We start from the raw sequence: 71,228 nt of genomic DNA on the forward strand, positions 1-71,228 counted from the left end.
CCTCCATCATTCTTAAATGAAAGAAGTTTGGAACCATCAAGACTCTTCCTAGAGCTGGCCGCCCGGCCAAACTGAGCAATCGGGGGAGAAGGGCCTTGGTGAGGGAGGTGACCAATAACCAGAGGGTCACTCTGACAGAGCTCCAGAGTTCCTCTGTGGAGATGGGAGAACCTTCCAGAAGGACAGCACTCCACCAATCAGGCCTTTATGGTAGAGTGGCTTTACGGAAGCCACTCCTCAGTAAAAGGCACATGACAGCCCGCTTGGAGTTTGCCAAAAGGCACCTAAAGGACTCTCAGACCATGAGAAACAAGATTCTCTGGTCTGATGAAACCAAGATTGAACTCTTTGGCCTGAATTCCAAGCGTCACGTCTGGAGGAAACCAGGCACCGCTCATCACCTGGTCAATACCATCCCTACGGTGATGGATGGTGGTGGCAGGATCATGCTGTGGGGGTGTTTTTCAGCGACATGGAATGGGAGACTAGTCAGGATCGAGGTAAAGATGAACGAAGCAAAGTACAGACAGATCCTTGATGAAAACCTGTTCCAGAGTGCTCAGGACCTCAGACTGAGGCGAAGGTTCACCTTCCAACAGGACAACGACCCTAAGCACACAGCCAAGACAACGCAGGAGTGGCTTCAGGACAAGTCTCTGAATGTCCTTGAGTGGCCCAGTCAGAGCCCGGAATAAAACCCGATCTAACATCTCTGGAGAGACCTGAAATTAGCTGTGCAGCGACGCTCCCCATCCAACCTGACAGAGCTTGAGAGGATTTGCAGAGAAGAATGGGAGAATCTCCCCAAATACAGGTGTGCCAAGCTTGTAGTGTCATACCCAAGAAGACTCGAGGCTGTAATCGCTGCCAAAGGTGCTTCAACAAAGTACTGAGTAAAGGGTCAGAATACTTATGTAAATGTGTTATTTCCATTTTTGAAATTGTTGCATGTTGCATTTATATTTTTGTTCAGTATACAATGTTGTTGATCCATCCTCAGTTTTCTCTTATCACAGCCATTAAACTCTGTAAATGTTTTAAAGTCACCATTCGCCTCATGGTGAAATCCCTGAACTGTTTCCTTCCCCTCCAGCAACTGATTTAGGAAGGATGCCTTTATCTTTGTAGTGACTGGGTGTATTGATACACTATCCAAAGTGTAAATAATAACTTCACTATGCTCAAAGGATATTATAAACTGGGTGGTTCGAGCCCTGATTGCTGATTGGCTGACAGCCGTGGTATACCACGGGTATGACAAAACATTTATTTTTACTGCTCTAATTACATTGGTAACCAGTTTATCATAGCAATAAGGCACCTCAGGGGTTTGTGGTATATGGCCAATATACCATGGCTAAGGGCTGTATCCAGGCACTCCGCATTGCGTTGTGTGTAAGAACAGCCCTTAGCCGTGGCCATATACCACACCCCCCCATGCATTATTGCTTAATTCAATGTCTGCTTTTTTTTTTTTTCCCCCCATCTATCAATAGGTGCCCTTCTTTGCGAAGCATTGGAAAACCTCCCTGGTCTTTGTGGTTGAATCTGTGTTTGAAATTCACTACTCAACTGAGGGACCTTACAGATAATTGTATGTGTGGGGTACAGAGATGAGGTAGTCATTTAAAAATCATGTTAAACACTACTATTGCACCATGTCCATGAAGTCCATGCACCTTATTATGTGACTTGTTAATCAAATGTTTACTCCTGAACTTTAGGCTTGCCATAACAAAGGGGTTGAATACTTATTGACTCAAGACATTTCAGCTTTTCATTTGTAATTAATTTGTAAAAATGTCTAATAACATAATTCCACTTTGACGTCATGGGGTATTGTGTGTAGGCCAGTGACACAAAATCTGATTTGAAATTCAGGCTGTAACACAACAAAATGTGGAAAAAGTCAAGGGTTGTGAATACTATCTGTACACATAAGGCTTAGACATATACAGTGAGGGAAAAAAGTATTTGATCCCCTGCTGATTTTGTTTGCCCACTGACAAAGACATGATCCGTCTATATAATTTTAATGGTAGGTTTATTTGAACAGTGAGAGACAGAATAACAACAAAAAAATCCAGAAAGACGCATGTCAAAAATGTTATAAATTGATTTGCATTTTAATGAGGGAAATAAGTATTTGACCCCTCTGCAAAACATGACTTAGTACTAGGTGGCAAAACCCTTGTTGGCAATCACAGAGGTCAGACGTTTCTTGTAGTTGGCCACCAGGTTTGCACACATCTCAGGAGGGATTTTGTCCCACTCCTCTTTGCAGATCTTCTCCAAGTCATTAAGGTTCGAGCCTGACGTTTGGCAACTTGAACCTTAAGCTCCCTCCACAGATGTTCTATGGGATTAAGGTCTGGAGACTGGCTAGGCCACTCCAGGACCTTAATGTGCTTCTTCTTGAGCCACTCCTTTGTTGCCTTGGCCGTGTGTTTTGGGTCATTGTCATACTGGAATAACCATCCACGACCCATTTTCAATGCCCTGGCTGAGGGAAGGAGGTTCTCACCCAAGATTTTGACGGTACATGGCGCCGTTCATCGTCCCTTTGATGCGGTGAAGTTATCCTGTCCCCTTAGCAGAAAAACACCCCCAAAGCATAATGTTTCCACCTCCATGTTTGACGGTGGGCATGGTGTTCTTGGGGTCATAGGCAGCATTCCTCCTCCTCCAAACACGGCGAGTTGAGTTGATGCCAAAGAGCTCGATTTTGGTCTCATCTGACCACAACACTTTCACCCAGTTCTCCTCTGAATCATTCAGATGTTCATTGGCAAACTTCAGATGAGCCTGTATATGTGCTTTCTTGAGCAGGGGGACCTTGCGGGCGCTGCAGGATTTCAGTCCTTCACAGCGTAGTGTGTTACCAATTGTTTTCTTGGTGACTATGGTCCCAGCTGCTTTGAGATCATTGACAATATCCTCCCGTGTAGTTCTGGGCTGATTCCTCACCGTTCTCATGATCATTGCAACTCCACAAGGTGAGATCTTGCATGGAGCCCCAGGCCGAGGGAGATTGACAGTTATTTTGTGTTTCTTCCATTTGTGAATAATCGCACCAACTGTTGTCACCTTCTCACCAAGCTGCTTGGCGATGGTCTTGTAGCCCATTCCAGCCTTGTGTAGGTCTACAATCTTGTCCCTGACATCCTTGGAGAGCTCTTTGGTCTTGGCTATGGTGGAGAGTTTGGAATCTGATTGATTGATTGCTTCTGTGCTCCTAATTACATTTTACATTTTAGTCATTTAGCAGACGCTCTTATCCAGAGCGACTTACAGTTAGTGAATACATATTTTTTTATACTGGCCCCCCGTGGGAATCGAACCCACAACCCTGGCGTTGCAAACGCCATGCTCTATCAACTGAGCTACATCCCTGCCGGCCATTCCCTCCCCTACCCTGGACGACGCTGGGCCAATTGTGCGCCGCCCATGAGTCTCCCGGTCGCGGCCGGCTGCGACAGAGCCTGGATTCGAACCAGGATCTCTAGTGGCACAGTTAGCACTGCGATGCAGTGCCTTAGACCACTGCGCCACTCAAGAGACAGAGGGTAGTGTCAGCTCATTACCTGTATAAAAGACACCTGAGAGCCAGAAATCTTTCTGATTGAGAGGGGGTCAAATACTTATTTCCCTCATTAAAATGCAAATCAATTTATAACATTTTTGACATGCGTTTTTCTGGATTTTTTTGTTGTTATTCTGTCTCTCACTGTTCAAATAAACCTACCATTAAAATTAAAGACTGATCATTTCTTTGTCAGTGGGCAAATGTACAAAATCAGCAGGGGATCAAATACTTTTTCCCCTCACTGTATTTAGATATCTGTAATTTGCATATACGTAAATACATGTACATGCATGTTGTTAAAATATTGTATATGTCAATATTGACTGTCGCTCCATCTGTTCAACTCTGTCTGAAAATCGTAGTCCAGACTCCAGACCTACTCTATCATATATCTGTATTATTTGATTCTTGTTTGTTTTGCTTTTTCAAGCACTGTAATGAAAAGCGCAATTGAAGTTGAATGAATTATTATGATTATTATGATATTATTTTTCGTATGGGAAAATAGGATTTGAGTCACTTCAAACTGCCAGTGCGAACAAGGCTTTAGACAGGCAGCCCAATTTTAATCTTTTTTTTCACTAATTGGTCTTTTGACCAATCAGATCAGCTCTGAAAGATATCTGATATGAAAAGATAAATGAGTGAAAAAAATATCAGAAATGGGCTGCCTGTTTGAACGCAGCTTTTGTTTTTTCCCCCCAATAGGTGCAGGTGTGGGTGGAGCTAAATGCCAATTATACTCGATGGCACACCTGTGTGCATTGTTACTCCATCAGCTTGCAGGTAAGGTTGGCAAACGAAGCTCCCTCTTCCATTAATAGGAACTGTCATTATTTTTCTGAATGGAGCCTGCAGCCGAGACCAGCGCTGCAGGAGTTTCAGTCAAAGATGACCTTTCAGAAAAATGTCAGAAGTTATTTCTCGAGTTCTTGGAGGAGTAAGTTGTTTATATTTATTGGACAAGCCCAATAATAGTGCTTAATACCAGTGATAATCAATGTGTAAACTCACCCCTCACTTTTACACACAGGTTTCAGGACACAAACGGGGAGCTTTTGTATCTACCTGATGCTGAGGAGCTCATTCGACCAGAGAGAAACACACTGACTGTGAACTTCACCAACATTGAGCACTTCAATCAGCAACTAGCTACCACCATTCAGGAGGAGTATTACAGGTAATTGAATTGCTAATTTGGTAGGCCTGCCCAAAAAACTCTCATTCTATTTCTCCATTGAACCAGCAAGTTACAGAACATTTCAATTTTGCAGATAAATGTGTTGTTTTACAGTGTCAGCCATAGTAGTGTGCGTCCCTGGAGTAAATTAAGGTTAAGTGCCTTGGTCAAGGGCACAGACAGATTTTTCACCTCGTTGGCTCGGTTATTCGAACCAGTGACCCTTTCAGTTACTGGCCCATCGTTTTAACTCCCAGGCTACCTGCTACTTGTCCATGTTTTGCCATCCCCAGGGTATACCCATTCCTATGCAGAGCAGTGCGCCACTTTGCAAGAGATCATGGGAACATACCAGCAGCCAAAGAGTTCTATGTGGCCTTCTCTGACTTTCCATCAAGACAAAAGTAATGATCAAACTACTGAGCCAGATTTCTCTGACTACATTACACTTAAAATGAGATTATTACTTACCTTGAGCGTTAAGTTGCTTGTAATGTCCCTTGGCAGGATCCGAGAGCTCTCCACGACCCGGATCGGGTCCCTACTGCGTATCAGTGGCCAGGTGGTGAGGACACACCCAGTGCACCCGGAGCTGGTCAGTGGTACCTTCCTGTGTCTGGACTGCCAGTCGGTCATGAAAGATGTTGAGCAGCAGTTTAAGTACACCCAGCCCAACATTTGTAAGAACCCAGTCTGTGCCAACCGACGTCACTTCATGCTGGACCCCAACAAGTCCCGTTTTGTGGACTTTCAGAAGGTATGAAGAGGTTGGACTGGATGAGTCCAACAGGCTGGATTGACCCTCCAGCAGACAATGAAACCATAGCATGATATATCAACTCTCTAACTGTGTATGCATGTGTGCGCGTCTGTGTGTTCGTGTTCATATAGGTGCGTATCCAGGAGACCCAGGCGGAGCTGCCTCGTGGCTCCATCCCCCGCAGTGTGGAGGTGATCCTGAGGGCAGAGGCTGTGGAGATGGCTCAGGCAGGGGACCGCTGTGACTTCACCGGCACATTGATCGTCGTACCAGACGTCGCTGCGCTGGCTGTGTCAGGTGAGGAACTGCCTTCTACACACCATGCCTTCTCTTACACACAAGATGGCCTTCTGAGGGTCAAAGTCATACATGAAAATGTATGCACTCACTAACTGTAAGTCGCTCTGGATAAGAGCGTCTGCTAAATGACTAAAATGTTTTAAAAAATGTAAAAACCATTGCGATGGAGCATAAAAGTAACATTCTCCCCTGTACTTTCTCCATGTTTGCAATGCAGGCACCAGGGCAGAGACCAGCAGCAGAGTGACTGGGGGGAGGCAGGGCTTTGATGCAGATGGGATCCAGGGACTGAAGGCTCTAGGTGTCAGGGATCTGTCCTACAGACTGGCCTTCCTAGCCTGCTACGTGGCCCCCACTAACCCTCGGGTTTGTCCATTAGTTAAACATTTATTTAGATTAATATAAACTTTATTTAACATGGGAAGATCCCTCAAGTTTGAAACCTGTAGCGAGGAAGAAGGATCTAGAGATTATGTATAGTTATAGATTATTTAAATAGGAAAAACCACTGAACTGTGTTCCTGTGGGTAGTTTGGTGGTAAAGATCTCCGCCAGGAAGACCAGACTGCAGAGAGTGTGAAGAACCAGATGACTATTCAGGAATGGGAGAAGGTGTTTGAGATGAGTCAGGACAAGAACCTCTACCATAACCTCTGTACCAGCCTCTTCCCCACTATCCATGGTATGGAGGGAATATCTTGTGCTATTTACTTGGAAATTGAGTAGATTTGTCACGTAAAAAACTGTTAAAACATCTGTTTTGAAATGCACTGCCGAACCTGAATATATTACAGGGAATAACGAGATCAAGCGTGGAATCCTATTGATGCTCTTTGGCGGTGTTGGCAAGACTACCATGGAGGGCACATCTCTGAGGGGGGATATTAACGTTTGCATCGTTGGGGACCCCAGTACCTCCAAGAGCCAGTTCCTCAAGTAAATCACCAAGCACTATCCTATTTGTATAACCAACAGATGTGATATTTGAAATTGAGGATCAAACCTGTTTTTTAAATGTTTTAACAGAAGCATTTCGAGTTGTTTACTAGTGTTGCACAGGCAGTGTTGCTAGTCTCTGGAGGTCTCATTATTCCTCATAGCAAAGGAGCCTACTACATGATGGAAGCAGGAGTGGTGTGGATGTTTTATGAGGTGAAAGGTTGGTGTTAACTCTGATGTGCCCTACCTCAGACACGTGGAGGACTTTGCGCCCAGGGCAGTCTACACTAGTGGGAAGGCCAGCAGCGCAGCCGGGTTGACAGCAGCTGTAGTGAAAGATGAGGAGTCCCATGAGTTTGTCATCGAGGCTGGGGCCCTCATGTTGGCGGATAACGTAAGCATTGTGTTCTAGTACGGGACAATCATCTTATGCTTTTCTGTTTGGTCATATGTCCTCTGGGGGGCACTGTGCGATTTGATTTTACTCTGCACTGTTCTTTATCATCATCCACAGGGAGTCTGTTGCATTGATGAGTTTGACAAGATGGACTTGAAAGACCAGGTAGCAATTCACGAGGCCATGGAACAGCAGACCATCTCCATCACTAAGGCTGGAGTGAAGGTATGCGATGTGGGAATAGAGCTGTAGCTGTACACACGCACACCCTCTGTCACACACACAATTTAATTCAGCAATACTTTTTATTACTACTCAGTGCAGAGGGAGTATCAATGGTTTGAGTTGTGATCCGTTTGACTGTATTGTGTTAAGGCCACTCTGAATGCTCGCACCTCCATCCTGGCAGCTGCCAACCCCATCGACGGGAGATACAACCGCTCTAAGTCTCTGAAACAGAACGTCAACATGTCAGCACCCATCATGTCCAGATTTGACCTCTTCTTCATTCTGATTGATGAGTGCAATGAGGTAAGAGCAAAACCTTGGAAAACGAAAGTGGAAGGGGGAAAAGGTAAGGAACTTGTCTGTCGGCCCTGCATTAAAGATCATAATTGGTTAAAGAAAATTGTGATAAATAAAAAAGTATACCAGTTTCATTTAAGGACCAAAGGATTGACAGCCGTCCCATACAGATTGCAAAATAGTTCGGAAGAGATTTTTGACGTACCGATTCCATGGCACATTGTTTATGAACTGATACGCAAAACGACGGCGGATTCAAAACTTAGAATTTTTCAATTTAAATTATTATACAACATTTTTGCAACCAATAGAATGTTATTTATATGGGGAATACAGTCTTCCCAGCTCTGCAGATTTTGCTGCGAAGAGACAATAATTAGATCATTTGTTTTGGTGCTGTCCATTTGTAGCTTGTTTTTGGTCACAGGTCCAGGAATGGCTGAATAATTGCAATATTTACCTGGAGCTAACCCTGCAGATAGCACTACTGGGTGATCTGAAAAGTCATAGTCAATCGATCAATAATATAATACTTTTAGCAAAAATGTTTATTTTCAATTTACAATCTGTAGAAACAATGAGAATAGAAGGGTCATAACTTTTGTGAAACAGTACAGTTGAAAAATATATAGCAAATAGAAATCCAATATGGATGGTGTTAAGAGATAGATGGGAGGGGTTGACTGGAGCTGAAGGTTGGGACTAATAACAAGATAACTAATGTAAAACATACTGTGTCCATAATACGTATATAGGTTAAGAACTTTAGTTTTTATTATTTTCTATATTGTAGAATAATGGTGAAGACATCAAAACGATGAAATAACACATTGAGAGAATGATGAGAGTGTGCAAAGCTGTCATCAAGGCAAAGGGTGGCTATTTGAAGAATCTCAAATATAAAATGTATTTTGATTTGTTTAACACTTTTTTTGTTTTGTTTACTACATGATTCCATATGTGCTATTTCATAGTTTTGATGTCTTCACTATTATTCTACAATGTAAAAAGAAAAACCCTTGAATGAGTAGGTGGGTTTAAACTTTTGACTGGTAGTGTGTGTGTGTATTTGCAAAAAATATATATGGGGGATTGGAAGTGATGCAGACAATTACATTGATGGAAGTTACAATCTATCTGCAATATTAAAGCTGATCTACCCCATAATTTTTTTTTTTTTAATAGTGAAACCTTCCCCTAACTACTTCATATAATATACAGTGGGGGAAAAAAGTATTTAGTCAGCCACCAATTGTGCAAGTTCTCCCACTTAAAAAGATGAGAGAGGCCTGTAATTTTCATCATAGGTACACGTCAACTATGACAGACAAATTGAGAAAGAAAATCCAGAAAATCACATTGTAGGATTTTTAATGAATTTATTTGCAAATTATGGTGGAAAATAAGTAATTGATCAATAACAAAAGTTTTTCAATACTTTGTTATATACCCTTTGTTGGCAATGACACAGGTCAAACGTTTTCTGTAAGTCTTCACAAGGTTTTCACACACTGTTGCTGGTATTTTGGCCCATTCCTCCATGCAGATCTCCTCTAGAGCAGTGATGTTTTGGGGCTGTCACTGGGCAACACAGACTTTCAACTCCCTCCAAAGATTTTCTATGGGGTTGAGATCTGGAGACTGGCTAGGCCACTCCAGGACCTTGAAATGCTTCTTACAAAGCCACTCCTTCGTGGCCCGGGCGGTGTGTTTGGCATCATTGTCATGCTGAAAGACCCAGCCACGTTTCATCTTCAATGCCCTTGCTGATAGAAGGAGGTTTTCACTCAAAATCTCACGAAACATGGCCCCATTCATTCTTTCCTTTACACGGATCAGTCGTCCTGGTCCCTTTGCAGAAAAACAGCCCCAAAGCATGATGTTTCCATCCCCATGCTTCACAGTAGGTATGGTGTTCTTTGGATGCAACTCAGCATTCTTTGTCCTCCAAACACGACGAGTTGAGTTTTTACCAAAAAGTTCTATTTTGGTTTCATCTGACCATATGACATTCTCCCAATCCTCTTCTGGATCATCCAAATGCACTCTAGCAAACTTCAGACGGGCCTGGACATGTACTGGCTTAAGCAGGATTTGAGTCCCTGGTGGCGTAGTGTGTTACTGATGGTAGGCTTTGTTACTTTGGTCCCAGCTCTCTGCAGGTCATTCACTAGGTCCCCCCGTGTGGTTCTGGGATTTTTGCTCAACGTTCTTGTGATCATTTTGACCCCACGGGGTGAGATCTAGCGTGGAGCCCCAGATCGAGGGAGATTATCAGTGGTCTTGTATGTCTTCCATTTCCTAATAATTGCTCCCACAGTTGATTTCTTCAAACCAAGCTGCTTACCTATTGCAGATTCAGTCTTCCCAGCCTGGTGCAGGTCTACAATTTTGTTTCTGGTGTCCTTTGACAGCTCTTTGGTCTTGGCCATAGTGGAGTTTGGAGTGTGACTGTTTGAGGTTGTGGACAGGTGTCTTTTATACTGATAACAAGTTCAAACAGGTGCCATTAATACAGGTAACGAGTGGAGGACAGAGGAGCCTCTTAAAGAAGAAGTTACAGGTCTGTGAGAGCCAGAAATCTTGCTTGTTTGTAGGTGACCAAATACTTATTTTCCACCATAATTTGCAAATAAATTCATACAAAATCCTACAATGTGATTTTCTGGATTTTCTTTTCTCAATTTGTCTGTCATAGTTGACGTGTACCTATGATGAAAATTACAGGCCTCTCTCATCTTTTTAAGTGGGAGAACTTGCACAATTGGTGACTGACTAAATACTTTTTTTCCCCACTGTAAGCCCATATTGAATGGAAATGTGCGTTTTGGAAACTTGACACATTTAGCATTTTCACTTTTGTGTCTTGTGGTCTAGGTGACAGATTATGCCATAGCCAGACGTATCGTAGACCTGCACTTTAGAAACATGGAGTCTGTGGAGCGAGTTTACGCCACTGATGAGATCCAGAGATACATACTGTTTGCTCGACAGTTTAAACCAAAGGTAATAATTGCCCTTGTTGCATTGGTATCCCTCATGTGTTGGGCTGTTTAGATGCAGCGTTCAGTAAGACCTACCTACCGTTGCATGCTTTCTGTCCCCTGTCGTTGGTGTGGTGCACTTTGACCCCAGATCACGGCAGAGTCGAAGGAGTTTGTGGTGGACCAGTACAAGCGTCTGCGTCAGCGGGACAGCAGTGGCAGCACCAAGTCAGCCTGGCGTATCACTGTCAGGCAGCTGGAGAGCATGCTCCGACTGTCTGAGGGCATGGCCAGGCTCTACTGCTCCGATGAGGTTGGTCAGACACCTACTACTGAAGTATACACCACCATATGTATAGGCCCCTATACATTGTAGGGTACAACAGTCTGTCTTCATTACTTGTTAAAAGCTAATAATTATGGTTGTTTATGTAACAGAGGTGGTTCAGTAATTTTGCTTATGTAATGAATAAACTTGCCTGATTTCTGAGGAGTTGCATTGATGGTACAACACACATCTTAACCCTTTGTTTTGACTAATTTAAAGGTGCATCCCAAACATGTTAAGGAGGCCTTCCGACTATTGAATAAGTCTGTCATCAGCGTCGACTCCCCAGACATCAACTTCGACCAGGAACAAGACAACAATGGGGAAATGAACGGTAAGAAATGGTCACTTTCACCTTTGTGCAATAATATATTGATTTGAAAGTGATACATGTACACGTCAGAAATTGCTACGCTCTGTTCTCCAGATCAGAATGACATGATGGGCACTAATACAGAGGAGGCTATGGACACAGAGCATGGGGCAGGCAGACCTAAGAAGACCAGCACTGCGAAGCCTGCCCTCAAGATGACCTTTGCTGAGTACAGAAGGGTCTCCAACCTCATTGTTTTGCACATGCAGAAGATGGAAGATAGTAAGAGCTTAAAGGGGCCATCTACAGTTGAAACGATAACAAAGCCTCACCCTTCCACTGTTTTCGCAAAAAGCTGAGGGATGGGGCTGGAGAAATGTAACCCCTCTCAAATTCATAGAAAGAGCTATGGATGCAAGGACTGACCAACCATGATTAAGAAGAAATTATATATAGCTAGAAAAAAATATAGATTTAACCATGTTTTGAGGCTATACAGTGTTTGTTTACTCCAATATATTACAAATATTGGAGTTAAACAAGCTTATATTTTGGGTTCTGATGCGGTGACAGCTGAACTAAGCTCATGAGGTATTTAGAAGTTATATTCTTCAAGAATCAATGGGTGTATATATAATTTATGTAAAAAAATAGATGTAGCAACTGCAGATTGTCCCTTTAAACAAACTGAAATGATCCTTTCCAAAATGTATTAATTTTTTAGATATAATGATTTCAAAGGATACTCGTTTTGTCAGCGTTTAACAAAATGTTAAATTCTTACAGCTGACGAGGAGTCCTCACTGAAGAAAAGCGAGCTGATTAACTGGTACCTGAAAGAGCTGGAGAGTGAGATTGAGTCGGAAGCTGAGCTGGTTGCCAAGAATAATCTTATAGAGAAAGTGCTTCACAGACTAATCCATTATGTAAGTTAAAGCATTGGAAAACAAGACACACTAAGACCATAAACTACAATGTACAGAAGAACATTTATGATTTTCATCTGTACACAAAGCAGTGCGTGCGTTTTGTAAAATTGGTGAGTGACATGCTCTGTATTGTGTTCATTTCAGGACCACATTATCATAGAGTTAACAAAGACTGGGCTGAAGAAAGTTGGTGATGAGGGAGAGGAACCTGTGATCGAAGAGGACCCCTTCTTAGTGGTCAACCCCAATTACATCTTGGAAGATTAGGTAGGGTCCACCTCAGCCATAGATATTGTGGAAGAAGTCATTGAATTCAGGCTTATCTGTAAGGAAGTTGTGATTACAGCTACAGTAGCCTACTGTCCACTTGTTTTGCTGTCATGTTGCTATTGACCGTCAATGTACTGTTTCTAAAAACAATTGTGAACAATTGTCATACTGCTCATGTCTATGCATTTCAATAAATGTATTTTTTGCAATGCTTTATGCTCACTAGATGGTGCACTTTCACCTATCATTGTCCTGGTGCCCCAGAGTTCAGGCCAGTGGTTCAGGCTCATGTCAGTGGGACACTGAGGGGAGCGGTTTCATTATAGACAAGAATATTAGCATTTTGTTTAACTGATATTCATTGCCATTGGTTCTAAAGAAGTATTACTACGAAATTCTGACGTTTTTTTCTTGTTATTGATGACAGAATATGATACATTGAAGAACATCTTTGTTTTAGGAAGGATTTGTCTTTCTATATTTAGAATGATTGACCCTAATTCTGGGGAAATTCGTGCAGTTGAATTATGCAGATACTGTCTCCCTCGTTTGATCTCGATGATGCAATATATTGAATGAAATGGCCTATCATAGACTTTAGCATAGGCTAGATGCACACAAACCCAATTAATTTTAATATAAGCTATGTTTTACAGAGAAGTTTCTTTATATAGGCTACCGTAGCACATCCAATGACAATTTTCACACATTTATTCTAGAACAAATGGCTAATCACCCTGTTTTTAATTCGGTGTCTTGTACCTTTCTCTATGTAGGCAAGTAAATGTTTTTATTTTAATTTATCTGTGCGAACATGAAAATGTTGGCTAATGTCCTTCCCTAAAATTGCTGTGGCTCTTTTCATTCCTCTCTCTTTCCAAACGTCAAAATGAATGCGAATATATATAACTATGACCTACATAAATACTATTTCGTTTGCAAATGAACGCATTCCATTATATGGAAATATTACATAATATCCATAATAAGAGTCGCTCGCTCACTGGCGTCGGCGCGGAGAAGTGCGAAACACCTTGTTGTGCGTCCCAGTCCTGAAGTGCATCCCAGAGAGTTGCGTGCGAAGGGCATGCCAGGTCATTGGGATGTATCCGCCATCTGAAATAGCCTACGTGGAAGTTAACGCCACCCAATCGGGTATATAACATCAACCACATCCCTGACAAGAAGACCGCCAGCTGATAAAGCATCTTTACTGAGAGCTGTATTGTATGCAATAGTTTAGGATTTTTGCAACTTTATTCACAAATTGTACATTTAACGGGGCTCTCTTGACGGTTGAGGACTACTGCCTATTACCTTTGATTTGCAAATTGATTGGAACAGCCTTTTGGTGAGTTGTTACATTGGAATACAATGTGTAAGCTAGTAGATTAGTTAATTTCAACATTTTATCAGCCATAGTAATTTCCCTTGAATCGATGGTTTACTATGCCTGAGTTTAGGCTACTACGCATTATACTTTTCGACGCTATTATGCCTTTGGCCCCTGAATGTAAACAAAGGCACGCAGGTTGAAGCGCGTATAGTGAAATAACGGGGATGCTAAGTTACTTTTTCATTGTAGCAGCTCTTACCATTGTTTATTGTGATAGATAAATGAATAAATATGAAACAAAATTAAATTAATATTGTAGCATGAAGGGGACTTGTAGAATTATATTCTCATTCTTGACCGTTTTACCATAATATGCACTTTGTGTAAGTTTTGCCTTGTACCGGTACACATGAATGTTAATTGACTCAGATGATGATTCCACCTGGGGACTGCTTATATGCCGGGAGGAAGAGAAGGAAGCCCATCCAAAAACAGTTGAGTACCACTACCAGATATTGTCACTTATGTATTGTATTGAATGTTCGGTTTATTTGATCAATTAAATAATTGACCTATCTTATCAAACTCTATCATTGGAATATTGCAACCATCTATTTCTCATCTGTTGCACACTACTGATCATGAATGAATTATCCTAATTGACATGTGCAAAAGTGGTACAAAAGTGACTGTTACATTCAATAATGAGTTATTATAATCAAGCTATTTGATTTTAGGAGTTAATCTCACATGAAAGAAATACCTGTTGGTTACATGTGCCAAACTAAAATATAATGACAATAACCTTGTTGAAAGTCTGGCATTGATGGATATTCCACAAATTTGTAAATTAGGATCAGTGTCATTTGATATAGTTAATGTTCAACTGTGAAATGTTTTATCTTCTGTGTTATTCTGTTGAGGGACCTGCTACAGAGGCTTTCCCTCTTCATTATTTAGGCATTATAGTTTTAAAAAAACGTTTTACTCAAGTAATTTACTGCTTCTCAGACCCCACAGACCACCCCTGACCTTTCTCAAAATATCCTCTTAGACATGACACCGGTTCCAATAACTATTGATTAATATACCTGAGGAGACAAAATGGGATTGAAATGTCAGTAATGCATGCTTGTTTATTGAAGAAACCAGTCATCATTGGGACAATAGCACTGTATTTTGGCCTCAGATTGATTTAATACAGCCTAGATTGTTACTTTTTCATAACATCAATTAACATCGCTAAATTATTTGACCCTACATCTGACAGAAAACAGCCAGCGGCCAGCCAGAAGACCAACCCGTCTAAGAGGCACCGTGACCGTCTGAATGCAGAGCTGGACCGGCTGGCCAGTCTCCTACCCTTCACCCCAGACATCATCTCCAAACTGGACAAGCTCTCCGTGCTGCGCCTCAGCGTCAGCTACCTCCGGGTCAAAAGCTTCTTTCAAGGTATGGACATCACAGCGTCCCCATGTGGTGCAGTTACACCCTATACAGTCTCTCGTGACAGCAGTTACACCCTATCGCGACAGCGCGCACGCGAGATTTGTCCCTGAATGCTAAGATTACACCCTATACTGTAGTATGAAAATTATTCATTTTTACTGCAGGATCTGTTCTATATTAGATGGCACACTATATGGTGCACTAGTATACGTTCTATACCATATGCATACAGTACTGCGCAATTCATTATCACACCCTTACAAAGTTGTATTTGTTTTTATAATACAAATATTGGTTTGTATACTTGAATTGCATCACATATACTGTGCTGCCACACTTATTTTACCCTAGTGCTGCTTCCCTGCCATGAAGCTATAATTCTGTTTACACTATTAATGAGAACATTTAGACAACATTTAGACAGCTGAAAGAATGTTATTTATCATACATGGATCAAATAAGTGTGATATGAATCGTCAAGCTGGGTGTAACACATTGACAGGTAGATGGTCACTAGATAAGAGCTGAAGTTTCTGAAGTAGTGCTGAGCTAGATTCAACATATGCTCTGCTGTTTATCTCATGGCCCGCTACAACAGGCATACAAGACATCATGAGCCTATTGATATTCTCACCATGCACAGTCCTACTACTCTCCTACTGTTCTACGTATCTGACAAGGTTTATCACGTTGAGAAAATGAAAATGGAAAACATGACCAAACAGCCTTGATATTTTACCCATGCATGCATGACCCTGCGCCTTCATGATGTCACTGTGGTAGCATTGATCATTCAGCCAATATGTGATGGATATACATTCCTGGTAGCCTATATGAACTATTGAAATGTACTTATTTATACGTTGGTTAAATGTATCTTCTTATTTTTTTTCTGTGTCATTTCTAGTCCCTTCTGTAATGAAATATGTTAGGTCAAGGTGGTGTTGCTGCATGTGTTAACGTCATTTGATTATCTGATTCAGATTAGGTTTTGACTCAATTGTCCACGTCAAATGAGGTGTCAGCCATCAGCTATTTATGTCTTTGCAATATACTGTAAATCTTTATAGCTTTGAATTGCATCAAAGGCAAAGCTCATACTGGAGGTAGCTTACCTGTTATGAATAACGAAAAGGATAGATATGCTATCTAATGAAGGAAATTAGCAGCTCTTCTATTTTCACTAATATCAATAGCTACAAACTTAAAGGAATTGTATTGTCCAATTGAAATCTCCCATCTACAGTTACAGCACAACAGAATAAAATATTAACGCATTTTCCTTCATTAGGGATGTAATGAGCTTGTCTCTTTCTGTGGCCTCGCCATGCTGGAGCAGGTGGGTATCTTTGCATGAATAGTCTTATGTCAGTAATTGCATAGATTGGCCCTGCACAACGAAAGCCGTGAGTGGCAGACCCCAAACCACCAAATCTGTTGGTCCAACAAGGGCAAGCTGAGAACACAGCATGCAGCAGAGAGAAATCCTTTGTTGTCCCAACACTACTGTTGGACTGGTGTCGGGCACAATTACGCTCAAATCTGATCACCCAGATCTCAACTTCCCAGGTTGATCACCCAGTCTGATTTTATTACCCCTGGGAAAGACTAAATGAAGCACTAAAAATATTGGTTAAGATTTGACCCTCAAACACAATAATATATTCCAGTTTCAACAGGTGGTTGGTTTTTTATGGGTTTTCAGCACCCTACAAACCTTCAAGTTTAGAGCAGATGTTATTTACAGCTACAGCCTGAGACAATGCAGACATATTACCACACTAACACAGGATGTGTGCCAGAACTGTGGTTTTTCTTGTTTTTCTGTCATCTCTCATTTTGTGTGCTATCTGCTAAGTACTTTTGTGAATAATCTTGATGACGTTGTATCTCATCCAGCTAACACAGTGTGTGAGTAAGGAGGATAGATGCTGTTCTTTTTAAGGATACTGTATAAGGATATATCATATAATATATGCCATTTAGCAGACGCTTTTATCCAAAGCGACTTAGTCATGTGTGCATACATTTTTATGTATGGGGGGTCCCAGCGGGAATCGTTGTAAGCGCCATGCTCTACCGACTGAGCCACACAGGAGCATAATAACGCTGTAACCCCCTATGGCCTTATGAATGGGTGTGCAGTACAAGTTGTGCCACGTGCTGTTCTTCCTCTTAGTCAGCAGCTGTGGTTCCCCTTGCCAGGTTCCGGTCATCAGGCCCATTCAGATATCACATTCTCTTGTATGGTCTTCACCGCTGATCGCAATAAGCTCACAGAGAGGTTAATAAGATTGGTGGATGCACTTCACTTCATTGCAGTGAGCTCAATTAAAAAAGGGCAGGTAAAGTGATGGGGTGGCAGGTAGCCTAGCGGTTGAGCGTTGGGCCAGTAACTGAAAGGTCACTGGTTTGAATCCCCGAGCTGGGGATGTGCCCTTGCGCAAGGCACCTAACCCTAAATGCTCCTGTAAGTCGCTCCGGATAAGAGCGCCTGATAAATGACTAAAACTTCAACGTAAAATTATAGAACTAGTACAAACTACACGGCTCACTGTGGTTTCAGGTACGTGTCCTCGTAGGTAGGATCACAGTGTCAATGGTAATTAATTCCATGGTCCTGACTACTGTTTGATTTAAGCAGTTCGGATATTGCCTGTTACACATTCATCATGAAAAGGCTTCTCTTTGAAATGACCAGACAAGAAAAGGATGAGATTTATTTATCCGTAAGTTTGTTGTGTAGTCATAAAAATCCCCAAAAGTCCATAGAAATCATGTCATTTTCCATACAGGATACAGCTCCAGGAAGGTGTCATGCTGCCTGTTCCTAGAGTGTTACCTGGAGCTTAATGTATGCTGAGCGTCTTGTCAGCGCCAGCTAACTCGCCTGTTTGATTTGTATGAGCCAACATGACAGTGTATTTCTGTGGAATACAGAGTAACGGGGGAAAATAAAATGGTAGATATTAGGAAGCTGTGATGTGCTCCAGCACATGAGGGAGTAATTGTGCACTATTGAAAGTCTCAGGGAAGGAATAGTCAGATCAGCGAGATAATGAATGCTCTACTTACTCCCGAGTGCATCGCGTGACTGCTCCCTGGCAAGGCCCGGGGCCGCCCTCAGGGCTCATTGTAATGCACAAGGAAGGAAGGTATGTATGAAGTGCACTATGCCACAATGTTGGGTTTTATAAATCAGCTTTGCTTGGTCAGAATCTGATGACTTCACATGACACAAGGAGGATGCTGTGTGTGAATGTGAACGATTAATTAATTGTTTTCAGATGTATCATACATGGATCAAAGCAGAAGTGTGATATGAATCGTCAAGCTGGGTGTAACACATTGAGAGCCAGATGGTCACTAGATAAGAGCTGAAGTTTCTGAAGTAGTGCTGAACTAGATTCAACATGTGCTCTGCTTCACATGACATGAGGAGGATGTCGTATGTGAATGATGGATTTCAAATGTGATTGTTTTCAGATTTTGTTTGTGATCTATCACGTATTGTAAACACAATTTGAATTGGTTATAATCAAATCAAATAATAATTATGTACTGTACATAAAATGTTGAATCATAGCAGACTTTTAGGGAATTATATCCCAGATGTGGCCAAATTACGTAATTAAAATGAAGCTAATCCGAGCTAATGCATTTGAGGCGCTGCCAGGTGAGTGGATTTGACCACGTAAAAGCAAGAGAGGTAGACTGGATAATCGTCCATAACCTTTAAATGCTCTTCTGAAACGCACTGTATGTACAGAGTGATAGTCTTCATAAAGAAATGCAGAAAAGGTTATAGGTTTGGTATAATGACATTGAGAGTGATGCGTGAGAAGTGTTCTGAAATGTTATACAGTTGGTACAAAGGGAGGCAAAGGGCCCACCTAAAGTACCAATGAGAAAGCATTACTTTAATGTAAAACCTTTTGGTGTAAGTATTGTAAATGCTTTGAATTGTGATGTTGCACACTGCAGTCTGGTTACAGTTCCATATTTCCCATTCCAGTTGCATGTAGTGTTTATCATCAAGGGGCTAAAATGGAACCAGTAAACAGAAGAGGTCTTGAGTTCTCCCTTCTCCATGTTTACTGGGTGCTTTGAGTATAATTTTGAAATTGGACTCGGAGGGCGTAGTGTTACACTGCTGTTTGCAAAATCTTCTCTGGCAGATTCCCTTCAGCTTGCGTGCAGAACGGGGAAATTCCAGTTCCCCCCTGTTTGTTGTCGTCATGTTTGAATAGACTGTTCTTCAATAAGGATCAGAAACATTCCTTCCAATGGATCCAAGCAATTAACTCCTGATTCTAATATGGGCCAGGATAATTTAGAAGCATATAGATTTTCTCAAATCCCATTTGTTATTAACTTCATCCAGAATGCTATTGTTCACTTCATTCGTTTTTTTTTTTCAAAAACAGTGCCTAGATTGATGAAGTGTGTTTAGAAAGAAGGTACAGTTAATTTAGCTTGTTCTGTTTGTACCACATCATCATTATCATCATCAAAAACTATTAATATCATTCTTTACAGATGTCATATGATATCATACAGTGTTTGATCCAATGAATGCCTTTTTTGTATGCTTACTGCTTTTCACTGATATTCAGTCATCCGATGATCGGTTAAAGTGTTCAATCAGCTCAAAGGCGACATTCACGGAGCGAAAATATATGTATACTGGAAAACGATTTGTCTGCACGCAATAGCATGAGGTAGTGACCCCAATATGTCATAAGAGAGGGGCACTAATCTTGGTCTTATTGCAGGAAGAATGCAGTGCTAACTGATTTGGCAGTTCATAAAGAACATTCCATCAACTTAATCTCTAATCACACCCTCGTAACAAGCATTTTCACCACTGATATTGTGATGCATTTTGGCATGATAACAATGACAGCCGCAAGACAACCAATGTATGTTAATGGAAACAGACAAATAGACAAATGTTCGAAAGTGAATATGACAGATGATGATCATCTGTAATAGCATACAGTAGGAGCATGTATTATTATCTTCAGGACTTCCAGTGCTATAACGGACATGCTTTTCTACAACAACAAATCCAACTGCTCTTCTGACTAGTCACTATACCACTTGTCACTTCATATAAAACTCTATCGACTCAAGAACGTAATCTCTGATCCCCCCACAAAGGCTATTGTCACCAAACTATTTTCATGTGAACTCCAAGCTTTGTCTATAGCACCACAGTCGTTGATCATCAATGCACTAGACATGAGCTCATGGCACAACATAGCTAGCACACACAGTCCTTGTCACGCAGGTCCATGAAAAAACACAGGCCGTTTATTTATGATTCCCCCACGCTCTGTTTCGCGTCCACCCCCCCCACACTCCTCTGCTCTCTTTTAATCTAGGGGTTAGAACTAAGATGGTGGCTAAACTTCTCACCAACTCTGGCGCCCTCGGTGAGACAGACGCACAATTACCTCCATCAGCATGGGCGTCACTTTGACCTGTAATCTAATTGGTGTTGGAAGAGCTACCAATACTAGGGATACGTTGTCCATCTGCGGACTGCGGAACAGCACCATATGTCTAGTCGTGAACAAACACCTGAAAACTGAAAGATAAGGTCTTGGACTGGGGATTAGTGCTCTAAACGAGGTTTAGGCAGTAACAATTGAGTTGAATTAATTTGTTAATTAAGCTTTTATGTTAGGTAGGTATATTATGGTACTTGTGGTAATGTATAAATAACAATGATATAATTTCATATGATGTAGTTTCAACATGGCTGTGAAAGTAAGTAGTGTTATTTAGATTTCAGATTTGGCTCCTCAAGTAACTTTAATGATGTGTATATAGGCTACTCTTCTTGAAATTCCCAGTGATTTATCCTCTCCTCTGCACCTTACACTGACCCTCTGTCATTTGTGACTCTGTGTGCTGAAGACTCGCATTACTGTAGTAGCTACTCACAGTAATGTCATTCAGCAAGGGTGAAATCAGTCGCAGGTTGACGTTTATTGAGATGAGTCCTGTAGGCAGAATATGGGCTAGCTGCAAAGTCAAAATTGGCTATATTGTAAAAAGGAATGAAAACAAAAATGAGCTTTTTGGTCTTAATTTAAGGTTATGGTTAGGTTTAAAAACACGACTTTGTGGCTGTGCCAGCTAGTGGCTACTCTGCAGAGCTGCCTCCAGGGTAAGACTCATGACGAAAGACACTAACCTGCAAATCAGTCCTAGAAATGAAAACCTCCTCCCTGCCTCTCATCCAGTTCACCTCACAAACCCTCCTCTTAGCCCCAGTGATTAATTCAAAGGTATCACTCAAAAATACAAGGACAAGAGGTGAGAATGTTTACTCTTAGAGCAATTGAGGAGGAAAACCACACAGTCATAATAACAGTAGAGCCCTCCTGATACAGGTAGGTACTGTCATTAGTTTTAGCCTCTTAAGAAATCGGCACACTGTCTCTTTAAGAGGCTCTTCGTGTGGTAGTGGTGTAGTTAAGCTCACCAGGCGAGCAGTTGCGTGACTGCTGCAGACTGGGTCCTGACCTCAGAAATGGTTATGAAAACGATCTGTAGATCAGTGCTGCGTGTAGGAGACCATCCCTGCAGAAATGGTTATGAAAACGATCTGTAGATCAGTGCTGCGTGTAGGAGACCAGCCCTGCAGAAATGAGTGACCCTTATTGCCTTTACAGCACTACACAGGGACCAGGACATATGTTTTTACAGATGTTAAGATTGATTCACATACCCAGTCTAGAGGTGGTATGGAGCAGGAAGCTCCATTGACTTCCTTGTGAGTTATTATACTCTACCTTACCTAAAAGCTTTCTATGTAATTTATAGCGTAGTTAAGTCAGAGTTTAGAAGGTTGATAGATTTATTTGGTGTTCAGTGCTTGAGGACCATCTCTGTTGCCTTGTCCTTGATGTCATTATTTCGTATACAAATTCCCCCTCCATAGCCACCCAGACCATTGTGCTTTGTGTAGTGCTGCCGTATACATGCTCCAAGCCAATTAGCCCTATGCATTAAAGACTCTGGGCTGAATACATTAGTCATGGCACTGCTTATGCTTGGCAGCTGGGGTCATATTCCTCTTGTCTCATTCACTTCTCTACCTCATTACTCTACTGGCAGATGTGTTTAAGAGAGAGATGCTTGTGGGTTACTGTTATTAGCCTACATTTGCTGGTTTGTATGACAATCTTTTGAGATAAATCTTGCTTTTTTATACTTAAAACTGGGTCTGACAAGACAGTGTGACAAGGTCAATTGAATGGTATTGGTCAATATGGGGAGGGAGAAACCCTGTGTATTCTGCACCAGGATCAGGGAACTCCTGTTGTATACAGGACACCACTCTGACATGTTTGCAAAGGTAGCCCCATTACCACCAGACATTGTTCTATTAGCAGAACACTGCTTCTATGGTATTATGTAAAGGGTTATTTATTCTACATGGACCTGTTACTACATTTGAAAGTTATCAAAACAATTAGTTTAGAATATCTACATAAATTCAGCAATTGCATTTTGTTCATATAACTCTGTAGGCTATTGACCTATTCAAAGGTAATTTGCTGTCATTTGATTGCTGTTTTGCTTCATATTGTGTTTGTTGTGTTGCTGTAATCAGGGCACCAGTGTGAATGAGACCCTGGTCTCAATGGGTTTTCCCTGAAGAAACACCAACATCAAACCACACCCCCAAGCCAACTCACGTTTGGCTTCTTTCATGGCTGCCAACATTTCGTGAGGAGCAAGCCAAAACACAAGGCCAAATCAGTGGGTCCAGTTCCCCTTTAAAATATCTGGTTATACAAATCAACTGGTAGCATGATTTACTTATGCATACTTCCCCAAAATCTACTCATTGTGGATGTGTTGAGTGGATGTGTTGAGTGCACCTCAAAGATACTGGTCGGTCTCACACACACGCAGAGCACTGATTACATGATCAATGGTGGTTATGATTAGCCTGGTGCAACCAACCTGATCGCTGCGTTCACCTTTCTATTTCCCTTCAGATATCATAAAATATGAAGTGAAATAGAATGGTGAACACAACGATCAGGCTAGTTCCACCAGGCTAGGTTATGCACTGGACATAATATGCATCTAAGAAGTATAAAATAAGCAACAAATAGTGTCAGTTTACATAAATTATGTTTCACAATTAGGTTATCAAATATATCAAAGTAATGAAGTGGGTTACCTTCTGTATTTGTACAAATGATGAGCCTGTGAAAGCTGTTGCCGCTGACAGGGGAAAGTTGCTGGCCGGATACTTGTCAACATGTGGCTGACTGTTCTATCGATAGGAGTGCTCACATCGAGGGCATGTCTGCATGATGCTGGTGAGGGCCCCCTTGATGGTCTTCTCTATGCTGCATGTTCGGCTGCAAACTGGACATCTCTCGAACAACTGCAGCAGGCAATCTTATGAGGTGGTGTTGACTGGGAGGGCCTGTGAAAGGGTGAAATTATAGACAACCAAGTGGTAAATTCCATTTTGTTCTAAAGAAAGGACAAAGCTTTTTGCTAATGCACTTCACAACCAAAATTACTCTACTAGCTGTATCTGCTTGGCTGGGGAATTAGCCTACTAGTTTATCAAGCCGGGTATATTTTAATACAACTGTTTACGTTTCACATAACACACATTACTTGTCATTGTTCATGAAGCCGTCTGTGTCATCAGGGCAGTAGCTCGGGTCACTATCAGAGGCCTCATGATGGCATGTCCTTTTCATAGGAGTCAAGGGAGACTGGCAACAACAGAGCAGGTGTCACAAGGGTACACTTTTATTCTGAGGTCTTGCCTGATAAGCTGTGAAAATAGTAAGTGAACAGTGAACAAAATTATTTTTGGAGGTCGCTAAACCATTGCAATCATGTTGCTGGACATACACTGCTCAAAAAAATTAAGGGAACACTTAAACAACACAATGTAACTCCAAGTCAATCACACTTCTGTGAAATCAAACTGTCCACTTAGGAAGCAACACTGATTGACAATACATTTCACATGCTGTTGTGCAAATGGAATAGACAACAGGTGGAAATTATAGGCAATTAGCAAGACACCCCCAATAAAGGACTGTTTTGCAGGTGGTGACCACAGACCACTTCTCAGTTCCTATGCTTCCTGGCTGATGTTTTGGTCACTTTTGAATGCTGGCGGTGCTTTCACTCTAGTGGTAGCATGAGACGGAGTCTACAACCCACACAAGTGGCTCAGGTAGTGCAGCTCATCCAGGATAGCACATCAATGCAAGCTGTGGCAAGAAGGTTTGCTGTGTCTGTCAGCGTAGTGTCCAGAGCATGGAGGCGCTACCAGGAGACAGGCCAGTACATCAGGAGACGTGGAGGAGGCCGTAGGAGGGCAACAACCCAGCAGCAGGACTGCTACCTCCGCCTTTGTGCAAGGAGGAGCAGGAGGAGCACTGCCAGAGCCCTGCAAAATGACCTCCAGCAGGCCACAAATGTGCATGTGTCTGCTCAAACGGTCAGAAACAGACTCCATGAGGGTGGTTTGAGGGCCCGACGTCCACAGGTGGGGGTTGTCCTTACAGCCCAACACCGTGCAGGACGTTTGGCATTTGCCAGAGAACACCAAGATTGGCAAATTCGCCACTGGCGCCCTGTGCTCTTCACAGATGAAAGCAGGTTCACACTGAGCACGTGACAGACGTGACAGAGTCTGGAGACGCCGTGGAGAACGTTCTGCTGCCTGCAACATCCTCCAGCATGACCGGTTTGGCGGTGGGTCAGTCATGGTGTGGGGTGGCATTTCTTTGGGGGGCCGCACAGCCCTCCATGTGCTCGCCAGAGGTAGCCTGACTGCCATTAGGTACCGAGATGAGATCCTCAGACCCCTTGTGAGACCATATGCTGGTGCGGTTGGCCCTGGGTTCCTCCTAATGCAAGACAATGCTAGACCTCATGTGGCTGGAGTGTGTCAGCAGTTCCTGCAAGAGGAAGGCATTGATGCTATGGACTGGCCCGGCCGTTCCCCAGACCTGAATCCAATTGAGCACATCTGGGACATCATGTCTCGCTCCATCCACCAACGCCACGTTGCACCACAGACTGTCCAGGAGTTGGCGGATGCTTTAGTCCAGGTCTGGGAGGAGATCCCTCAGGAGACTATCCGCCACCTCATCAGGAGCATGCCCAGGCATTGTAGGGAGGTCATACAGGCACGTGGAGGCCACACACACTACTGAGCCTCATTTTGACTTGTTTTAAGGACATTACATCAAAGTTGGATCAGCCTGTAGTGTGGTTTTCCACTTTAATTTTGAGGGTGACTCTAAATCCAGACCTCCATGGATTGATCAATTTGATTTCCATTGATAATTTTTGTGTGATTTTGTTGTCAGCACATTCAACTATGTAAAGAAAAAAGTATTTAATAAGATTATTTCATTCATTCAGATCTAGGATGTGTTATTTTAGTGTTCCCTTTATTTTTTTTAGCAGTATATTATGATACCCACCTTTGCTCCTTCTGGTAGGTACCAGCATACCTTCATGATCAGGGGATCAGTCTGGTTATCAAAATATACATAACCAGATACAGTACTTTCAGAAAGTATTCACACCCCTTGACTTATTCCACATTTTGTTTTGTTACAGCCTGAATTCAAAATGAATTAAATAGATTTTATTCTCACCCATCTACACACAATAACTCATAATGAAAAAGTGAAAACATGTTTTTAGAAATGTTAGCAAGTTTATTGAAAATGAAATACAGAAATCTCATTTACATAAGTTTTCACTCTCCTGAGTCAATACTTTGTACTGTAGAAGCACCTTTGACAGCGATTACAGCTGTGAGTCTTTCTGGGTAAGTCTCTAAGAGCTTTCCACACCTGGATTGTGCAACATTTGCCCATTGTTATTTTCAAAATTCTTCAAGCTCTGTCAAATTGGTTGTTGATCATTGTTGGACAACCACTTTCAGGTCTTGCTATAGATTTTCAAGTAGATTTAAGTCAAAACTGTAACTCGGCCACTCAGGAACATTCACTCTCTTCTTGTTAAGCAACTCCAGTGTAGATTTGGCCTTGTGCTTTAGGTTATTGTCTTGCTGAAATGTAAATTCATCTCCCAGTGTCTGGTGGAAAGCAGATTGAACCAGGTTTTCCTCCAGGATTTCGCCTGTGCTTAGCTCATTTCCTTTTATTTTTATCCTGAAAAACTCCCCAGTCCTTAACGATTACAAGCATACCCATAACATGATGCTGCCACCACTATGCTTGAAAATATGGAGAGTGGTACTCAGTAATGTATTGGATTTGCCCCAAACCTAACACTTTGTATTCAGGACAAAAAGTTAATTGCTTTGCCACATTTTTTGCAGTATTACTTTAGTGCCTTGATGCGAGCAGGATGCATGTTTTGGAGTATTTGTATTCTGTACAGGCTTACTTTTTTTTCACTCTGCCAATTAGGTTAGTATTGTGGTGTAACTACAATGTTGTTGATCCATCCTCAGTTTTCTCCTATCACAGCCGTTAAACTCTGTAACTGTTTTAAAGTCACCATTGGCCTCATGGTGAAATCTCTGAGCGGTTTCCTTCCTCTCGGGCAACAGCGTTAGGAAGGACGCCTGTATCTTTGTAGTGAATGGGTGTATTGATGCACCATCCAAAATGTAATTAATAACTTCACCATGCTCAAAGGGATATTCAGTGTCAGCTTTTTTTTTTTTTACCAATCTACAAATAGGTGCCCTACTTTGCAAGGCATTGGAAAACCTCCCTGGTCTTTGTGGTGGAATCGGTGTTTAAATTCACTACTCGACTGAGGGACCTTTCAGATAATTGTATGTGTTTGGCACAGAGATGAGGTAGTCATTCAAAAATCATGTTAAACACTATTATTGTACACAGAGAGTCCATCCAACTAATTATGTGACTTGTTAAGCACATTTTTATTTTTGAACTTATTTAGGCTTGCCATAACTAAAGGGTTGAATACTTATTGACTCAATCACTTGTAAAAATGTCCTATTTTTACATTATGGGGTATTGTGTGTAGGCCAGTGACCAAAAACCTTAGTTTAATCAATTTTAAATTCAGGCTGTAACACATCTGTCTTCTCCAGCAGGTGGCATTTTGTTTCGCTCACCAAGCGAGGAGTTTTTGAATGGAGGTCAATGAGAGTGTCGAATTTGGTTAACAAAAAATGTAATTGCTTATTACGTTTCGTAATGCTTAAGTTGTGACAAGTGTACTGATATGCCCTCTCATTGGCTAGAATGGCCCCCACCTGATCTTGCCTCCTCCCGACTGCCATTTTTTAAGACATTTATTTTCATTGTTAGAGTGGTCACTTGAATATCTGGTCAATATAATGGCTAGTCTGTGGTATAGCTAGTGCTTTTCAGTCTCAAACGCCCGTGACCTTTGAATGCGTTGGGGGCGATGAAACAACAGAGCCCTAATCAGTGAAGGGATGCGAAGTGGGCAGAGGGGCGATTTGCACGTGGAGGTTGGCAAAAGGGGTAATGATTTGTTGACATTATTGTATTCCAAACCCAACCTTAATTTACTCGTTGTGACGTACTGAGGTTCCAAACTCTGTTTTAGACAAGACTGACTTTATTACCAAAATGATCCTATTTACACTTTTTTTGTCAATTTTGACGCTAGAATAAAGGTTTCTGACTCATATCGATGCTACATAGGCCGTTTTCAAAGAGATTAGTTGGTTTTCAGAGGCCGTCGCTCTTTAAAGGTCAGTGGCTTTATGTTGGATTTGATTAAAGGCCCAGTGCAGTCAACAACGTGATTTTCCTGTGTTTTATATACACTAAGTGTAGAAAACATTAGGAACACCTATTTCCATGACAGACTGACCAGGTGAAAGTAATGATCCCTAATTGATACCACCTGTTAAATCCACTTCAATCAGTGTAGATGAAGGGAAGGAGAGAGGTTAAAGAAGGATTTTTAAGCCTTGAGACAATTTAGACATGGATTGTGTATGTGTGCCATTCAGAGGGTGAATGGGCAAGACAAAATATTTAAGTGCCTTTGAACGGGATATGGTAGTAGGTGCCAGGCGCACCGGTTTGAGTGTGTCAAGAACTGCAACGCTGCTGTTTTTTTAACGCTCAACAGAGGTTGGAATAATATTGTGAAAATTATGTTAATGCCCTTTTAGCGTTAGAGCTGTTTAAAAAGACCGCCTGAAATAATAGCCTGTTTGGGTGGGATGGAGTTTTGGCTTGCCTGGTGACATCACCAATTAGTTCAGTTTCCCCCTCCCCGCTCAGACCACTTCCAGACAGTCCAAGCAAAATTGCTTGAGAAACTATTTTTGTTTCTTTTTGACCATTTTAATTGAAACAATCACAGTAAGGTACTTACCCAGAAATTATTTCATATTGAAATAAAAACAGCTGCATTGGACCTTTAATGCAAGGTGGGACAAATACTTATTGAAAACACATTCTACTCCACCCCGGCTTGCTTGTTTGTGTGCTCAGTTTTATTTTGCATGCAGGTAGCCATATCTTTGAACATCACATAAACCAAGATTGGTCATACGATTATTTTCGTCTCTTCTTTAGGACTCTCATGATGTCGCTTGGCTTTTATGCAATCTGCTCTATGGCTAAATTGCTTTCTCTCAAACATAAAACCTATAACAATGGCTTTCTAAATAGTTAATGGAACAACTGCAAGGGGAATTTAAAAGGCTGCTGGCCTGGAATTCTAAAGACTGATTCGGAAAGTGGAATGGAATTGAGGGTATATAATTTGGGTAATTCTACTCATAGCTGGTTGGCTATAGCTCAAAATCTGATTACGTAAGCAAATTAGATCACTAATCCTTCCAAAACCTACAAAGGCATTATTATTGGGGTAGGTGTCCATGCTCTCCTTGATTCATTGTCAGTGGAATAAAATGATTGCCTTGAATCCACATTGAGAGTTTTTTCCACCTTCAAAATTTGGAGGTAAAAAGTCATTATGATTGTCAGTCTTAGTCTAATCACCATGGTACCTGACATCTGAGACTGGTGTTTGTAATTCTCATGTTTTTAATATAAAAAAATGTTGTTTTATAAAAAGAACATGAACCAGAGCATTTGGCAGTGTTGTCATTCTATTCCCACCAACACTATTTCCCATGCATAAACACACATCTGGTTGTAAATGTGACCGTCTGTCAGGGGAATGTCTGGGTTTGATGAGCATGTATTCTCCCACCAACAACAGCCCAGCAGTGAATCCCAGGGAGAAAGAGGGTTGGTCCTTTTCAATAAATTCTTTACTACAACAAAAAATAGAGACCAAGTTTTGTAGCTTTCATGCTGTAGGTATATCTATCATGTCAGAGTCGGACAGGTATTGCATCAGCCCAGAAACAGTATACGAGAAAGAAATGTGTATTCAGAACCAACCTTTTTCGGTGGGAAAAAATACTATTTTCAACCACATATTGAGATGTTGAAATAAACAATTAACTATGCTACTCTTCAGTTCAACAACATTACTTAGTGGCCCTCTGAGTATCTTTACAATAACCTGTAGGTATTGTATTCGACAGTTGCTAAACTGTCCTCACTATTACAACAACTGTATTTTAGTCTTTATTTAAAAAGATGAGGTATTTGGATGTGCAGAATTCCCCTATAGTAATGAAGCTTGGTTTATGGAGCTTTTGTTTTCATTTGTTCCGTGCCAATGCATGGAGAAGCAGACATCTGCTTTCTTTATAGACCACAGAGTTAAAGATTCTCTCCACTGTGTTTTTCCAGTGAAGCACTGAAAACTGCACTGGATCCAGTCAATGGATTGCGTGTAAATTACAGTATGTATATGTATGTGTATATGAGCCATTGTCTGCTGTGAAATTCTTCCCATTTGGGCTCGGAAACACAGCACAGGCGTTGAGTGTCGGAGATGTGTAAGTGAGGGTGACAGATTAAAACGTCTGAACACTATTGGGTCTGTCACACCGCAGGCTTTTAACCTGAAGTGTTCAGGCCTCATTGACCCTGTCAGTGCCTGTTGTGGAGTGATGCTGCACACCACAGAGAAGTGTTGGGATGTTACTGAAAGAGAGCACGCTCAGAGCCAGGCGGGAGGAGAGCAAGAGCCGCCTGCACCCCCGGCACGCAACGCCTGGGATGCCGTGCAGGTGAAGGATTTACACGGCACGCTTTGGGAATCCCACAGCTTCACACTCACTTCCCCTCCTTTCGCCTCCTAATTCCCTGCTCTGTTATTTTCAGCAGTTACTCAGCTGACACAAAACAGGTGAAATCACACCCACACATTCTTCTGTTTCTCTCACACTGGTACAGCAGAGGCAAGTGTCATGCAATGATGTGGCTTGCTATCTCTTTTTTTTCCTCCACTCTCTTTCTTTCCTCTTTGACTTATTCCCATAGAACAAAACACTTGAGTTTCCAAATCCCCTATTCTTATATCACCAGGTAGCTTTGAAGTATTCTGGGGTGTTCGCTCTGGTCAACAATGACACAGTTGAAGCTAGTGGGGAGGGGTCCCTTGTCTGATGGTAGACAATACTCAGCAAACCACACAGAGCAGTCAGATAATCTTAAAACCGCTTCAATGTTCATATATAAAGGATGGTATTGTTTTTCAGACACAGTCAACGTGTCACCAAGTCCTGGCACAGAAACTGTGGGATCCAAGCTTGCTTTTAACATCTTTAAATGGGTTGTTTGTATTCTCACATTTTCTAGTTTGACCTCAACAGTCTCACCATGTTAACATTCAGCTGAATTAAGTCTTATCCACTAATAACATTTCCTTCATTTTTATGGTCTGTGGACAATTGACTTTGTCCTCTTTTGTTTCTGGTGAGAGTCTGGTGTAGCAGCAGTGACCACCCCAAGTCAATGGTCACCAGAGGGACAACTAAGAGCAGAACATCCAGCCATAGATACTGTACCTCTTAAGACTGTGTTAATATTGGAGATTCCTAACACAAGTGCCTCATTCGTTTTCCTGCTGTTTCCTCCTAGGCAGCATCACATCAACATTAACATGGATGCTGTTGCTAGCTACAGTCATTTGACTTATATGTCACGCTATTCTGAAGTCCTAAGTAGTGGTTGCCTGCTAGTGACCACTCCCCACAGCCTGGGAGTGATGGACAGAACAGAAGGAATGGCTGATGATGTGAGTGGTGGTAGGCAACTGTTGGCTTGCCACTCGCCACTGCTTGGCTCTATCTCCAGTCGTTCGTTCCTTCCCCTCCACAGCTACACATCCCTCCTTCCCTCTCGCTCTCCCTCCCCCACTAGCAGGTGTATGCCTTTGCCTCTGCCTGATTGCTGGGTGGGTGGGATGTTCTGTGGCCTCAGATGTGATGTGTTGTGGTGGTGGATGCTGGGATCCATCCAGCAGCAACCCCCCCCAACCCCAACCCCCATGCACCACTCCCAGATCCCCCCTTCAGGCTTGCGTGATGAAAGCTGCAGTTTGTATTGATGATGGAGGGCCAAACCTCCAAGTAGAGCACGTGATAATGAGATCATGGCCTGGATTAGCGTGCCGATTCGCACTGCAACCGATCCCATGAGGAATCACTGCGATGAGTCGGATTTCCATGGACTGTGGAGGGAACATTCATTAGAAATACCGTGTCACAGGCAGACCGATGAAGTCAACTCTATCTGCTTGAATCTCGCCATGAGACGAGCTATAGAGAGAATAGACTACGTGGAGTAGAGAGAATAGCATCCAGGACATTCAATGTCACAGTCAATTTGGGTGTACTTTCAAAAGCTTCATTCTCCTGATGAAGAGTGATTGGTGTTCTGATGTGGTTATGAACCAGAGCCACTTTAGTGGATTCCATTGTAAAAACATCAGTGTATTAAGAACTAGTGAGCACATCATGTACTCTTCAGTTGATGGTAATAGGTCAATTTTGGGCATACCTAATTAACTAGTATGGCTCCTCTCCATCTCATGTAACATGCGTGTGTATACCTTTGACAAAGATCGCTCCCTCTATATGATCCATTTGATCATACTTACTGTATACAGTCACAAGCAGTGCTTAGTGTTCATCTCATACAACCTACTGAATAAAACAACATCCAGAACAGATACAGTAGATACTCATCACAAGCCTCTGAGGGAAGAATACAGTAAACGTGATTACAGCATGAAACGTCATCTGAATGGGACAGTCGGAAGTTTACATACACTTAGGTTGGAGTCATTAAAACTCATTTTTCAACCACTCCACACATTTATTTTTAACAAACTATAGTTTTGGCAAGTCGGTTAGAACATCTACTTTGTGCATGACAAGTAATTTTTCCAACAATTGTTTACAGACAGATTATTTCACTTATCACTGTATCACAATTCCAGTGGGTCAGAAGTTTACATACACTAAGTTGACTGTGCCTTTAAACAGCTTGGAAAATTCCAGAAAATGATGTCATGGCTTTAGAAGCTTCTAATTGACATCGATTGAGTCAATTGGAGGTGTACCTGTGGATGTATTTCAAGGCCTACCTTCAATTTCAGTGCCTCTTTGCTTGACATCATGGGAAAATCAAAAGAAATCAGCCAAGACCTCAGAAAAATTATTGTAGACCTCCACAAGTCTGGTTCATCCTTGGGAGCAATTCCCAAACGCCTGAAGGTACCACGTTCATCTGTACAAACAATAGTACGCAAGTATAAACACCATGGGACCACGCAGCCGTCATACCACTCAAGAAGGAGACGCGTTCTGTCTCTTAGAGATTAACGTACTTTGGTGCGTAAAGTGCAAATCAATCCCAGAACAACAGCAAAGGACTTTGTGAAGATGCTGGAGGAAACAGGTACAAAAGTATCTATATCCACAGTAAAATGAGTCCTATATCGACATAACCTTAAAGGCCGCTCAGCAAGGAAGAAGCCACTGCTCCAAAACCGCCATAAAAAAGCCAGACTATGGTTTGCGACTGCACATGGGGACAAAGATCATACTTTTTGGAGAAATGTCCTCTGGTCTGATGAAACAAAAATAGAAAATAGAACTGTTTGGCCATAATGACCATCGTTATGTTTGGAGGAAAAAGGGGAATGCTTGCAAGCCGAAGAACACCATCCCAACCGTGAAGCACGGGGGTGGCAGCATCATGCTGTGGGAGTGCTTTGCTGCAGGAGGGACTGATGCACTTCACAAAATAGATGGCATCATGAGGAAGGAAAATGATGTGGATATATTGAAGCAACATCTCAAGACATCAGTCAGGAAGTTAACGCTTGGTCGCAAATGGACAATGACCCCAAGCATACTTCCAAAGTTGTGGCAAAATGGCTTAAGGACAACAAAGTCAAGGTATTGGAGTGGCCATCACAAAGCCCTGACCTCAATCCTATAGAACATTTGAGGGCAGAACTGAAAAAGCGTGTGCGAGCAAGGAGGCCTACAGACCTGACTCAGTTACACCAGCTCTGTCAGGAGGAATGGGCCAAAATTCACCCAATTTATTGTGGGAAGCTTGTGGAAGGCTACCCGAAACGTTTGACCCAAGTTTTATAAGATTAAGGCAATGCTACCAAATACTAATTGAGTGTATGTAAACTTCTGACCCACTAGGAATGTGATGAAATAAATAAAAGCTGAAATAAATCATTCTCTCTACTATTATTCTGACATTTCAATTTCTTAAAATAAAGTGGTAATCCTAACTGACCTAAGACAGGGAATTTTTACTAGGATTAAATGTCAGGAATAGTGAAAAACTGAGTTTAAATGTATTTGGCTAAGGTGTATGTAAACTTCAGACTTCAACTGTATATGCCTTGCCCTTGCCTTGACTGTGAAGAAAACCGAAGCAAATATGATTGACTCAATGTGTGTATTTGAGGGCAAGTGTATTAAAGGAAGCTTTTATTTACATTTCATTGGATCAGCTGTGATTGAGGCATAATGATCATTGACTGTAACAATGGCACTTCTCCCATTGAGTTCCTATGGTCAGTTCCACCAGTTTGTCTGAATGTGGAAATGTCAAACCAGTGGTAATCTAACTGGACATACTGTGCAAACAATTTTCTCTTGTTTTCACTGGTTCTTCCAGGTGAGGCTCAGATGCTTTGTACTGTATGTGGTATCATTATCTTAGGAAGGGCAAAGATGTGCGTGCTCATCATTGCCCTCACGTAAGTTGTGACCTCTTTGTTGTAAGTGAGCATCATTATACATTGTGAGTGCGAGTGATATTGAATGTGCTTTCTATGAAACATACCAAGTTGTCAGTACTAATTCCCAGCAAAGCATATGCTGACTGTTTCCGACCGATAGGGAATGGCTGGAAGAGGAGTTGTTGGCACGATTTTCAAAAGCGTGATTGCTAATACTACTATTTGTTTTTTTCATACCATCCCCGGAGGTGTTTGTGTGTGTGTGCTTGCATGTGTGCCTGCCACCAAGCGTGTGTGTGTTTGCTCATGTTCGTGCATGTGTTTGCGTGCATGCATGTGTGTTTGTGGGTGTCTCCATTAGCTCACTCCTAAAAGTGGAAATAATACAATTGATAGAGTGCATTTCCATGTTATCCATGCTAACACCAATGCAGTTGTCATGGCATGCAGTATAGACTGTTGATGCTAAAAGGTATACCAACCTAAGGAGATGATGTTTGTACAATTCTATAAGGAAATAATGCCATGGTTTTCACACAGTCTTAGTTATTACCTTGACAATGTATGTTTGTATGTAGTACTATGCATATACATTTAACTGCATGCATGCATTATTTATCCCATCTACTAGGTATGTTGTTTCAATTGCATTGTGGGCCTAATGTTTAGGGAGACAGCTGTTGTTATTATTTGACAGCTGTTGTTGTTATGAAATTCTTTATAGGCTAATGTTGCATGCCATCCTACATGCAATGGCTTGAACAGGCGCCAGGCCACTGTTAGGGATATGGAGGAGATTGACAGACTGTTTATTTGCGTGACAATGTCACAGCCAGCTCATACTCCTTTGATTTTTCTCTCTCTCTATCCATCCCTCCCTTCCTCCCTCTGGTGATCCTGACTTGGATTTCCTGATTTAGTCATGGAGGGGGCGGCCAGGAGGGTGGGAATACGCTAATGAGGTGGCTCTGGGCCAATTTCCCGCCCATTTTCCTCCCTGGCCCCCTCGTGCCGCTGGTGAATATACTGTATCTTTGTGCTGTGAACACGCAAAGGCTGTCAGACAGCAGGGACTCTCACACGCAGCCTTGGCACAGTCACTTCTGCTCTGTGCTCTCCCTCCCTGGGAGATGCCACAGCACAGAGAATCTCTCTCTCTCTCTCTCTCTCTCTCTCTCTCTCTCTCTCTCTCTCTCTCTCTCTCTCTCTCTCTCTCTCTCTCTCTCTCTCTCTCTCTGTAATGAGTTCATATCAGTATGAATTGAAATCTCAATTGTGAGATCATTGTTCTTGAGGATTGGAGAATGTTACCTTTAAATGTACCCTAATCGACTGATTACTTATCATACACACCACATCTACAGTAACAACCCTGTTTTTTGGGGGTAGATCAGCTTTAATATTGCAGATAGATTATAACTTCCATCAATGTAATTGTCTGCATCATTTCCAATCCCCCATGTTTTTTTCTTCTCGCATATATACAGTGGGGAGAACAAGTATTTGATACACTGCCGATTTTGCAGGTTTTCCTACTTACAAAGCATGTAGAGGTCTGTAATTTTTATCATAGGTACTCTTCAACTGTGAGAGACGGAATCTAAAACAAAAATCCAGAAAATCACATTGTATGATTTTTAAGTAATTAATTTGCATTTTATTGCATGACATAAGTATTTATTCACCTACCAACCAGTAAGAATTCCGGCTCTCACAGACCTGTTAGTTTTTCTTTAAGAAGCCCTCCTGTTCTCCACTCATTACCTGTATTAACTGCACCTGTTTGAACTCGTTACCTGTATAAAAGACACCTGTCCACACACTCAATCAAACAGACTCCAACCTCTCCACAATGGCCAAGACCAGAGAGCTATGTAAGGACATCAGGGATAAAATAGTAGACCTGCACAAGGCTGGGATGGGCTACAGGACAATAGGCAAGCAGCTTGGTGAGAAGGCAACAACTGTTGGCGCAATTATTAGAAAATGGAAGAAGTTCAAGATGACGGTCAATCACCCTCGGTCTGGGGCTCCATGCAAGATCTCACCTCGTGGGGCATCAATGATCATGAGGAAGGTGAGGGATCAGCCCAGAACTACACGGCAGGACCTGGTCAATGACCTGAAGAGAGCTGGGACCACAGTCTCAAAGAAAACCATTAGTAACATACTACGCCGTCATGGATTCAAATCCTGCAGCGCATGCAAGGTCCCCCTGCTCAAGCCAGCGCATGTCCAGGCCCGTCTGAAGTTTGCCAATGACCATCTGGATGATCCAGAGGAGGAATGTGAGAAGGTCATGTGGTCTGATGAGACAAAAATTGAGCTTTTTGGTCTAAACTCCACTCGCCGTGTTTGGAGGAAGAAGAAGGATGAGTACAACCCCAAGATCACCATCCCAACCGTGAAGCATGGAGGTGGAAACATCATTCTTTGGGGATGCTTTTCTGCAAAGGGGACAGGACGACTGCACCGTATTGAGGGGAGGATGGATGGGGCCATGTATCGCGAGATCTTATCCAACAATCTCATTCCCTCAGTAAGAGCATTGAAGATGGGTCGTGGCTGGGTCTTCCAGCATGACAACGACCTGAAACACACAGCCATGGCAACTAAGGAGTGGCTCCGTAAGAAGCATCTCAAGGTCCTGAAGTGGCCTAGCCAGTCTCCAGACCTGAACCCAATAGAAAATATTTGGAGGGAGCTGAAAGTCCTGAAACCTGAAGGATCTGGAGAAGGTCTGTATGGAGGAGTGGGCCAAAATCCCTGCTGCAGTGTGTGCAAACCTGGTCAAGACCTACAGGAAACGTATAATCTCTGTAATTGCAAACAAAGGTTTCTGTACCAAATATAAAGTTCTGCTTTTCTGATGTATCAAATACTTATGTCATGCAATAAAATGCAAATTAATTACTTAAAAATCATACAATGTGATTTTCTGGATTTTTGTTTTAGATTCTGTCTCTCACAGTTGAAGTGTACCTATGATAAAAAATTATAGACCTCTACATGCTTTGTAAGTAAGAAAACCTGCAAAATCGGCAGTGTATCAAATACTTGTTCTCCCCACTGTATATACACATACACATACATACATATACCCTTACATATGTATACATACATATAAATACATATACCTACATATATATACATTTAACATTTAAGTCATATCCTTTTTTTAAAATATAGTTCCCTTTATTACTTTCCAACTCCCTAATTGGAGTAAACTATTGAACAACAACGCTTAGGCCTCTACTTCCAGCTTATACAGTGAGGGGAAAAAAGTATTTGATCCCCTGCTGATTTTGTACGTTTGCCCACTGACAAAGACATGATCAGTATATAATTTTAATGGTAGGTTTATTTGAACAGTGAGAGACAGAATAACAACAAAAAAATCCAGAAAAACGCATGTCAAAAATGTTATAAAATTGATTTGCATTTTAATGAGGGAAATAAGTATTTGACCCCTCTGCAAAACATGACTTAGTACTTGGTGGCAAAACCCTTGTTGGCAATCACAGAGGTCAGACATTTCTTGTAGTTGGCCACCAGGTTTGCACACATCTCAGGAGGGATTTTGTCCCACTCCTCTTTGCAGATCTTCTCCAAGTCATTAAGGTTTCAAGGCTGACATTTGGCAACTCGAACCTTAAGCTCCCTCCACAGATTTTCTATGGGATTAAGGTCTGGAGACTGGCTAGGCCACTCCAGGACCTTAATGTGCTTCTTCTTGAGCCACTCCTTTGTTCCCTTGGCCATGTGTCTTGGGTCATTGTCATGCTGGAATACCCATCCAAGACACATTTTCAATGCCCTGGCTGTGGGAAGAAGGTTCTCACCCACGATTTGACGGTACATGGCCCCGTCCATCGTCCCTTTGATGCGGTGAAGTTGTCCTGTCCCCTTAGCAGAAAAACACCCCCAAAGCATAATGATTCCACATCCATGTTTGACGGTGGGGATGGTGTTCTTGGGGTCATAGGCAGCATTCCTCCTCCTCCAAACACGGCGAGTTGAGTTGATGCCAAAGAGCTCAATTTTGGTCTCATCTGACCACAACACTTTCACCCAGTTCTCCTCTGAATCATTCAGATGTTCATTGGCAAACTTGAGACAGCCCTGTATATGTGCTTTCTTGAGCAGGGGGACCTTGCAGGCGCTGCAGGATTTCAGTCCTTCACGGCGTAGTGTGTTACCAATTGTTTTCTTGGTGACTATGGTCCCAGCTGCCTTGAGATCATTGACAATATCCTCCTGTGTAGTTCTGGGCTGACTCCTCATAATCATTGCAACTCCACGAGGTGAGATCTTGCATGGAGCCCCAGGCCGAGGGAAATTGACAGTCTTTTGTGTTTCTTCCATTTGCGAATAATCACACCAACTGTTGTCACCTTCTCACCAAGCTTCTTGGCGATGGTCTTGTAGCCCATTCCAGTCTTGTGTAGGTCTACAATCTTGTCCCTGACATCCTTGGAGAGCTCGTTGGTCTTGGCTATGGTGGAGAGTTTGGAATCTGATTGATTGATTGCTTCTGTGGACAGGTGTCTTTTATACAGGTAACAAACTGAGATTAGGAGCACTCCCTTTAAGAGTGTGCTCCTAATCTCAGCTCGTTACCTGTATAAAAGACACCTGGGAGCCAGAAATCTTTCTGATTGAGAGGGGGTCAAATACTTATTTCCCTCATTAAAATGCAAATCAATATTATAAAAATTTTGACATGCGTTTTTCTGGATTTTTGTTGTTGTTATTCTGTCTCTCGCTGTTCAAATAAACCTACCATTAATATTATAGACTGATAATTTTTTTGTCAGTTGGCAAACGTACAAAATCAGCAGTGGATCAAATACTTTTTTCCCCTCACTGTACATACTATATACATTTTATGGACAATTTTACAATAATTATATTTTGTTTGTTTTTACTCCTGAACTTCCTCTACCCTCAACCTCTCCGATCATTTTCATGATGTCCATCCGGTTTGCTTCTATATGCCCTATCTTCCTAACTGTGCTCATTCACAAAAGCTCTCAACCTATAACCTACAGTGGGGAGAACAAGTATTTGATACACTGCCGATTTTGCAGGTTTTCCTACTTACAAAGCATGTAGAGGTCTGTAATTTTTATCATAGGTACACTTCAACTGTGAGAGACGGAATCTAAAACAAAAATCCAGAAAATCACATTGTATGATTTTTAAGTAATTAATTTGCATTTTATTGCATGACGTAAGTATTTGATACATCAGAAAAGCAGAACTTAATATTTGGTACAGAAACCTTTGTTTGCAATTACAGAGATCATACGTTTCCTGTAGGTCTTGACCAGGTTTGCACACACTGCAGCAGGGATTTTCGCCCACTCCTCCATACAGACCTTCTCCAGATCCTTCAGGTTTCGGGGCTGTCGCTGAGCAATATGGACTTTCAGCTCCCTCCAAAGATTTTCTATTGGGTTCAGGTCTGGAGACTGGCTAGGCCACTCCAGGACCTTGAGATGCTTCTGGTCGTTGTCATGCTGGAAGACCCAGCCACGACCCATCTTCAATGCTCTTACTGAGGGAAGGAGGTTGTTGACCAAGATCTCGCGATACATGGCCCCATCCATCCTCCCCTCAATACGATGCAGTCGTCCAGTCCCCTTTGCAGAAAAGCATCCCCAAAGAATGATGTTTCCACCTCCATGCTTCACGGTTGGGATGGTGTTCTTGGGGTTGTACTCATCCTTCTTCTTCCTCCAAACACGGCCAATGGAGTTTAGACCAAAAAGCTCTATTTTTGTCTCATCAGACCACATGACCTTCTCCCATTCCTCCTCTGGATCATCCAGATGGTCATTGGCAAACTTCAGAGGGGCCTGGACATGCGCTGGCTTGAACAGGGGGACGTTGCGTGCGCTGCAGGATTTTAATCCATGATGGCGTAGTGTGTTACTAATGGTTTTCTTTGAGACTCTGGTCACAGCTCTCTTCAGGTCATTGACCAGGTCCTGCCGTGTAGTTCTGGGCTCATCCCTCACCATCCTCATGATCATTGATGCCCCACGAGGTGAGATCTTGCATGGAGCCCCGGACTGAGGGTGATTGACCGTCATCTTGAACTTCTTCCATTTTCTAATAATTGCGCCAACAGTTGTTGCCTTCTCACCAAGCTGCTTGCCTATTGTCCTGTAGCCCATCCCAGCCTTGTGCAGGTCTACAATTTTATCCCTGATGTCCTTACACAGCTCTCTGGTCTTGGCCATTGTGGAGAGGTTGGAGTCTGTTTGAGTGTGTGGACAGGTGTCTTTTATACAGGTAACGAGTTCAAACAGGTGCAGTTAATACAGGTAATGAGTGGAGAACAGGAGGGCTTCTTAAAGAAAAATTAACAGGTCTGTGAGAGCCGGAATTCTTACTGGTTGGTAGGTGATCAAATACTTATGTCATGCAATAAAATGCAAATTAATTACTTAAAAATCATACAATGTGATTTTCTGGATTTTTGTTTTAGATTCCGTCTCTCACAGCTGAAGTGTACCTATGATAAAAATTACAGACCTCTACATGCTTTGTAAGTAGGAAAACCTGCAAAATCGGCAGTGTATCAAATACTTGTTCTCCCCACTGTATATACTTAGTATGGACACAGTATGCTTTACATTAGTTATCTTGTTGTTATTATTTGTTGTTAGTTGTTATTAGTCCCATCCTTCAGCTCCATTCAACACCTCCTATCTATCTCTTAACACCATCCATATTGGATTTCTATTTGCCATATATTTTTCAACTGTACTGTGATGTTTCACAAAAGATCTGAACCCTTCTATTCTCATTGTTTCTACAGATTGTAAATTGAAACATTTTTGCTAAAAGTATTATTATATTATTGATTGATTGACTTTGACTTTTCAGATCACCCAGTAGTGCTATCTGCAGGGTTAGCTCCAGGTAAATATTGCAATCCTTCAGCCATTCCTGTACCTGTGACCAAAAACAAGCTACAAATGGACAGTACCAAAACAAATGATTTAATGATTCTGTCTCATCTAAGAAAAATTTGCAGAGCTGGGAAGATTGTATCCCCCATATAAATAACATTCTATTGGTAGCAATAATTTTGTATAATAATTTAAATTAACAAATTTGAAGTTTTGAATCCGGCGTTGTTTTGCGTATCAGTTCATAAACACTATGCCATGGAATCGGTACGTCAAAAATCTCTTCCCAACTATTTTGCAATCTAAATTATATGGGACGGCTGTCACCCTTTGGTCCTGAAATGAAACTGGTATGCTTTTTTTATTCATCACAATTTTCTTTAACCAATTATGTTCTTTAATGCAGGGCCGACAGACAAGTTCCTTACTTTTCCCCCTTCCACTTTCCTCTTCCATTTTTGCGGTAATGCTGCAATTATTTGGTTGTAATTTTGGGTAGAGCAGACATTTCCATATGTTTTTGTTAGCTGCATGTGCGACATAACTCCACCAATCCTACCTATGATATCATTAACAAAGTTTATCAATTAGTATATTTGAGTTTAACCACAATATTTGTTGCATTATTTGTTCTGTCGTTTCTGGAGGATTAAATTGAAATTGCAACCAACTTTCTATGGCTTGTTTTAGAAATAGTGATATTTGGGAGATTTCTGTTTCAAATAACTGAAAGTTAATAAACCTGTTAGTCCCCTGAAAGTTAATAAACCTGTTAGTCCCCTGAAAGTTAATAAACCTGTTAGTCCCCTGAAAGTTAATAAACCTGTTAGTCCCCTGAAAGTTAATAAACCTGTTAGTCCCCTGAAAGTTAATAAACCTGTTAGTCCCCTGAAAGTTAATAAACCTGTTAGTCCCCTGAAAGTTAATAAACCTGTTAGTCCCCTGAAAGTTAATAAACCTGTTAGTCCCCTGAAAGTTTGTCATTTTTTCTCTCACCCAGCCATCCAGGAGAAGCCATGCAGAAAGCACATCATGGAGCCGCCTGTGAACCACCAGGATACCAGGAAAGAGAACCTGTCCATGGGGACCCCGGAGACCAGCAGCAGCGTGGTGGAGAGTGACCTCTTACTTGAGGTGAGACAGAGTGGAGCAGAAGGGTCAGGCTGTGGTTTGCCCTCCCAAGAGATCACTGATGAGATGATAGGGAGTACTGATGTGGCTGGAAACAGAATGGGACATCAGAGTCTTGTGCCCAGTTGGTGAAAGACTAGCTAAAGACTAACAAACCATAAATACAACATGTTCATTAAACAGAATTAAAAGCAGTCTGCCCTGACTGTGTTTTTTCTTAAAAGACACAATAAATACAATTGTTGAATGAAAAAGGACACAAAGTTGAATTTAGCCGCATTGATTATTTGAGGTTTAGAACATTTCTTGATGATATCGTGGCACAGCGGAGCTGCTTGGATGATGAGTAAGACCAACCCTCAGCCCTCCCTGTCCCAGAATACCCGCACTCCCCTCCCCGAACACCCATCCTCCCCGAACCCCCGCCCTCCCCTCCCCTCCCCGGACTCCCTCCCTCCCCTCCCACAGTAGTGTGACACCAAAGCAGCCAACCATGATGCTGCTGAATGAAGATCGTGACACGGTTAGGTCAGTATCACATCAGAGAGTGGGAAAAGGGGGCCCAGCTGACCTGGGCTGACTCGAATTAGACCGGAGGTGACAGGGCCTGGCACCACAATGTCAAACACAACAGCTCTAGTACCAGCCAACACAGGGAAGTCAATGAGGAACTCTGTGGTGTTTCCTCCCGTTCTCCCCGCTTCTCTCTTCAAATCAGGAGACATGAAGATAATATTTTGTATATTTAATTCCAATATCCATTCATTATCGGAAATAGAGATGTTGTATCAAAAGCATTTATCAATGAACTACTCATCAATGAAGTGCAATTGAAGTTTGTCCCCTGTGTGTTTTTAGTACACACACAGAGTATGAATGAAATTTATTATTTCAGTTTTAAGGCAAACAAAACATTGACTTTGGTAAAGACTAAGAAACATGGAAATACTGAAAGTTTTGAAAAGTATAAGAAATACAGAAGACAAATATACAGAATATTTTCTGATTCAATTGAAAGAGATGATATCCTGAATTCTTGTTCAGACTTTTGACATTACTGTTAATGCCGTTGTGTTGTGTATTAACATGTGTGCCTGTCTCTTGTCTCTTCTAGTCCCTGACTGGGTTTGCCTTGGTGGTAAGCACAGACGGGTTGATCTTCTACACCTCCACTTCCATTGTTGACTACTTGGGCTTTCATCAGGTATGTTTCAACCACACCTTGCATTCTCAAAGTCATGATAAATCAGAATTCACCTTGATATTGAGGGTCAATGATCAATCAAGTCGTAATAAAGGTAGTTGAAATACAGTACCATTGTACAAGCCTTTCATAGAAAATTACATTCTGAGGAAAAATTATACAGCATTGTAAAACTGTTTTATAGTAAACCACCAACAATATAAAAACAAAACAAAATTTACATAAAATAGTTTTTAATATAAGGCCATGCCCTTTTAGTCATTAAACAAAACAAAACAGAAATCAAACTGGTTGAAAGAAAAATATTTGTATGACCAACCAAGTCAAAAGTTTAAAATAGCCAATCGTGTAATTCACAGGATTTTAATGACAATATTCTAGTTCTAGAAGCAAACAGAGCTGGAACTTTTCCACTTAATTTACTTTACAAGTTTGTAACTGTCCTTTTTGAGTGAATAGCTTTCTATTGGTCCTAATGAAAGCTGGGGTTTTAACATGAGAAGGAGACAAAAGAAACAGTTGATCGCTCATCTGATGGGAATTGAGATGGTGCTGCTGTGTGTTCAAAAAACAGGGCTCTTCACAGGGCAAGTGTTCAAAGCGTTGCATGCCAAAGAAGCGTATATTATGGGAAGGTTGAATATTTTAGTGGGAGTCTGTCGTTTTATGAACACAGGGTATAGCTGAGATGGGGAAAAAAGAGAGGAATTACGAGTGTGGGCTGGGGTTGCAGGGTTTTTCATCAGGGTAGTGTTGCGTCTGTCCTCATGCAAGCAGCTCTGGTGTCACGCAAAGCAAAGCACAAACAAGGCAGCGAGGAGGGCGGTCCATTATCCCACCGACTGAGGAGAGGGGAGGCCGGGGCCTATAATACATGCAAACTGCAGGGAGTCATATTTGAAAAAAAATGTATGCCATGTTTTGAATCAAGATCTCCCACGTAGATCTAATTGGTGGGGAGGGATTCTGAGTGAACCCAGTCAGTCACAGAAGGCCCTTCGTCCCTCCCACACCCTTCTGGTCAGTGGGGGGAAACCGGAAAACAGAAGTGTTAAGTTCTCAGTGGGCTCGCTGCAGGCTGACACTTGCGGTGTCTGTCTAGATACCTCAATGGCATCTGCCCATAGATGTGTTTCACCCGACCGTGACACAGGTTAAGTGGGGAGGTGACTGCGTTGACCAAACACAATGGATGGGTAACTGTGGAGGTTAATTGGTGGGAGGGCTGAATGTTTGATGACTTGTTCCTCCTCTCACCACTGCGCCTCCCGTCTCCTCCCCTCTCCTCCCTGTCCCGTCTCCTCCCCTCCCCTCCCCGTCTCCTCCCCTCTCCTCTCCCTCTTCTCCCCCGCAGACGGATGTGATGCACCAGAATGTTTTTGATTATATCCATGTGGAGGAGCGGCAGGAGTTCAGAAGACAGCTCCACTGGGCCATGAACCCCGGGCCCCAGGGGGCCTCCCTGGACCAGCACTCAGCCACAGGAACTGGTGTGTAGATCATTACCATCAACAGAACCTCTGTCACTCTGTGGAACTGCTAAAGGCTGCAGGAAAGCCCCTCATCATCACATGCAACTTGTCATTTACATTAGTTTCCATTCATGACCATTTTGAAGAGGGACAAAGGGATTAGTACATTAGTTACTGTATACAAGACACATAAAGAAATGATACTGTATTTTATTTGTACTTTTCAATACTCTCCTAAAACCCCTCAGTAATATTGGTGGTTAGAAGACCAAAACAAATATAAAGTAGGGTATTTATTACATAGTTTGTACTAACAGAAATGCTGTGGCTGTCCTGTAGGTGAAGACTTTGTGATGAGCAGTCTCTTCAATGCCCAGGAGCCTGATGGTGTTCCTCTAGAGCTCACCTCCTTCCTCACTCGCTGTTTCATCTCCCGCGTCCGTTGCCTGCTGGACAGCACCTCAGGCTTCCTGGTGAGTGAGTACCTCAGCTCACACAAGTACCTGACAATATCCACTCTTTTACAAACGGCATTGACCATTATGCTCCACGCAGTATGAAAGTCAGTTCTGGTTTGTGGGAGTTCTATTCAGTAATGTATGTGCACTTGCTCCTTTGGGGTGTAGGCTAGGTTATGTTACTGTGAAGCACAGATACTGTGAAGAAAGCTGTTGATGTTAAAAGGGCTTTATAGTTCACTTTGATTTGATTGATTGGTTGATTGATTAGTTGATTGATTAATGTTTGGCAGAGCATGCAGTTCCAGGGCAGCCTGAAGTTCCTGCAGGGCCAGAAGAAGAAGACAGACTCCGGGGCGCTGCTGCCCCCCCAGCTGGCCCTGTTCTGTGTGGCCGTGCCCCTCATGATGCCCTCCATCACAGAGCTGAAGATGAAGAGCATGACGATCAGGAGCAAGAACAAGGGCCCCGTCATCACCACTCCAGATAAGCACAGGTAAGCAGTACTGTGGGAGTGGTGAGCATGGGGAGAGCTGAGAAGTAAACATTCTTTCTCAAATACTGTGTGTCTGTCTATATCATGGTTTTACTAAACACTTTTTGAAGGAGCCAGGCATTGACACCATTTAGTTTACAATCAATTTACAATTCAAGGCATGTTTATTACAGCATCAATTTCAGAATCAAATCACTGGGTATGCTGAATTCGGTCAAATTAGTACTTCATACTGTAAATGTACACAACTAGAAGATTATATCATGCATACATGACCATGGATACATTTTCCTTAGCCATTTTCCTAAATAAGGGAATGCTGTCTGTAATCTCTTTGTTTGTGTTCCCACAGTGACAAGAGGCATCGCTCCACCAGAGGTTCATGTGACAGCAGTGACTTACTGCTTCTGAATTGGTCCAGCAGCGCTACCAGAGACCCCTGCCACTACACCCCATGGACACCCCTCTCCAAAGACGGCATCAGGTACGGGAACAATGGCTACTACACCCAGGAGGAGCCCCTCAACTTCTGCCTGTCTTCCATGGGTGGTGGGCCCAAAGCTCAGAGCGTGAATCATCCATGTGACATCCGCACAGGGTCCGCCATACGAAAGGGCCCCAGCGGCAGCTACATACCAGGCAGACAAGGCAAGTACAACCACCTGGGGAAGTCTGGAGCTTACAGGATGTCTCCAGGATATCATGCTAAAAGACAGGATGCCTCTCAGAACAAACTGTACGGAGGCCTCCACAACCCAGAGGTGGAGAGCTACTGTGAGGACGGCATGAAGGCAGACAACAGGTACATGGGCGGCCATCTTGACTGTTACAATGGCATGGTGTTGCCTGAGACAGCCATAAAGACAGAGCAGGACTCTGACTCTGAGAACGGTTGCAACATCTACAGCATGCCCCACAACGGAGCCTGGGTGGGGAACGAGAAACACTACAGCATGGGCTACTCAGAAGAACCACAGGTGAAGTCAGAGGCTGACTACTACGACCAATACACCACCTGCCAAAGGAACAAGTCCAGCATGAGCCCAACGCTCAACAGACACCACAAATACTTATATCCAGCGGGGAGCAGGGCTCAGAAGGATCATAGGATACCTCACTCAGACCCTCTGTGTAGCAGTCAGGGAGCAAACTGTATGGACAGCAATGTATATGGGAATGGTAATGTGGAGCGTAAAGGCTACATGCAGCAAGACAAACTGAACTACGAGTTCAGGAATAATCTGGTCCACTCTATAAAGAGGGAACCCATGGACTCACCTCCTTGGTCTGACAATGGCCGTGACATTAGCCAAATACCCCTGCAGAGAAATATGATTCCCAACTGTGCATTGAATGATATTGTACACAAACCAAACCCATATATCTACATGCAATGAGCTCAATGGAAAATCTCATAAACCATCTGGGCACCACCTTGCTTCTTTATTGTATTGATGCATAATATGGCAGGGTGGGTAGTTATTTACACTCAACTCAGGTAATCAACAGTGTTACAAAGCAAAAAGATATGGAAGCAATGGAGAGGTGTTTTTATAAGGACTTTGTACATAAGACACACAAGATAAATATAACCTTGTTCAGATTTATGTTTGTGTACTTTTTGTACATGTGTACAGTGGGGAAAAAATAGTATTTAGTCAGCCACCAATTGTGCAAGTTCTCCCACTTAAAAAGATGAGAGGCCTGTAATTTTCATCATAGGTACACGTCAACTATGACAGACAAATTGAGAAAATCCAGAAAATCACATTGTAGGATTTTTTATGAATTTATTTGCAAATTATGGTGGAAAATAAGTATTTGGTCACCTACAAACAAGCAAGATTTCTGGCTCTCACAGACCTGTAACTTCTTCTTTAAGAGGCTCCTCTGTCCTCCACTCGTTACCTGTATTAATGGCACCTGTTTGAACTTGTTATCAGTATAAAAGACTCCTGTCCACAACCTCAAACAGTCACACTCCAAACTCCACTATGGCCAAGACCAAAGAGCTGTCAAAGGACACCAGAAACAAAATTTTAGACCTGCACCAGGCTGGGAAGACTGAATCTGCAATAGGTAAGCAGCTTGGTTTGAAGAAATCAACTGTGGGAGCAATTATTAGGAAATGGAAGACATACAAGACCACTGATAATCTCCCTCGATCTGGGGCTCCACGCAAGATCTCACCCCGTGGGGTCAAAATGATCACAAGAACGGTGAGCAAAAATCCCAGAACCACACGGGGGGACCTAGTGAATGACCTGCAGAGAGCTGGGACCAAAGTAACAAAGCCTACCATCAGTAACACACTACGCCGCCAGGGACTCAAATCCTGCAGTGCCAGACGTGTCCCCCTGCTTAAGCCAGTACATGTCCAGGCCCGTCTGAAGTTTGCTAGAGTGCATTTGGATGATCCAGAAGAGGATTGGGAGAATGTCATATGGTCAGATGAAACCAAAATATAACTTTTGGTCAAAACTCAACTCAGTCGTGTTTGGAGGACAAAGAATGCTGAGTTGCATCCAAAGAACACCATACCTACTGTGAAGCATGGGGGTGGAAACATCATGCTTTTGGGCTGTTTTTCTGCAAAGGGACCAGGACGACTGATCCGTGTAAAGGAAAGAATGAATGGGGCCATGTATCGTGAGATTTTGAGTGAAAACCTCCTTCCATCAGCAAGGGCATTGAAGATGAAACGTGGCTGGGTCTTTCAGCATGACAATGATCCCAAACACACCGCCGGGGCAACAAAGGAGTGGCTTCGTAAGAAGCATTTCAAGGTCCTGGAGTGGCCTAGCCAGTCTCCAGATCTCAACCCCATAGAAAATCTTTGGAGGGAGTTGAAAGTCCGTGTTGCCCAGCGACAGCCCCAAAACATCACTGCTCTAGAGGAGATCTGCATGGAGGAATGGGCGAAAATACCAGCAACAGTGTGTGAAAACCTTGTGAAGACTTACAGAAAACGTTTGACCTGTGTCATTGCCAACAAAGGGTAGTATAACAAAGTATTGAGAAACTTTTGTTATTGACCAAATACTTATTTTCCACCATAATTTGCAAATAAATTCATTTAAAATCCTACAATGTGATTTTCTGGGAAAAAAATTCTCATTTTGTCTGTCATAGTTGACGTGTACCTATGATGAAAATTACAGGCCTTTCTCATCTTTTTAAGTGGGAGAACTTGCACAATTGGTGGCTGACTAAATACTTTTTTTCCCCACTGTACATTTACTTTTTTTATCTGGTCTTGATTGTTAACTGTAAGGTACACATCATTTTGCATCTTGTGTGTACATATTTTATGATTTATTTATGTGTTTTAACCAATGGTCAAAATGAAGGAAAACGTATTGGTTTTGACCCAGTAATTTGGAGTAGTTGTATAGCAGGCAGTTTACTGAACCAGTAACAATGGAAAGAGATGACATCCTTCCATTTTGGAGATAAACAAAGAAATGTGTATTGAATTCATACAATATGTGTTCTGAAATTCGGAACATGAAAATGGCTGAAGCTTTGAATGGCATCCGTAGCGCAGAAACATGGACATGAGCATGACATGCAGAACATACTGCAATTCACATATGACTTATTGATTTGTTTTTAAACACATTTCATAACTTCAAGTTTTTAAACCAAGTCATGTCATCAATCGTACAGTATTATTGAATGCAACCTTTATTCTTTGAGAGGTTGAATTAATGTATTATTTTAACAGTGAGTTTGTCATTTCTGTTTTGAAGACAGTATTATCAATTGAAATTTAACAAAGCTTCACTTAACAGCCATTTACACACATTAATGTCTAATGTGGTATCTGAACATAATAATGTACAAATGTATTGCACAGCAATTTATGTTTGTGGTCCAATGTTTGTAAAATTTTAGTACATTCAAAAGAAATGTTAGGAACTGTAGTTCTGTTTTATGAAGCCAATGTTTTATTATATTTAGAAAAGAAAGACAAAAATACAGTATGTGAAATTATGACATGTTCCCTTTTGTATTCCATAGCTGCATGCAGCAATCTCTACAGCATTCTATTATGCCGTTTAAAAAATAAAATAATAATCTGTAAATTAATTTGTATTTCTTTCAAAACTATTCTACAAATGTTTATAATTTAATTGCAGACTTCTTTCTAAACAACTGTTGGTAACACTTTTTATTGTGTATTTTTTAGTATAAGTACTGTACACTGAACAGGAGTCAGAGGCGGACAGGGACCAGAAATTGGCCCTGGTATTTCCAACACACTGGCCTATTTTTATCCTTGAGGCCCCCACACTAATTTTTTTTGTGCCTTGAGGCCCCAACACCTGACATTTTTTTCTCCCTTGAGGCCCCCATTATTAGACAGATAATAATCATTAGACAGGCCAACTGGTCTAAAAATTGAAGAGCCCACCCAGATGGCCAGTCCGCCCCTGACAGGAGTGAAACAAAAGGTTTGTAGTAATATAGTGTAACAATGAATAAATACATTAGCCTGCTTGTTGCACTGTAGGCACATTTTTCAGGAAGGATTACGGTCATACAAGTTTCAGATATAAATTTAATTCAACAGGCATCTAACATACCATTTTACGTTATTTAGCATAATAATATAAAACAGATAATACTCTTATTTATTTGAACACTGAAAACTATTGTTTACAGTTTAAAATAGAGTATAATCTGTTTAATGATTTTATTGTGCCAAATAACGTAAAATTTTATGTTAGATGCCTACTGAATTTATTTGATGCTGTATTCAAGCAGAAGGGTATGCTATTTATGATGAGAATTTGTCTGCAAATAAACACTTTGCATTTAGTGCTTAGTACAGTTGGGGGAATAAAAACATTTTATGCGCCTACACATCGTAGCTAATGACTTGTATAAAAATCAAAGGGATCATAAAATAAAGTTTGGAGAAATTGCATACTCTGCCAAAAGTATGGGGCCCAGTGTAGCTCAGTTGGTTGGGCGGTTGTGGGTTCGTTTCCCACGGGGGGCCAGTATGAAAAAATAATAATTATGCACTCACTAACTGTAAATCGCTATGGATAAGAGCGTCCGCTAAATGACTAAAATGTAAAAATGTGAAAGTCGCGCACATATGATGCTCTCGAGCGCGCTGCTGTCAGCTGTTACTGGGCGGCGCACGAGAACTGTCAACCAGGAAAAGCAGTCGGTGGTTTTGAAATTAATATGATATAAATCCAACGACTTCTTACTTAAGCAAACAGATTATTGGAGGTGGTAAGATATTGGATTTGTTCATTTTACGTTTTAAATGTGTTTTGTACACGGGATAGCGTTGTGTTTACTGATTGGGCTGTGTGTGTCCTTCCTCTCGCCGACCTCAGTAGTTATCTCGCTAACGTTATCTAGCTAGCTAGCTAAATAGTTTGGCTGCTAGCTGGCAAGCCTACCATGAAAATGGGCCGCTGCTTGCTAGCTAGTCAATAGTTACTGTACTCCAGTAAAATGCATTTTAGGAGAGACATTTGTCTTTGCTTCCAGCTTGTAGTTGCTATCTATCGTTTTGCTGACATAATTGATGCCAGCAATAATAAGTAGCATTAGCCAAGGCTGCTAACGTTAGCAAGCAGGCTAACTAACTGTTGGTCTAGCTAACGTTACCCTGCTATGCAATGAGCATCAGCCCACAGACACTGTCAGTACCAATGGATTAATAACGTAATCGACCAGTCAATACAGTGCGTTTCAACATTTTGTTCGTAATCACAACGTGTAAAATTCAGTTTCGTAAACATCTTGATCTTTGACAGACACAACTTGCCGTCGTTGTCATGGAGGAGACGAACAGGGAGGCGGTTGCTACGGCCGTGCAGAGAGTGGCAGGGATGCTGCAGCGCTCGGACCAGTTGGACAAAGTGGAGCAGTACCGCCGGCGAGAGGCCCGCAAGAAAGCTTCAGTAGAAGCCCGACTGAAGGTAGAAAATGATGACTCTAAGAAGACATGAGATACATTCCTGTACTGCCCTATTATTCATAAAGCCCTAACTATTGTCTGAATGAAAGGTGTATATTTATTGTAAATACATGGCTCTGGCCTGAAGCACCTTACATAGTCTCTGTCACTCTCCCCAGGCTGCCATCCAGTCCCAGTTGGACGGGGTCCGCACAGGACTCAGTCAGCTCCACAATGCCCTTGGGGATGTAAAGGACATCCAGAACTCCCTAGCAGACGTTAGTAAGGACTGGAGGCAGAGTATCAACACTATTGAGAACCTGAAAGATGTAAAAGACGCCGTGGTCCAACACAGTCAGCTTGCCTCAGCCGTGGAGAATTTAAAGAATATCTTCTCAGGTACACTACAGAACTACATACCTCAGAGATACCACTTAATTGGAAACTGTTATTGTTGTCTCGCTGTGCATTTGTGTAATTACTGTCTGTATTGTTACAATATATCATTAATGTATATCATCCCCTTCCTGTGCAGTGCCTGAGATAGTGTCAGACACCCAGGTGCTGATTGAGCAGGCCGAGCTGCTAGAGGCCCACCGTAAACTCATGGATCTGGAGTGTTCGCGGGACGACCTCATGTACGAGCAGTACCGAATGGACAGCAAAAACACTCACGACATGAACCTGATCCGCAACTACTTTGGCGAGGTGCAGGGCCTGTCTGACGATCTGGCCAAGCAGCTGTGGATGGTGCTGCAGCGTGCCATGGGCACGGTGCGCCGTGACCCCACCATGCTGGTCTCAGTGGTGCGCATCATTGAGCGTGAGGAGAAGATCGACCGGCGCATGCTGGACCGCAAGAAGCAGACAGGCTTTATCCCCCCTGGTCGGCCCAAGAGCTGGAAAGAGAAGATGTTTGAGGTGCTGGAAGGCACAGTCACAACGCGTATCGAGGGCAGCCAGTCGGTGACGCGCGAGGCAGACAAGATGTGGATGGTGAGGCTGCTGGAGATCACCAGGAGGTACGTGCTGGATGACCTGATTGTGGTGAAGAACCTGATGGTGCAGTGCTTCCCGCCACACTACAACACCTTCGACAGGTTCTTTAAGCGCTATCACAACGCCGTGTCCATGCGGGTGCAGGAGCTGGCTGCAGAAGACCTAGAGGCCAACGAGATTGTGTCCCTCCTCACCTGGGTCCTCAACACATACAAAAGGTATCCTGTCTTGGCCCGTGTTCACTGAGTTTCAAAGTAGGAGTGCTGATACAGGATCAGTTTAGCCTTTTAGATAATGGTGAATAAGATTATATGGATAGGGGGAGCCTGATCCTAGATCAGCACGCATTTTGAATACAGGTGAGGCTCTGATCTTCCCTCTCTGTGACTGCTGTCACATCAGTGATAACTGGGCACCAGTCCAGTCATAGCTCAGTGGAATATGCAGGAGTTGTAGTACATTAGCTCTGCGCTGCTGCTACCCGTTTAGGCGGCTGAATATCTTTATGGACATTGTTGTCATAGTTATACCATTCATTCCATTTTAGGAATATCTTGTTTGAATTTACAATGTGAAGAGTTGAACGCTAAGGAGAGGGAGAGGAGGTATTCCCATTGTAAAAATGTTGGCCTGCACCATTTTAACCTTTCGTGTGTGTGTGGAGTGTTAACTTGTCTCGTGTGTGTGGAGTGTTAACTTATTGCGTGTGTGTGTGGAGAGGTAACTTATCTTGTGTGTGGAGAGGTAACTTATCTTGTGTGTGTGTGGGGAGAGGTAACTTATCTTGTGTGTGCGTGGAGAGGTAACTTATCTTGTGTGTGCGTGGAGAGGTAACTTATCTCGTGTGGGTGTGTGTGGAGAGGTAACTTATCTTGTGTGTGCGTGGAGAGGTAACTTATCTTGTGTGTGCGTGGAGAGGTAACTTATCTTGTGTGTGCGTGGAGAGGTAACTTATCTCGTGTGGGTGTGTGTGGAGAGGTAACTTATCTTGTGTGTGTGTGGCACGAGAGAGAGGGCATGGCATGCGAAACTGGTGTGGATAATCCAATGAATACACATACTACTGCACATCGCGTGCAACAACAGGTTTGAACAGAGAAAGATTAATGAACAGCTAGCTCCCTTATGCACATTGAAAACACAAAGAACTAGCCTTATATCCAATTCTGACACGAGCATCAGCCTGTTGTGCATTAGGCTACCATGGAAACCACAACCACCGATTGGCTGGGGCTGTTTAATTATAGATATTCACTCAGCTTTTCTGTGAGTGTGTGTGTGTTTCTGAGTACGTGTGTTTACGTGTGACTGCTTGTGAGTAGCCTATGTTTATGGGTATCTGTGTGTATCATTTATATTCAGGCATTGCTGTAGTTCAGGGATTGTCAACTAGATTCAGCCGCGGGCCGATTTCTTTTTTTCTGGAGGGGATGGTGGGGGGGTACATAATTGCAATTTGACCGCAAGAAGCCCAAACAGATATAATGTTTGATTAAAACATAGTCATCTATTATGCGTGTGAATACTTGGGAACAGTGTTTTAAATTAAAATCTCTTGGAGCTGATTTCCTGGTGTTTTTACAGTATTTTATGTCCAACAATGAAAATTCCACACTCAGAAAACTTGGGGTGACAAATAAAACCACCCCCGCGGGCCGCCAGTTGGGGAACCCTGCTGTATGTGCACGAGCATGCCATGGTGTGTAGGTCTGTCTGTAGCTGTCTGTCGGTCTGTTACATTAAAAGACATGCAATATTAATGTCCACGAACAGTATAGTACAGTCAGGGTTCTCTTGCCATATTCCCACACACCACTGTGTTCCAGTGAGGAGATGATGGGTCACCCAGAGCTGCTGACAGAGTATGACATCAACCTGATGGATCCTCTGCTGCCGCAGGAGGTGGTGGATGAGCTGCTCAGCAAATACCTCCAGACCTTCACTGTGAGTCCAGACAACACACACACTAAGATAGCAGCGACATACTCTACGACAGCTCCTGTCAGATATACAACCCACTGTCTGCGTCTGTAAATCTGGATTTGCAATTCGAAAGTCTTTACAAGGGAATCCGCCTTTTAATGAAATGTTTCATGAATTGTTAAAGACAAAGGTAACAGGGCTCTGGCTGACCCTCTCTAACCCTTCAACAGTCCAACATCACTGGCTGGCTGCGCAAGGCTCTGGAGACAGACAAGAAGGACTGGTTTAAAGAGACAGAACCAGAGGCGGATCAAGACGGGTACTACCAGACCACCCTCCCCGCCATCGTCTTCCAGGTATAACCAGTATCCACCTCTCTTTATCCACCTCTCTTTAACCCACAACTTTACAAAGTGGACTAGTTGCTACCACAGTAAGGTTACTATACTAGACAATGTTATAGCCTTATTCTAAAATTGATTAAATAAAAACAATATCTCAGCAATCTACACACAATACCCCATAATGACAAATATTTTTGCAAATGTATTAAAAATAAAAAGCATAAATAACTTATTTACATAAGTATTCAGACCCTTTACTATGAGATTCGAAATTGAGAAGGGCCTTTGGTCAGGGAGGTGACCAAGAACCCGATGGTCACTGACAGAGCTCCAGAGTTCATCTGTGGAGATGGGAGAACCTTCCAGAAGGACAACCATCTCTGCAGCACTCCACCAATCAGGCCTTTATGGTAGAGTGGCCAGACAGAAGCCACTCCTCAGTAAAAGGCACATGACAGCCCGCTTGGAGTTTGCCAAAAGGCAACTAAAGACTCTCAGACCATGAGAAACAAGATTATCTGGTCTGATGAAACCAAGATTGAACTCTTTGGCCTGAATGCCAAGCTTCACGTCTGGAGGAAACCTGGCACCATCCCTACTGTGAAGCATGGTGGTGGCAGCATCATGCTGTGGGGATGTTTTTCAGTGGCAGGGACTGGGAGACTAGTCAGGATTGAGGCAAAGATAAACTGAGCAAAGTACAGAGAGATCCTTGATGAAAACCTGCTCCAGAGTGCTCAGGTCCTCAGACTGGGGGCGAAGGTTCACCTTCCAACAGGACAACGACCCTAAGCACACAGCCAAGACAATGCAGGAGTGGCTTCGGAACAAGTCTCTGAATGTCCTTGGGTAGCCCAGCCAGAGTCCGGACTTGAACCCGATCGAACATCTCTGTAGAGACCTGAAAATAGCTGTGCAGCAATTCTCCACATCCAACCTGACAGAGCTTGAGAGGATCTGCAGAGAAGAATGGGAGAAACTCCCCAAATACAGGTGTGCCAAGCTTATAGTGTAATACCCAAGAAGAATCAATGCTGTAATCACTGCCAAAGGTGCTTCAACCAAGTACTGAGTAAAGGGTCTGAATACCTTTATATAAATGTAATATTTCAGGGTTTAAAAAAATATAAATTAGCCAAAATGTCTAAAAACCTGTTTTTGCTTTGTCATTATGGGGTATTGTGTGTAGATTGAGGGGGAAAAAACGATATAATCAATTTTAGAATAAGGCTGTAACGTAACAATGTGGAAAAAGTCAAGGGATCTGAATACTTTCCGAAGGCACTGTATATGACAATTGGGATCTTAGAATTGCCTGAATAAATACTACAGCGAGTCACTAGTGTGTACTTTAAAGGGGTCATCATCTGACATATGTTTGTTCTTCTCTCCTCATCAGATGTTTGAGCAGAATCTCCAAGTGGCAGCCCAGATCAATGAGACATTCAAAGAGCAGGTCCTGAAGCTCTGTTTAAAACAGATGAATTCGTTTCTCGTCAGGTAACATGGGTTTCATAATGTTGTGTTAGTAATTGTGTAGTGTTTAGTTGTTTACATTGATGGCAGTAAAGGTGTGTTACACTATACCAGGGATGGAATGCTTTGTATTTGACATCTACAATTGTCTTGCATTTCTGTTCAGGTACAGGGAAGAGGCAATTGCCTACAAGGAGGACCACTTGAGAGACCGGCAGCTCCCTCAGTGCTACGTCCAATACATGATCGCCATTATAAACAACTGTCATACATTCAAGTGAGTCCCATTGACATCTCCCTGTAAGTATGTCATTCTCTAACCTAATGTGTACCTAATCATACCTCTGCCCCTAGGGAGTCTATTAACAGTCTAAAGAAGAAATACTTTAAATCTACGGAGCCCACCCAGAATGACGCTGCCATAGAGAAGACCCTGAACGACGTGGCCAAAGATGGCTGCCAGTTTCTATTGGATGAAGTCTTTCTAGATTTGGAGGTTAGAACAGTGTTTGTGGACACATTTTTACCTCCTTAGTTAATCTGTCTAATATTTGTAGACTTTCAGAATGTTTGCCATGAACCCGGTTATGTTGTATCTGGGTGATGATTTTGTGATAACATTTAATGGTTTTGATTTCTACAGCATCATCTCAATGAGTTGCTGACCAGGAAGTGGTTGACTGGGACCCATGCAGTGGACACTATCTGTGTGACAGTCGAGGATTACTTCAACGATTTCGCAAAGATCAAGAAGCCTTTCAATACGGTACATGGCAAAATCAATCAATTGATATCATATGAAATTAAAGGCTTGGCCAATTGATTGATATGGAGAAATCCACACAGAGAGCAGTTTTGCATGAACATCCTGTGTATGTGACTGAGTATGTTGTGTGATCTGTTTAGGAGATGACCAGCGAGGCCCATCGCAGGGTGGTGGTGGAGTATATCAAGGCTGTGATGCAGAAACGGATCACCTTCAAGAACGCAGATGAGAGGAGGGAGGGAGCAGACCGGATGATTAAGGAGGCTGTGCAGTTTAAGTTCCTCTTCAGGAAACTCACTGCTGTGAGTGGTTTTACATCTACCTGCTACCGGAATACTTTTTCCCTAGAAAGATCCGGATTAGAAACCACTGGCATCTTGATATCTTCTTAGTCAATTAGAGCAGTGTTTCCCAACCCTGGTCCTCCAGTATCCCCCAACAGTACACATTTGTATTGTAACCCTGGACAAGCACACCTGATTCAACTTGTCATCTAATCATCAAGCCCTCAATAAGTTGAATAAGGTGTGTTTGTCAAGGGCTACAACGAAACTGTGTACTGTTGGGGGTACTGGAGGACCAGGGTTGGGAAACACTGAGTTAGAGTCCTAACTTCCCTGACTCTTGATGCTTACTCTACATTTCATTCGTTCATTCAGTCATTTGATGTAATGAAGACTACTTTTCTCTGATAATTTCATCCAGTGTTAAAGTAATTAGTGTATAGTGTGTGTTTTGTACTGCTTGAAGTTATTTTTCATGTCCCCTTCCAGGGTGAGGAGACTGACCGGCTGTGTGATGCCATCGCTGCCATAGCCGAGGTGTTCAAACTCACAGACCCCACCCTGCTCTACCTGGAGGTCTCCACGCTGGTGTCCAAATACCCTGACATCAGGTCAGATCATACCCCACTTAACACACAGGCTACACAGAGAATGTTAGTGGGGTATCATGGTTTTCGATAGAACAACTTTGGCTGTAGGAGAAGTTACTCCAGATGTATACAATGTTTCGTTACTACTATAGATTTTCTGTGATAGCCATTGCTTTTGTCACAGTTATCCATGTAGGCCTACATGATTGTCCTGAAACTTCAGGGAAAAGGTGTCTGATTGTGTCTGTCCTCTGTTGGCCCATAGAGAGGAGCACATCGTGGCCTTGCTGGCGATGAGAGGGGATGCCAGCCGAGACATGAGGCAGATGATCATTGAGACGCTGAACCAGAACAAGCCTTCCTACGCTGGGATCACACAGCCCATCTTCAAGGACATTACCGTCCCCACGGTGACCATGACCTCCATGTCCTCATCTATGGCCGCCACTGCCAATAAACTGCTGAAATAACCAGTCTGGAGAAAGATGGAGACACACACCTGGGTTTATTCATTAATGCACAACAGCAAAACGTTTTGCAACAGAAAATGAAAAGCGTTCCTTGTTGGACAAGTTTGGATAGTCCCTCCCTGTTTCAGTCGTTTTTTATTGTTTCGTGCCTAGAGATTACGACCTTGGCTCACATGGGCACAAAAAAAACAGACTGCAGCAAATCACTGAATCATGATTTTTCACTTTTTGCACTTGTGAATCCGATTCCACTAACATCCAATGAAAGGCTTGGACTGTAGTCCTTGAGGATCTGTAAGCCTTTGATACTTGATGAAAGAACCGTCGAACACTAACAAGCGGTTTTGTTACTGAAATGGGAACTTACTCTCACCACCACCCACCCCTCCATGTACAAGAACAGAAATTGTTCCAGTAAGAAACGTTGTCAGTGTGTGATGCCGAATGTCTGTTAGATGGAACATCTATTAAAGAAATCCTTTCCCCTGTCAGTCTGATTTCCTAATTTACTCTTCTGTCAGGGAGAGGTGTTGGCACACTGAAACATGCCAAACTACTGCACAGTGCACTCACACATGGAAACCCTGAATTGGTTGGCTGAGCTCATTTGAGGCCTGCTGTGAAAAAGCTTCAGTTAAGACATTACTTTGCAGAAGCTCCTGTCTGCCTGCCTGCATCCTTCCTCACAACAACACCATCAAGATCTCCTTCATTATCTTGCTCTCTGTCCATGTGTGACTCCGTTGCAGCATGCTGCCTCTTGATTTAAGAGGTATGGGTACTCTCCTCTTTCCTTGCCTGTGTAAAACCTCTAAATGTTTAATCTGGCTGCACGCTATCTGTTGTGTGACTAACTGAGCAGCGGAAGGGGAAAGGCACAAACAGCCAGAGGGGACACCACCCTGGGTGGGGTAGCACAGCCTAGTGGAAGGAGAGAGGGGGAACCACAGTGACAGCTGCAGGGGAGGGCTGGGGCCAGCGTTTCAGTGGTGTTAGTAATCCCTTCTCCAGAATGTTGCGTGACCATTCATAATTGTTATGGGCTCTGTCCCATTGGCTCTCTGTGAGTTTAGAAACACCCACTGCAAGCTGTGATTGGTGTTCGTTTTGAAACGGGTAGCTTTGTGATATTGAGATTTAAATGTAATTTGTATACTTTCATTAAAATTAGGTTGTCCCAAACTAAACATTTAAGTTTAAATTTGTAGGAGTAGGTATAATGGGGCTACTAAACATGGCTTTCCGCTTTCTCCATATGCTTCAGTGTGGTCCAATGAGAGGGCTGCGTTTGCCATGCTGTGACTGGAAACAAGGCCATTCAGGGCTGCAGCTGACTGGAGCATGCAAGCCTGTGCGCTCGCATGGCACACACACATCAGCAGGCCAAAACCCTGGGTTACACACACGCCAAGGGGCGGGGCTAGGCGCCGGGTTCAAACAAGACTACTGGGCCAAACGTTCTCGAACGTTGCAGATAGAAAGGCCATGAATAGAGCTGATGTGATTCTTTATTCTACATGTCAGAGGCATGTTTGATCTACATATCCTATTTCTATCTGAATGTTCCATCCTGCTAAACGCGCCCCTGGCAGCTCTGTCACGGAGTCATCAGTCACTCAATTGATCCACCACTCTTCTTTACACACAGCTCCAATGGCTGGCTACTAAAGCCTTGCTTTGAAAATGTCCTAGTGCTAACAGTATACTGTGTCTGGTCAACAGGATTTCACTGGCTTCAGTCATGATCTAAATAGGCTACAACTGATTAATTTAAGTCACAGAGGAAGCATGCTCAATGCATTTGGTATACAGAATACATTCTCAATGGTTGGCAGGATGATTACATTGAATTGTTGCAATTGTAGTGAAAGAAGTAATAGCCTTCCAGTTATACCTAGAGGTGTCTGGCGTACACATTTTACTATGCTCCATAAACCTGAACAGAATAATGAATATATGGGATTGTTCCGAGATTAAATCAGACTTCCTCTAGACATTGACTATTTGATAAAGCTCTATGCAATGCTGAAATACAGAAACCCCGTTTTTTGTTTTGATTTATTCAGAGACAACTCTGTCTGATCATCCACAGAGAACAGTAGTATTCTATTATTTTCAATCTGGACTCAATATCCCTAAAAACTCCCTTACTGCTCCTCCAATAAATACTGTTCTCATCAAGTGCAGGTTCTTTAAGTACAACATTGATATCTACACTTGACATACACTGCCACCTTCTGGCCGGTGACTGTACAATACCGAATTGATCTGACCCAGAACAGTGAAAAACATGAATACAATAGTAAATAGTCAAAAGCATTGTTCAATGGAGATAACACTGAGAAGACCTTAGATATTCAATATCTAAGGATAAAAAAACGTTGAAGAATTTGTTTTGCATACTGATATACACTGAACAAAAATATAAACACAACATGTAAAGTGTTGGTCCCATGTTTCATGAGCTGAAATAGAAGATCCCCGAAATGTTTCATACACACCAAAAGATTATTTCTCTCAAATGTTGTGCACACATTTGTTTACATCCCTGGTAGTGAGCATTTCTCCTTTGCCAAAATCATCCATTCACCTGACAGGTGTGGAATATCAAGAAGCTGATTAAACAGCATGATCATTACACAGGTGCACCTTGTGCTGGGGACAATAAAAGGTCATTCTAAAATGTGCAGTTTTGTCACACAACACAATGCCACAGATGTCTCAAGTTTTGAGGGAGTGTGCAATTGGCATAATGACTGCAGGAATGTCCACCAGAGCTGTTGCCAGAGAATTGAATGTTAATTTCTCTACCTTAAGCTGCCTCCACGCCGTTTTAGAGAATTTGGCAGTGTGTCCAACTGGCCTCAACCGCAGACCACGTATATGGCATCGTGTGGGGGAGCGGTTAATTTAAAGCCATTCTTGTGATTCTTGTGATTTTGCTATTCATTGTAAATGTTTGTAGGCCTATGTAGCCAAATTGTATCTATGATCGTATGCTATCCATTTATATTTTTTATATGTTCTATTTATATCTGTAAATTAACCAATGATATCAAGCCACACCCAGCCATGATTACAGACACCTGTGTGTGTCCTTTGACACTATATAAACTAGTGACCCACAGTGTTTGTCATTATACCCTGATGAAGAAAGCTTGTCTGTCGAAACGTTGGTTATTAGGTTATTAAATGATTGCATCTGAGCTCCTAGAGTGTGCAGCTCTCCTTTTCTTTTTCAAGTGTTCTACTCCGCAAGCCATCACCTCGTCCAGTTTTGTCACTCAACACAATGCCACAGATGTCTCAAGACGAGGGCGCGTGCAATTGGCATGCTGACTGCAGGAATGTCCACCAGAGCTGTTGCCAGATAATGTAATGTTCATTTCTCTACCTTAAGCCGCCTCCAACACCGTTTTAGAGAATTTGGCAGTGTGTCCAACCGGCTTCAAACGCAGACCACATGTGAGGGAGCGGTTTGCTGAGTTGTGAACAGAGTGCCCCATGGCGACGGTAGGGTTATGGTATGGGCAGGCATAAGCTACGGACAACCAATACAATTGCATTTTATCGATGGCAATTTTAATACACAGAAATACTGTGACGATATCCTGAAGCCCATTGTGAGGCCCATTTCTTTTAAGGTATCTTGTGACCAACAGCTGCATATCGGTATTCCCAGTCATGTAAAATCCATACATTAGGGCCTAATGAATTTATTTCAATTGACTGATATCCTCATATGAACTGCAACTCAGTAAAATATTTGAAATTGTTGTGTTCATTATAGTATGGGTGTCTCGCCATAAACAAATATAACAAATATCAACTTAGCTGTTTGTTGATCGCTACCAACTTAACTGAAAAAAATTCTGTTTGCGTAATTTGCACAGGAAGGAACGATTGTATTCTTCATTTTCAGTAGCTACAGTGCCTTGCAAAAGTATTCATCCCCCTTGGCATTTTTCCTATTTTGTTGCATTACAACCTGTAATTTAAATGGATTTTTATTTGGATTTCATGTAATGGACATACACAAAATAGTCCAAATTGGTGAAGTGAAATGAAAAAATAACGTGTAAAAAAAAAGCTACAAAATAAATAACGGAAAAGTGGTGCGTGCATATGTATTCACCCCCTTTGCTATGAATCCCCTAAATAAGATCTGGTGCAACCAATTACCTTCAGAAGTCACATAATTAGTTAAATAAAGTCCACCTGTGTGCAATCTAAGTGTCACATGATCTGTCACATGATCTCAGTATATATACACCTGTTCTGAAAGGCCCCAGAGTCTGCAACACCACTAAGCAAGGGGCACCATGAAGACCTAGGAGCTCTCCAAACAGGTCAGGGACAAAGTTGTGGAGAAGTACAGATCAGGGTTGGGTTATAAAAAAATATCAGAAACTTTGAACATCCCACGGAGCACCATTAAATCCATTATTAAAACATGGAAAGAATATGGCACCACAACAAACCTGCCAAGAGAGGGCCGCCCACCAAAACTCACGGACCAGGCAAGGAGGGCATTAATCAGAGGCAACAAAGAGACCCAAGATAACCCTGAAGGAACTGCAAAGCTCCACAGCCGAGATGGGAGTATCTGTCCAAAGGACCACTTTAAGCTGTACACTCCACAGAGCTGGGCTTTACAGAAGAGTGGCCAGAAAAAAAGCCATTGCTTAAAGAAAAAAATAAGCAAACACGTTTGGTGTTCACTAAAGGCATGTGGGAGACTCCCCAAACATATAGAAGAAGGTACTCTGGTCAGATTAGACTAAAATTGAGCTTTTTGGCCATCAAGGAAAACGCTATGTCTGGCGCAAACCCAACACCTCTCATCACCCTGAGAACACCATCCCCACAGTGAAGCATGGTGGTGACAGCATCATGCTGTGGGAATGTTTTTCCATCGGCAGGGACTAGGAAACTGGTCAGAATTGAAGGAATGATGGATTGCGCTAAATACAGGGAAATTCTTGAGGGAAACCTGTTTCAGTCTTCCAGAGATTTGAGACTGGGATGGAGGTTCACCTTCAAGCAGGACGATGACCCTAAGCATACTGCTAAAGGAACACTCGAGTGGTTTAAGGGGAAACATATAAATGTCTTGGCATGGCCTTGTCTTATTTCTTGTTTGTTTCACAATAAAAAATATGTATCATCTTCAAAGTGGTAGGCATGTTGTGTAAATCAAATGATACAACCCCCCCAAAAATCCATTTTAATTCCAGGTTGTAAGGCAACAAAATAGGACAATTGCCAAGGGGGTGAATACTTTCTCAAGCAACTGTATATGTTGACATTTAGTAACACAGTAATTGCACCAGAGGTAACACTACCTCAATCTATAGCAAAGCATCTTTAACCATAGAAAAGTTCAACAAATACAACACAGGCTTGTCTTTTTTTCCTCTTTCAACTTTAATGTTCTTTATCAAAATAAAGATATTCATTAAAATAAAGTAAACAACCAGGCCTCTGAAATCCAATACAAAACACTAACAAATAAAATAAATAATAAAATGATTCAGTAAGTCGCTCTGGATAAGAGCGTCTGCTAAATGACATAAATGTAAATCAGAAAAGCTGATTACAGAAAAACAGAGGACACGTTCCACTTTATAAAACTGTCATTTTACCTGCATGTAATTTCAAATAGTTTACACATTTTGTGCCCGTGTGTTTGTGTGTGGAAAACAAAACAATCCACCTCAACGGACAGTGAAAGAGAAGTGGCTTTCAATCCCATAAACAACAGTTACCTTTTTTCTAATACAGAAGTTATCCGTATAGTAGTCCATCAAACAGGTAGAGCATGTGTGTGAAGTTAGCCCCTTAAAGCTGTGCACAAATATACACTTACATGCATAATACAACCTCCTTGCTGCATGAGAAAGGAGGAATCTGGCACATAAGTTCTGGCAACAAAGAGCTTGACACAAGCCTTCACAAACAGGCAGGAGTCACACATTCAACAGGTACAGTACATGCATGGCTGTAGGACAAGGGACCATTGATTCTGTAGCCCAATCCAAAATCAACCCCTAGCCCTTACACCCTATACACTTGTGGAGATCAGAAAGGATTGTATAGGTGAAAGCAATATGGCAATAGTTCCACTTGGCTTATCAGAAGGCAAGCCCAGGTAAAGCTTTCACCATTGATTTAACCTATCCAATGTTTTCAGATTTCCAAAGTGCCGGGTTGATTTTGGATCGACACAAGTGCCTAGGGGGTAGGGGTGGGGGCTTGATTTGGACCTCAATAAATCTCTTCCTAGAGAGACGCTCAAGGGATACAACCACAAGAGTCCTCTCATTGCCTGAGAGCATTGGGGACATGACTCACCCACACCAATTAGTGCATTTCTGCCCCCAGGAAACAAACCAAACAGCTGCATTAACATCATGAATGAGACATGACTGACTTAATACACATTATATCAAGTAGCAACAAATGGCAATAAAACGATTACTTTTTTCGTACAAAGACTTCCCTCAAATGGAAAACCGTTAGCTTGTAAAACAAATCAAATACAGGGTATTGATGGTACATTCAGCATATTCTGTCAAAAACCTAATTATTACATACATACTTTATCTTATAAACCATGCATCTTCTCTCTGCTTTATCACAATCCCCCAAAAAATAAGAGCGTGTGAAGTTCATACACTACCAGTCAAAGGTTTTAGAACACCTACTCATTCATTCAAGGGTTTTCTACATTGTAGAATAATAGTGAAGACATCAAAACCATGAAATAACACATATGGAATCATGTAGTAACCAAGAAAGTGTTAAACAAATCAAAACATATGAGATTCTTCAAATAGCTACCCTTTGCCTTGATGACAGCTTTGCACACTCTTGGCATTCTCTCAATCAGCTTCATGAGGTAGTCACCTGGAATGCATTTCAATTAACAGGTGTGCCTTGTTAAAAGTTAATTTGTGGAATTTCTTTTCTCCTTAATGCATTTGAGCCAATCAGTTGTGTTGTGACAAGGTAGGGGTGGTATACAGAAGATAGCCCTATTTGGTAAAAGACCAAGTCCATATTATGGAAAGAACAGCTCAAGGGAAACAACAGTCAATCATCACTAAGACATGAAGGTCAGTCAATACGGAACATTTCAAGAACTTTGAACGTTTCTTCAAGTGCAGTCGCAAAAACCATCAAGCGCTATGATGAAACTGGCTCTCATGAGGACCGCCACAGGAATGTAAGACCCAGAGTTACCTCTGCTGCAGAGGTTAAGGTCATTAGAGTTACCAGCCTCAGAAGTTGCAGCCCAAATAAATGCTTCACAGAGTTCAAGTAACAGACACATCAACATCAACTGTTCAGAGGGGACTGTGTGAATCAGGCCTTCATGGTCGAATTGCTGCAAAGAAACCACTACCAAAGGACACCAATAAGAAGAAACTTGCTTAGTCCCAAGAAACATGAGCAATGGACATTAAACCGGTGGAAATGTGTCCTTTGATCTGTAGTCCAAATTTGAGATTTTTGGTTCCAACTGCTGTGTCTTTGTGAGAAACTGTGGGTGAACGGATGATCTTTGCATGTGTATTACCCACCATAAAGCATGGAGGAGGTGGTGTTATGGTGTAGGGGTGCTTTGCTGGTGACACTGTCTGTGATTTATTTAGAATTCAAGGCACACTTAACCAGCAGGGCTACCACAGCATTCTGCAGTGATACGCCATCCTATCTGGTTTGGGCTTAGTGGGACTATCATTTGTTTTTCAACAGGACAATGACCCAACACACCTGCAGGCTGTGTTAGGGATATTTGACCAAGAAGTAGAGTGATGGAGTGCTGCATCAGATGACCTGGCCTCCACAATCCCCCGACCTCAACCCAATTGAGATGGTTTGTGATGAGTCGGGCCGCAGAGTGAAGGAAAAGCAGCCAACAAGTGCTCAGCATATGTGGGAACTCCTTCAAGACTGTTGGAAAAGCATTCCAGGTGAAGCTGGTTGAGAGAATGCCAAGAGGTGGCTATTTGAAGAATCTGAAATATAAAATATATTTTGATTTGTTTAACACTTTTTTAGTTACTATGATTCCATGTGTTATTTCATAGTTTTGATGTCTTCACTTTTATTCTACAATGTAGAAAATAGTAAAAATAAAGAAAAACCCTTGAATGAGTAGGTGTTCTAAAACTTTTGACCGGTAGTGCATTTTGTTCTCAAATAAATAAATAAAATGAAAATTAGCTGGTAGGTTTAACTACTAGCTGCTTTGAAACCGTATCTTGCCTTTGAACACCTGTGAGATAATACAAAAAAGTATGAAACTGTACGCACTCATTACTGTTTGTCGCTCTGGATAAGAGCGTCTGCTAAATGACTAAATTGTAAAACCCTCTCCATCTTTTCTCTGTGAGGCACTGACAGGGAGAACAGAGACTTGAAAACATAAAATGCTTTAAGTGATATAGGCTCCTTAGTCTAACGTATAATGACTTGAACCAAAGGCAGATTCTGGAAGAATTGAAATGTACTAAAAAGACCTGCATTGAAATTTGAATAGAAAAACCTTCACTCAATCCATTAATCCTTATTAAATGTAAGTTTACCACCACACCATTTAAAGACGCGGTTTTCTTTCTTTAAAGTAAGAGACTAGTCTGGAAACGTGAGCCTGTCTCGTACTTGTCTCCAGTGCAAAATACCACCGTCCTCTGAAAAGTCTGAGAATTATACAGGATTCCATCCTTTGCTGAGAAACAAGTCAGGATATTTGCAAGGTAATAAAATTGGTGAAAACCTCAACCCTTGAAAACAATGTGTTTCTGGAATCTTTACTGTAGTAAGTGAGATAAACAAAGCATTGTCTTGGTCCCCTCTCATGTCAGTCAGTTTAGTCTGCTTCAAAGGAGTGGGGGCCCGTGTACTTCAGCCGAAAGCCACCTGAAACACACACGCGCACACACACAGAGGAGTGCGTCAGTGTTGCGTGCCAAACCAGTCAACAAGTAACCTAAAGAAATGTGATGTCCATAGTCTATGCTAGTCTTTCAGATTCAGAGTCAGTCCTACCAAAATATGTTTTAACACTTGGCCTGGGTGTTTAATAGAGCTCTTTAGCTCATTCAGACAATCCAGCTTCGGACATAAAAATGTTGGGACAGTGAAAAAAACAGGTTACCAAATAAAGCTTTGCCTTCCTACGCTGAAACTAAGGAAGAGGAATCCCTTATTTTCTCTGCTCTCACTGTACGAGACTTCACCTTCTCTCTCTGCCACTAGCCTGGCCAGTATTACCTTGCTGCCCAGCATCCATGGAGGGTTGTTTGCAGTCCTGGGCATAATGCCCGCTTAGCCCACAGTTATAGCAAGAGACATTGGCACTGCTCTTCTTCATGCCCGTGCCCAGTCTCAGTCCCACCGAGGAGAACATGGGCGTGTAGAAGCGGTTGAAGGGAGCAGCTGCCATCTGCTGCAGGTTGTATCCAGGCTGGGTGGCCAGCATGTGGTCAGAGTGGGAGTGGGTGGTGTGGAGCAGTGGTCCACTGTTGTATTGCGGTGGTGTAAAGGTGGGGTTGGCCGTGTGAGGTGGAGGGGGGTAGAAGGGTAGCTGGGTGGTGCCGTTGCTCTGGCGTTGGACCTGGCTGCGGTGGCTGGGGTATCCAGTGCTGCACATGGACGGGAGGTGGAAGAGAGGGAAGTGGGTGGCGCTGAAGACCTGGTGCCCCAGCTGGGAAGGGAAGTAGAAGTTGGGGTTGGGGGCAGCAGAGTGGCTACTACCACAGCTGCCACGGCAACCGCAGGTGTTGCAGCTCATCTGCTGTTGCTGTGGAGGGTGGGCCTTTTGCTGGGGCTGCGGCTTTTGCTGGGTCTGCCCTGCTGCCACCCCAGAGCTGCTGCAGGAAGAGGTGCCATCTCCCTGGGCCGTGCTGTGGGTGAGGGTCAGGGCTGGGCTGGCAACGGTGCCGGGGGTGTGAGTGGGGACGGCTGGGGGCAGAGTGGCCTGAACCTGTCTGATGGCAGCTGGGGTGACAGTGGCCCCTGAGGAGGGTGTCACGGTGGTAGGGGTGGGTAGGCTGGTGGGCGCAGCCAGGGCTTGGGGCCCGGTGCTAGAGTCAGGGAGAGAGGCTGTTAGGGGTAGGGTGGCGGTGGAGGCTGGGTCAGTGCTGGTGTATGCTGGCATCAGGGGGGACATGTGGAAGGTCAGGGGGATGACACTGATGGCGCTAATGGGGGGCTGGTGCTGGGGGTTAGTGCTTCTACTCTCTGGGCTGGTGGGGGTCCTATAATGCTGGGGCATGGGGTGAATGCTGAAGCTTGCATTGGTTGGCTGAGGTGAGCTCAGGGAGGCAGACACAGACACATGCCTCTGTCTCTCAGGGTCTCCCAGGGGAGCTTGGCTTGAGATGGACTCCTGAGGAACCATGGGGGTGGTCCCAGTCAGTGCCCCCTCTGCTGGTGAACCGTTCCCCGGCTGTGGAGGGACTGTGACCATCCCGTCTGGCATGGTTGGCCCATTCTGGACCGTCATTGGTAGAGGATGTACACTCAGGGGACTGCCAGTGTACGATGGCTCTTCCTTGTGGGGGACAGGGACTATAGGGGGTACAGTAGCTACAACCTCCCCCCTGCTGTGATCACTCGCCCTCTTCTCCTGGACAGAGTGGTCTGAGTAACTCTCAGCAGTGTCTGGGGGGGAGAGAGAAGCTATCATTAAAAGACATCTTGAGGTTGAACAGCACTAAAGACTCAGACGTCATGGGCCGGTTTCCCAGACCCAGTTAAGTTCTTGTCCTTGACTAAATGGAGAATCTCCATTGAAAGTGCTATTTAGACTAGGTTTAATCCCCATGAGTTCCCAACAGGAAAGAGAGGGGGACAGACAGGGTTTAGAGGGGCCACTCACCTCTCTCGTCCTCCAGGTCCTCCAGGCTCTCATGTGCCTCGTGCTGGGAACTGGAGGGAGTACTGGAGCTATTGGACCACGTGTCTCCATACCTGTCCTGGACCGGCTCTACAGTGGTAAAGGAATGCACAACATACATGTTGTTATAATGTTCATTGTTAAGTTGGAAAACAAATAGGATAGGCTATTGCCACACCCACTGGTTACTTACTCTTACTGACACCCTGTCTGGTCATGTGTGTTGACTGTGGTCTGATAATGTAGCCTTTAGCCCCCTCACTTCTCCTTCCATCAAGTCTTCTTCTACTCATCCTTTCTGGAGTGAAAGCCCATTTCTCATCTGCGTTCTGAAGAGAGAGGAGGTCATTTAACACCCTAAACAGATGCAAAGGAGTATTATTGAATCAAACAAAAAATAACAAATGCCAGTCAGCAGTATACAGCACTTTGACAGTCCTCCACCGCCACCCTACCAGTATCTCTAGTGGCCAGGCCAGGGAGAGAAAGGGGAGGCCAGTGTGACTGACCTGATGTGGGTCTGGCCTACAGGACAGGATGCCTGGTTCCCTCCTCCTCTCCACCACTCCGTTGTGCTCTGAGTGAACAGCAGGCCTCTGGCTGCTCTTTGTCAGCAGTGTGCTGTAAATAGAAGGGAGGGATCCTCTTAGTATAACCCATCAGTGCATCAGCCACAAGGTCACATGTCTTGGACTGAACAGATAGTGCTCTTACCTCTGTGCTAGGCTCTTGCTGCTGCACGTCGTCTGATGCCCTAGGGGGTGAGCCCCTATGTCAGGGTGAGGAGGATGACGAGAGAGAAGTACTAGTGAACTTCAACTACCGGCAACAAATATCTGTCTGTATGAAATAGCCATTTACACACACTGTGTCATTTCAACCCCACATAGAATGACAGACAGGCAGAGTAATGGTTTATTTAGCATAAAGACAATAGAAACAATAGCACACACACCTTGGTCCTGACTGGATGGCTCGGTGCAGTCTTCTTTAAAGTGCTCGGGTGCCTTCCAGGTCTTTCCTGGAGGTACTGTATTATCTGGGTAGGAGAGCCCGGATGGTGAGATATTAGGGAATGGGCGACAAGAGACCTCCAGCCTACATAACATTACAGCTTTTCCACGGCCCTAACCAAAAAAGTAAATATTGGTTTATGAATTTCTGTGGTCAATTTGATGCAGCTGTGTGAAACCAACCAGCAATGTATTCCCTTGAATGGTCAGAGGTGGGAGGAAACATTGTCAATAATTATTTCAGTAAGTCAATTGATAATGGCTGGGGTTGAATGTGGTAAAACAGCCTCCTGGCCCTGCAGCTATGCTGAGAGCTGTTCACTGTGAAGCTGGGTTTATTTATCTTAGCTTGCCACCAAGCAGTGTGTGTTTTATTTCTGGAGGATTTACCTGTCC

At 42.7% G+C, this 71,228-nt stretch overlaps 4 protein-coding genes across 6 annotated transcripts in view; 3 read left to right on the forward strand and 1 right to left on the reverse strand.

Annotated features, from left to right (window-relative positions):
• Positions 1-4,367: 4,367 nt before the first annotated feature.
• mcm6l (MCM6 minichromosome maintenance deficient 6, like) lies at positions 4,368-12,733 on the forward strand. Its single transcript, XM_041841211.2, has 17 exons — positions 4,368-4,526; positions 4,620-4,766; positions 5,060-5,170; positions 5,274-5,523; positions 5,658-5,823; positions 6,044-6,192; positions 6,358-6,508; positions 6,621-6,762; positions 7,018-7,159; positions 7,280-7,387; positions 7,538-7,693; positions 10,565-10,693; positions 10,823-10,984; positions 11,219-11,333; positions 11,427-11,594; positions 12,099-12,238; positions 12,386-12,733. The coding sequence occupies exons 1-17, from the start codon at positions 4,432-4,434 to the stop codon at positions 12,506-12,508; spliced, it is 2,454 nt and encodes an 817-aa protein (XP_041697145.1). The 5' UTR covers positions 4,368-4,431; the 3' UTR covers positions 12,509-12,733.
• A 1,546-nt stretch (positions 12,734-14,279) lies between these two features.
• ahrrb (aryl-hydrocarbon receptor repressor b) lies at positions 14,280-47,785 on the forward strand. Its single transcript, XM_041841212.1, has 8 exons — positions 14,280-14,341; positions 15,118-15,299; positions 42,369-42,502; positions 43,614-43,703; positions 45,058-45,193; positions 45,515-45,648; positions 45,927-46,129; positions 46,482-47,785. The coding sequence occupies exons 1-8, from the start codon at positions 14,280-14,282 to the stop codon at positions 47,524-47,526; spliced, it is 1,986 nt and encodes a 661-aa protein (XP_041697146.1). The 3' UTR covers positions 47,527-47,785.
• Positions 47,786-51,271: 3,486 nt separating this feature from the next.
• exoc3 (exocyst complex component 3) lies at positions 51,272-59,401 on the forward strand. Its single transcript, XM_041842159.1, has 13 exons — positions 51,272-51,382; positions 51,916-52,080; positions 52,238-52,457; positions 52,594-53,275; positions 54,884-55,001; positions 55,211-55,336; positions 56,724-56,824; positions 56,967-57,077; positions 57,155-57,296; positions 57,444-57,566; positions 57,707-57,868; positions 58,340-58,461; positions 58,706-59,401. Exons 2-13 carry the CDS (start codon positions 51,937-51,939, stop codon positions 58,908-58,910), a joined length of 2,256 nt encoding a protein of 751 aa, XP_041698093.1. The 5' UTR covers positions 51,272-51,382; positions 51,916-51,936; the 3' UTR covers positions 58,911-59,401.
• A 7,668-nt stretch (positions 59,402-67,069) lies between these two features.
• Positions 67,070-71,228, reverse strand: part of zcchc2 (zinc finger, CCHC domain containing 2) — a 17,115-nt gene continuing 12,956 nt past the window's right edge. For all 3 annotated transcript variants that reach the window (XM_045206230.1, XM_045206231.1, XM_045206229.1), the window contains exons 7-13: positions 70,775-70,858; positions 70,534-70,588; positions 70,329-70,440; positions 70,013-70,148; positions 69,802-69,909; positions 68,193-69,584; positions 67,070-67,838 (exon numbers count right to left, since the gene is read on the reverse strand). In XM_045206230.1, the coding sequence (XP_045062165.1) occupies positions 67,789-67,838; positions 68,193-69,584; positions 69,802-69,909; positions 70,013-70,148; positions 70,329-70,440; positions 70,534-70,588; positions 70,775-70,858 (1,937 nt within the window). In that variant the 3' untranslated portion in view covers positions 67,070-67,788. The remainder of the gene's footprint in view (positions 67,839-68,192; positions 69,585-69,801; positions 69,910-70,012; positions 70,149-70,328; positions 70,441-70,533; positions 70,589-70,774; positions 70,859-71,228) is intronic.

Source organism: Coregonus clupeaformis, chromosome 21 (genome assembly GCF_020615455.1).
Source record: "Coregonus clupeaformis isolate EN_2021a chromosome 21, ASM2061545v1, whole genome shotgun sequence".
NCBI lineage: Eukaryota > Metazoa > Chordata > Actinopteri > Salmoniformes > Salmonidae > Coregonus > Coregonus clupeaformis.

What these genes read in the sequence shown, in the direction of transcription:
- exoc3 (XM_041842159.1), top strand. Translation starts at nt 51,937, where the DNA reads ATGGAGGAGACGAACAGGGAGGCGGTTGCTACGGCCGTGCAGAGAGTG. An exon ending in GTCCTCAACACATACAAAAG is followed by an intron (nt 53,276 to 54,883) that starts GTATCCTGTCTT and finishes ACTGTGTTCCAG; the next exon opens with TGAGGAGATGATGGGTCACC. An exon ending in AATACCTCCAGACCTTCACT is followed by an intron (nt 55,002 to 55,210) that starts GTGAGTCCAGAC and finishes ACCCTTCAACAG; the next exon opens with TCCAACATCACTGGCTGGCT.
- ahrrb (XM_041841212.1), top strand. Translation starts at nt 14,280, where the DNA reads ATGATTCCACCTGGGGACTGCTTATATGCCGGGAGGAAGAGAAGGAAG. An exon ending in AGAGTGACCTCTTACTTGAG is followed by an intron (nt 42,503 to 43,613) that starts GTGAGACAGAGT and finishes TGTCTCTTCTAG; the next exon opens with TCCCTGACTGGGTTTGCCTT. An exon ending in ACCACTCCAGATAAGCACAG is followed by an intron (nt 46,130 to 46,481) that starts GTAAGCAGTACT and finishes GTGTTCCCACAG; the next exon opens with TGACAAGAGGCATCGCTCCA.
- mcm6l (XM_041841211.2), top strand. Translation starts at nt 4,432, where the DNA reads ATGGAGCCTGCAGCCGAGACCAGCGCTGCAGGAGTTTCAGTCAAAGAT. An exon ending in TCCAAGAGCCAGTTCCTCAA is followed by an intron (nt 6,763 to 7,017) that starts GTAAATCACCAA and finishes GCCCTACCTCAG; the next exon opens with ACACGTGGAGGACTTTGCGC. An exon ending in CTCGACAGTTTAAACCAAAG is followed by an intron (nt 10,694 to 10,822) that starts GTAATAATTGCC and finishes CTTTGACCCCAG; the next exon opens with ATCACGGCAGAGTCGAAGGA.